This window comes from Rhinatrema bivittatum, chromosome 1 (genome assembly GCF_901001135.1).
Source record: "Rhinatrema bivittatum chromosome 1, aRhiBiv1.1, whole genome shotgun sequence".
Classification (NCBI taxonomy): Eukaryota; Metazoa; Chordata; class Amphibia; order Gymnophiona; family Rhinatrematidae; genus Rhinatrema; species Rhinatrema bivittatum.
In genome coordinates this window covers 401,697,353-401,769,441 of record NC_042615.1, presented here as the reverse complement: position 1 = coordinate 401,769,441, position 72,089 = coordinate 401,697,353, and the positions used below count along the sequence as shown (strand labels likewise).

Below are 72,089 nucleotides of genomic sequence, written 5' to 3'. Positions count from 1 at the left end.
TGAAGCGGGTGTTTGGCGGAAGGTTGGAGGTGGGAAGCGGTTGGAAACCGCTTCCAGGGGGGGGCTGCAGGGAAGTAGGAATTAGGAGGGGAGGAGAAGCTGAAACTTGTGGGGTACAGATAAGTTCTTTTAGGGAAAGCCAGTAAACTGGTTGGGGTCTGGCAGGAAGTGGTCCACACGGTCTTATCCAGCAAGGCCTCTAAGGCAGGGGCTTAGCTAAGGCTGGAGGTCGGGTGGTCTGTTGGTCTCATTTGTCTTGGGTGAGGGATTCCGATGCTGGGCCCCCTGAGGATCGCTAGTGCATCAGGGGGCTGGGGATCATTGGTCTTCCGATCGCAGTCTTTTCCGGCTGTGGGAGAATCGGTCCAAGGAGGAGTAGCAGGGAGAGTGGTGAGGTAGGGCGGTCCCTCGGAGCAGTCCGAAGGGGCTGCCCGAAGGGGCGCACAAAGGGGCGGGCCCCTTTGTCGCGCGGCACCGGAGCTGCAGGGAAATTTAAAGAGCCGGAGGGCCCTTCACGATTGGCTGCAGCAGGTAGGCTCAGGTCCAATCGACGGCAGAGGGCGGGCCTTTGGGTCGGGCGGTTGTTCGGTCGGAAAGGCGGCGGCAAGACGGCGCTATGGGCCGCGTGGTTGGGCTCAGACCCAGCGAGGGTAAGAGGGATTAAGGCCTTACCCCGATGGGTCTGTGGCGCTGATCGCGCAGGCCTTCCTCGAGCCGGTTGCCGCGTTGATTGATGATCGCTGGAGCCGCGATATACCACAAAGCTACCTGGTTGTCCGTCCTAATCAGGACTTCCTTGTGGGACAACCGGTCCCTGAACGTAGCGAATTGCCCGAAGCTCCAGGAAATGTATTTGGCAGCGGCTTTCGCAGACAGTCCAGAGACCCTGTGTGTGGAAGCCGTGTACATGCGCTGGGAGCTCTGAGGGGACGCAACGGTTGTAAGTAGTACTTGATTTGGTGCCGCCTGGAAGATAATTCCCAGTTGCAGGTTGGAGATGCTCTCCCACCAGGACAGAGACGTCCTCAAAGGCTCCGTGACAGAGAGATCTCGAGGTCCTGGGAGGCCTGTTGCCATTGCGTCCACAGGGTTCACTGCGCCCTGCGCATGTGCAAGCAGGGGCGAGGGGTAACATGGACCGAGGCTGCCATGTGGCCTAACAAGCAGAACAGAAAGTGAGCAGATACAGGTCAGCTGCTGCAACCAAAGGTAGCCAGCAAGATGAGGGCAAGGGCCAGTCACGAGGCAAAAACATTTTGGCCTGCATCGTGTCCAGCCTGGCCCCTATAAAGTCCAGCTGAACAAACGGGCAGATTTGAGACTTGGGGTAGTTGATCATGAACCCTAAGGACTGCAGCGTCCTCACTGTTAGAGCCAGAAAACTCAGGGTCCCTGGGTAGGAGTTGCTCTTGATCAACCAGTCGTCTGAGTACAGAAAGACAAGAACCGCACGACATCGGAGGTATGTTGCCACTACCTCTAGACATTTGGAGACGACACAAGGGGCCGAAGCCAGCCCGAAAGGCAACATCTTGTACTGATAGTGAGCTTTCCCCATCACGAAACAGAGGCATTTCCTGTGGCCAAGGAAGATCGCTATGTGAGCGCAAGCCTCCTTGAGAAAGAGGGAGCAGAGCCAGTCTCCTCTTCTGAGGAGAGGAATCAGCATACCCATAGAGACCATCTTGAACTTTTCTTTTCAGAGAAACCTGTTCAGGGAGGCGAGGAGGGTGATTTCCTGCAAAGCGCTACATTTGATTTCCTTTCCATTTACCTGGTTACCCTACCTGAAGGCACATTACATCGCTGGAAAATAAGAACTGAGCTTCCAGGGGTAGACTTAGCTCTGCCCCGACGGTGAACAACAGCCAATTAGATCCTGAAACGTCAGGAGGAGGGGCCGGTAAGGAATTACAAAATAGCTGTTCTATCGGCGCACAGCCGACGGTGCACTGCCAAAGGCGCGCGCGGCTCTGACCAGCTCCGACCGGATACGCACGGATCTGCACGGATAAGTATACTTTTCTGTTTTCTTGATTCTGGATAAAGAATTTCCTAAAAGAGATAACATAGTAAATTGTACCTCAATATAGTGATTGAAGGAAGGAAATCTTTTGGAATCCCCCCTCTACCCCCCAATTAAGAGATAGCTTATCTTAATTAAGTAAGTTTATTATTGCCTTATTGTCTAGTTCCAAATTAAATAAAATATTCTTATGCCTCATACAAAGAGAAAGGCTAAGTTGCGGCCAATCTCTAGTACACCAGTTATGGAACAAGGACAAAAGTTAGTTGTGGACTGGTTAAATTTGCCACAAAATACCCCTGGTGAAGGGGCCGCTGTGGGGGTGGACTTAGGGCAGATTCTACCCCTACTGGCCGAGGACATCTCATTAAGCCCAGGGGCGCCTGAAACACCTACACCACCCGGCAAAGAAGGGAATTTGTCCCTTAGTCTACCGGATAATCCACTAAGAGACTCTGGGAGTGTGGAAGAGAATGGTGGAAATATTGGAAAAGAACAAGGGATATCGATTTTAAAGATTGACCCCCATAATGGAGAAGAAAAAAGACCTTCCAATATAACCTTGGATACTTTGTGGACATTTATGTCTAAGTTGGATAACTCGATTAAAAATCTAACTAAAGTTACAAATGAGATTAGAGTGGCAGTAAAGAGCAATGCAGAGATGACGCTTAACCAACAGAAGTTAACTAAAGAAATTGACAACAGATTATTATTGGTTGAGAAAATTCAAGTAAATCAGATAAAGAGCAAAAATGAGATCCAAAGAAAATTAGAGAATATTGAAAATTATTCAAGAAATTTGAATCTACGTATTATCAACTTTCCAATCATTAGTAAAATGAATCCTATGGATTTATTTAGGTCCTATATAACACAAGTGCTACAAATTCCAGAGCAATGTATGCCAACAATAGTAAGAGCTTTTTACATTAATACCCTGAACAGGAAAAAAGAACAAGAGCAAAATGGAAAACAAATTATTGAAACAGTAGATCAAAAAAAGGATGAAAATTCGCTTGAGTTATCTGATTTGCTTGAAAAATCTCAAAGTGAATTAATTGTTGAAAATAGAGGAAATTTATTAGTTACTTTGGCTTTTATCTCTGATAAAGATAATATCTTTAGATTCTTTTTTCGTAATAGAATGAAGACATTTTATGGCCATAAAATCTGGATATATCCAGATTTGGTAAAATCTACCCAACTTAGGAGAAAAAAATTTCTCAATCTAAGACAATCTGTAATAGATAAGGGTGGTCAGTTTTTATTAAGATACCCCTGTAAATGTGTGATTAATTTGAAAGAACATAAATATCAGTTCACCGACCCTGAACAACTCAGAGTGCTTTTGGGGATAGATAAACAGGCATAAGTAGATAGAAGTGGGAGAATTATTTAACTTACTTTACTTTGTTTAAATGTAAGAATTTCTCATAATAATTGCTCTATAGCAGATAAACTTTCTCTTTTTACTTTAATAGAATACAGAAAGTGAAATATTAACTTTGTAAAATTTACATTGTATATTTACAATTTTCTTTTCTTTGTTTCTGTAATTACAAATATTGCAAGTGGATACTTGTATAAATATGGAAAATGGATAAATAAAGAATTAAAAAAAAAAAAAAAAAGAGAAACCTGTTCAACACCCTGAGGTTGAGGATGGAGCGCAAGCCCCCGCTTCTCTTTCATATAAGGAAATACCTCGAATAGAATCCTTGGCCGTGCTGAGGGACAGGCTCTACTGCCCCCGTCACGAGAAGGGTGGAGAGTTCTGTCCGAAGTATAGCCTGCTGGGCTGATGAACCCCACAACGGACATGGGGGAGAGGTCTCTGGGAGCCATCTGAAGTTGAGTCAATACCCCTGACGGACTATAGCGAGGACCCATCGGTCCAAGATGATTTTGTCCCACCAATAGGCGAAGCTGAGAAAACTGCCTCCTATCGGGGGATATGGCATTAGGGGTATATCTGGCTGACTTGTGCCCCTCGCTGTCAGTCAAAACCCCGTAGCTGGGGCTTGCGGGGGCTCTGGCTGAGGCCTGGGTGCTCGCTGCTGATGAGGGCGGCCCCTAGAATTGGTGTGTAGCATGCGAGCTCTGGAGGCTGGAGGATATTTCCTCTGTCAGTAAAAGGACTTCCTGGAACTGGGCCCGGAAGATTTCCTAGCAGAAGAAGGGGCATCGGAGGTACTAGTGGAGAGTTGCTGAAGGGTATCATGGTGGTCCTTCAAATGGGTCCCCACATCCCGGACCTTATCCCCAAAAATGTTGTCACTTGTGCAGGGATCAGCTAGCTTTTCTTGCACCTTTGGATGGAGGTCCGAGGCCCTGAGCCAATCCTCCTACAGGTGCTGATGCCCAAAGCAGCCACACGAGCTGCAGTTTCAAAAGCTTGTGTTTGCCAGCCTCCAACTCTTGCAGGACAATAGCTGAAAGCGCCTCCTGCTGCTGCTGCTGCTGCAAGGTCTCTGCGAGATCCTGGACCCGCTTCCATAGGTTATGGTTGTATTGAGTCATGTACTACTGGTAGGCTGCAATACGGGCCATGAGCATAGTGCCCTGGAAGACTTTGCAGCCTAAGGCATCAAGCTCCCTATGCTCACGGCCTGGCGTGGCTAAAGTGTGGGTACAGGTGTGCCTGGCTCTTAAGGAATGGACTCCACAACCACCAACTGGTGGGGGAGGTGCTGCTTCTCGAAGCCCACTGCTTGCTGCACCAAATAGATGGTATCCGCCTTCCTATTGACAGGGGAGATAGAGATCAGGTGCTCCCACATCCAAATAAGGAGGTCCTTGAAGATATCGTGGATGGGAATCGCCATGATCTCCTTAGGAGCGTCGATAAATTGGAGTACTTCTAACATTTTATGTCTTCCATCCTCCTCTGTAAGCAGTTGGAAGGGAATAGCCTCGGTCATGGCCTTGACAAAACCTGCGGGGAAGGCTTGGATAGCGGGTTGTCTGAACATTCGGAAGAAGACTCTGTGGAATCGTTCCCCCAGGGGTCATAAGGTCCTTCCTCCTCACTAGGGCCTGTGTGACGCGGGCAAGGCCTATGGGGGATATCAGCCCTGGGCACTGTCATCTTCGGAGGCCTTGAAGGCAACCCGGGAATTGATGGTTCCCCTGGCATCGAGGGGACCAGCAGCTGCGGAAGGCCAGAGGGTCTCGGTAAAGGCTTGAGAACCAAAGCCTTGGGAACGTGGCACCAGCCGCGTCTTCCTCCTCAGATGACCCAATGATAAAGATTACTCTGAAGGGGGGCATTGGTGGCCACAGGGGAACAGAAGGTCCCTCAGGCACCGGTTACGTTGGTAGGGTGCCTAAAAGGACGTCCAGACGCTGAAGCAGAGGTGCTAGGAGAGTCAGAGGGGGTTCCAGCACCAGCATGGGGACCGGTAGCACGGGCGGCTTGATTCTCTGAGCACCGCGGTCTGCACACTGTGGTCTGACTCCTCCTGAAAGTCTGGGGAGGCCAGGACTGAGGGAGAGGGATGAGGAGTCACCGGCTCTTCCTTGGTCCTCCGAGGTGGCACAGTGCCCGACCCTGACATCAGTGGGGAATGCCTAGGACTCGGGATGCTTGTGGGATCTCCCATGGTGTTCAGCCTGGCCTTTCCCCAGCACCGAGGGGGCGGAGGATGCAGATGTCCGGGACACCGTTCCCGCGATCCTTCGAAGAGGAGGAGAGAGCAAGAGGGAGCATATCGACAGGCTCCTCTCGGCATCAATGACTCTGATGCGGATGTGGATGGAGCAGACTTAGCAGAGCCAAAAGGTTTCTCCATCTTATCAAGTCATGCACAATGCACTTTGGGGGTCATCTGGTCATATAGCTGAACCCATGGGCATTGTGTGAGGGCCCTAGGCAGAGGATACAAACCTCATGTGGATTCGTGTTAGACATGGTCCATGGGAACTGGGGGCACCAATGAAAGCCGAACGATGCCATAAAAGCAAACCATGTGTTCGATGACCGGCAGTCACCGAGAGCTGAAGTGCCAGGAATCAACCGCAAAGACACAAACAAACATTGACTTTGACCTACTACACCGAGGAGGCACCGACCGCGAAGAGGTACCCGACGATGGAACCAGGAAGAAACACTGCACTTTAGCAAAAAACAAGAAAAAAGTGGAGATACACGAACCACGAGGTAACTGCATCATGAAAAAGAAGAGAGTGAAGGGGGACATCGCGTGGACACGCAGATAGTGGCATGTTGGGCATGCTCAGTGCGCTGGTCAAAGCTTCTAGAAACTTTGATAGAAGTTTTCCATGCCGGGCTCCATCGGATGTTACCCACATGTGAGGACTACCATCCTGCATGTCGTAGGAGAATGGGCATTCCTAATATCTATGAGAACCCTTATACAGGTTGAAAAGAATGACCTCTCAGTGAGTTTTAAAAAGAATTTGTTAACAGATGCTAGCAGGAATGCTTAGCAATTATGTAGGAAGCTAAAAATGCCAAATACAATAACTACATTTATGACTATGCAAGAAAAGTCAGTTTACCCCAGGTTTAGTACAAGGAGGAAGTTGGGTCTCACACAAATTCAACAATTCTTTATTGCAGGCACAACTGTAATACAGAGTTTTCAAGAATTACAGCATCAAGTTCTGTTATTTACAGAACAGTATAGTGATCCTTTTTGTACAAAATACATATAGAATTATTTGACCATCATAATAAGCACTACCAGTGAATCTCCTTCTTTGCTTTATGTTTGATCATCCATCACAAATTATCAAATTTCTTTCTGAATTTGTTGTTATGCAAACAAAAATGTCATTGCAATCATTATGGTTTACTTTTTTATTCAAAGTCTATGCTTTGACAGCTCTTGCAATTTTGTCACGTTGATAATCCCACTGATAAACTCACAGAATGAAAGTGGGATAATAAAAAAGGATCACTATATTATTTGAGTGGTTTGTCCAGAATTTGATACACTTTATTTATAGATCAGACATTTTGTACCTGAGACACTATGAAGATACCCAGAGTATGGGAGGATTAACATGATAGAAGAAATTTTACAGTGGGAATCTGGACAAAATAATTACTGTGCATAGTTTAATAGAGTTTTGCAAAATATTAAAGTGGATAACAAATATACAGAGTTGCTAAATAAATGGGATAAAGCTCCAAATATAATTATAGTACCCATACTGGAGAAGGTTTTCATGGGTAATGATTCAGATGGACTGGACCAAATCACAGTGAGCCTAGAAGATGTGGTAGACCTGATTGACAAATTTAAGAGTAGTAAATCCCCTGGTCCGGATGGTATACACCCCAGAGTTCTGAAGGAACTAAAAAATGAAATTTCAGACCTATTAGTACAAATTTGTAACCTGTCATTAAAATCATCCATTGTACCTGAAAACTGGAAGATAGCTAATGTAACCCCCATATTTAAAAAGGGTTCCAGGGGCGATCCGGGAAACTACAGACTGGTTAGCCTCACTTCAGTGTCAGGAAAAATAGTGGAAAGTATTCTAAACATCAAATCACAGAACATATAGAAAGACATGGTTTAATGGAACAAAGTCAGCATAGCTTTACCCAAGGCAAGTCATGCCTCACAAATCTGTTTCACTTTTTTGAAGGAGTTAATAAACATGTGGATAAAGGTGAACCTGTAGATGTAGTGTACTTGGATTTTAAGAAAGCATTTGACAACGTTCCTCATGAGAGGTTTCTAGGAAAAATAAAAAGTCATGGGATAGGTGGCGCTGTCCTTTTGTGGATTACAAACTGCCTAAAAGACAGGAAACAGAGAGTAGGATTAACTGGACAATTTTCTCAGTGAAAGGGTGTGGGCAGCGGAGTGCCTCAGGGATCTGTATTGGGACCTTTACTTTTCAATATATTTATAAATGATCTGGAAAGAAATACGAGGAGTGAGGTAACCAAATTTGCAGATGATACAAAATTGTTCAGAGTAGTTAAATCACAAGCAGATTGTGATAAATTGCAGGAAGACCTTGTGAGATTGGAAAATTGGGCATCAAAATGGCAGATGAAATTTAATGTGGACAAGTGCAAGGTGATGCATATAGGGAAAAGTAACCCATGCTAGAGTTACACAATGTTAGGTTCCATATTAGGTGCTACAACCCAAGAAAGAGATCTAGGTGTCATAGTGGAAAACACATTGAAATCATCGGTTCAGTGTGCTGCAGCAGTCAAAAAAGGAAACAGAAAGTTGGGAATTATTAGAAAGGGAATGGTGAATAAAACGGAGAATGTCATAATGCCTCTGTATCGTTCCATGTTGAGACTGCACCTTGAATACTGTGTACAATTCTGATCGTCGCATCTCAAAAAGGATACAATTGCGATGGAGAAGGTACAGAGAAGGGCTACCAAAATGATAAGAATGGAACAACTCCCCTATGAGGAAAGACTAAAGAGGTTAGGACTTTTCAGCTTGGAGAAGAGACGGCTGAGGGGGGATATAATAGAGGTGTTTAAAATCATGAGAGGTCTAGAACAGGTAGATGTAAATCGGTTTTTTACTCCTTCGGATAATAGAAAGAGTAGGGGTACTCCATGAAGTTAACATGTGGCACATTTAAAACTAATCGGAGAAAGTTCTTTTTCACTCAACGCACAATTAAACTCTGGAATTTGTTGCCAGAAGATGTGGTTAGTGCAGTTAGTATAGCTGTGTTTAAAAAAGGATTGGATAAGTTCTTGGAGGAGAAGTCCATTACCTGCTATTAATTAAGTTGACTTAGATAATAACCACTGCTATTACTAGCAACGGTAACATGGAATAGACTTAGTTTTTGGGTACTTGCCAGGTTCTTATGGCTTGGATTGGCCACCCTTAGAAACAGGATGCTGGGCTTGATGGGCCTTTGGTCTGATGCAGTATGGCATGTTCTTATAGTACAAGAGCTGAAAGAAAGCTTTAATATAAATTCAACTTCTAAAAATGCTATACTACATGAAACCCAATTTACATTTTTACATCACATGTACTTATCCTAGCTAAGAGCATTCAAAGCTGGAATTGTACCATTCGATATCTGTATAAAATGTGAATTGGAAAAAGAAGATTATGTACACAGATTTTTGTACTGCCCAGAAATACAAATATTTTGGGCAGAGTTTCAAAGATTTTTTTTTACAGAGTTTGATCCACAGCCACATCCTGTTGGATCTTTCGAGACCACATCAGCTCTTGAGATAGAAAATATTCTCAAGAAACTGAAACCCTCCTCTCATCCATTGGATACAATTCTGACCAACCTTCTCATTTCCATAAAGAATACTATCTCAAAGCCAATTGAAGACATCATTAATTGCTCTCTAACTCAAGGTCTAGTCCCTGACCAACTTAAGCTAGCAATTCTAAAACCCTTACTAAAAAAAACCTAATCTGTCGCCAACGGACCCAGCTAACTTCCGCCCAATAGCTATCCTGCCTCTGATTGCTAAACTTATGGAAAAGATAGTCAACAAGCAACTATCTGATTACCTGGAAGAAAATACCATTCTCGCACTTTCTCAGTTTGGCTTTCGCAAATCGTTAAGCACAGAATCCCTCCTCATATCTCTTACGGACACCATACTAACAAACCTGGAAAAAACAACAACCCTATCTCCTGATTCTACTAGATCTCTCCGCGGCTTTCGACATGGTAAACCATTCAACACTATTAGAGCATCTGGCAGACATAGGCATCAAGGGAACAAGTCCTTCCTGTCTAACAGATATTTCAAGGTACAGATAAACAACAAAGAATCACATCCGGTCCTCTCCAACCAGGGAGTCCCCCAAGGTTCCTACCTCTCACCGACCCTTTTCAACATTTACCTTCGCCCGCTCTGCCATCTACTCACCAATCTAAAGCTAACTCATTACCTCTACGCGGACGACGTACAAATTCACATCCCGATCACAGAATCCTTATACAAAACTATGACACACTGGAACAATTGCCTGCAATTGATCAATCACATGCTCTCCAGCCTCAACCGAGTCCTTAACAACAAGACGGAGATCCTAATCATCTCACAAGATGACAACGGGTTTCTCAACCCAACTGGCACCTTCCTATCAACCATACCAAAATTAAATCAATCTCCTTATGTGAGAAATCTAGGCGTCATGCTTGACAACCAGCTAAACTTAAAAAAATTTGTAATCACCACCACTAAGGATTGTTTCTACAAACTGCAAGTCCTTAGAAAGCTGAAACCACTACCTCACTTCAACAACTTCCGTATGATACTACAATCTATCATCCTATCCAAAATCGACTATTGCAATTCTCTCCTGCTTGGGCTCCCGGCCAGCACCATCAAACCTCTCCAGATGGTTCAGAACTCCACAGCCAGAATTCTTACCAACACCAACAAAAGAGAACACATCACCCCCATCCTTAAGAACCTCCACTGGCTGCCCATTAAATACAGGATCCTCTTTAAAGTTCTCACAAATATCCATAAAGCTACGCACAACATCTCCCCGCTCCACCTAAGCTCCCAACTGCGTCCTCATACATGCGTCCGCATACAAAGGCACACTCTATGCCCCCCCAGCAAAATCTTCCCTTAGGAAACGCGCCTTATCTACAGCAGGCTCCACACAGTGGAACACGCTCCCTCCAGACATCCGACAAGAACCTTGCCACTCTATTTTCAGAAAGAAACTCAAAACTTGGCTTTTCTGCCAAGCTTTTCCAGGAACATAAGCCCCTTGTTCGCAACCAGCTTGCTCGTTCCTCTGCTTATTCTCTCTTTCTGAACTAATTAAGGTCATTCTAGGCACGATGTACCATACTAGTATTTCACTGCCGCAGGTTACTGATTGTTACTCACACAAGCTGTATTTTTCATCTACTCCCCATTATCATTGTACAGATTACTTTACACAGTTAACTGTTTTTATGGGCCAATCCATAACTTAGCTAGAATAGTTTCCCCTATCCAAGTTTTATGTACCCCTTGTTCCATGTACCATCTGTTTCAATGTTAACCGATGTGATTTGTATGTTATACAGGAACACCGGTATTGGAGGTTGGGATGGCGCAATCAGCCCTGATCCTGAGTTATGAGAGTGGGGGCTACTCCCAGACGAATGGGATCCCTGACTGAGAGGTCTAGAAGTGTGGGAAACCAGACTTGTCGAGGCCAATAAGGGGCTATGAGTATCATGGACCCTTTGTCCTGTTGTAGCTTCACTAGAGTTTTGGTTATGAGTGGAATCGGAGGATATGTGTAAAGTAGGCCTGAGTTCCAAGGGCGAGCAAAGGCGTCCTTGGCTGGTTGGTTCTTCTGTTGGTGTAGGAAACAGGTTTGCACTTTGTAATTCAGAGGTGATGCAAAGAGGTCCACTGTTGGTTGACCCCCAACTTTGAAATATTCTGGATGCTACTGCAGGATCCAGGGACCACTCCTGTGGTTGGAATTGATGACTGAGTCTGTCCACCACTACATTGTGAATGCCTGCTAGATATGTGGCCCTGAGAAACATTGAGTGGCTGAGGGCCCAGTCCCAAATCTGTGCAGCTTCTTGACAAAGCCTGTACCCCCCTGTTTGTTGATGTACCACATGGCCACTGTGTTGTCCATTTTGATTAGCACAGTCTTGTGTGAAAGGCAGTCCTTGAACGCATAGAGTGCATATCGTATCGCTCGAAGCTCCAAGAAATTGATTTGAAATGTTGCTTCGAGTCTTGTCCAAGTTCCTTGGGTATGGAGGTTGTCTATGTGAGCTCCCCAACCCAAGGTGGATGCATTTGTAGTTAAAGTTATTTGTGGAACTGGTTGTTGGAAGGGTAGGCCCTTGCACAAATTGTCCTTGTTTACCCACCATAGTAGAGAGGAACGAAGCTGGTGGGTGACTTGAATTTGAGAATGTAGTGGTTGAAGGGCTTGGATCCATTGAGATCTTAGAGTCCATTGGGTGATTCTCATGGCAAGTCATGCCATAGGAGTGACGTGTACTGGGGAGGCCATGTGGCCTAGTAAAGTAAGAAGTTGAAGAGCTGTTACTTGTCTTTTGGAGTGTATGGAACTTGCCAGAAGGGAAAGTGTTTCTGCCCGATCTTCGGGAAGAAAAGCCCTTGAGATTGTAGTGTTCAACTCTGCTCCTATGAATTGGAGTAGTGGAGATGGAGTGAGATGGGATTTTTGATAACTGATGAGAAATCCCATGGAGTGAAGCAGATTGATTGTCTGATTGAGGGAAGTTAGAGCTCCTTGTTGATAATGACTTCTTAATAGCCAGTCGTCCAGATATGGAAAGACATGGACCTGTTGTTTGTGCAGATGCGCAGCTATAACTGCTAGGCATTTTGTGAATACTCTTGGGGCAGAGGTTAGTCCAAAAGGTAGAACTTTGTATTGGTAATGTTGATGATGCACCATGAAGCACAGATATTTGCGGTGAGGTGGAAAAATTGGAATGTGAGCATAAGCATCTTGAAGGTCCAGAGAACAAAGCCAGTCGCCTTTTTGAAGAAATGGAAGTATGGTACCCAGAGAAATCCTTCTGAATTTTTCTTTTCTTAGAAATTTGTTGAGATTTCTGAGGTCTAGGATAGGATGAAGGCCTCCCGTCTTCTTTGGGATGAGGAAGTAGCGGGAATAGAACCCTCTGCCCCTCTGACAGCGAGGTACTAATTGTATAGCTCTTGCTTTCAGAAGGGTGGATAGTTCTGCTTGCAGAGTGGGAAGTTGAGATTCTGTTTGTGGAAAGAATCTTGGAGGAGTTTGTGGAGGAAGTGATAGGAAGCTCAGTTTGTACCCTCGAGATATTATAGAGAGTACCCACTGATCCGATGTGATGGCTTGCCAATGTTCCTGAAAGAAAATCACTCTTCCTCCTACTGGCAGGTCTGATCGAGGATTTGGTGACTTGGCCTGTTCTCTGGATTGCGTTTCAAAAACCTGTTGCCGGTGCTGTTTGTGGAGGCGGCTGTGGTCTGGTTGTTCTAGGCTGTCTGGCCTGAGAGCGTTGAAGTGGTCTTGTAGATCTTCCCCTCGATGACTCGGGGTAGTATCTTCTTGGTCTGTAATAGGGTCGTCTAGTATCCCTTCGAGGGAATCGACGAGGAGGCTGAGAGGCAGTATCTTGTGATGTTTGAGATAGCTGACGAAGGGTTTCAGAATGGTCCTTTAGCTGCTGGACTGCTTCCTGGACTTTGTCCCCAAACAAATTGTCTCCTTGGCATGGTAGATCGACTAATTTGTCTTGTACCTCAGACCTGAGGTCTGAGGCCTTTAACCATCCCCATCTTCTTGCAGAAATTGCAGTAGCTGCTGCCCTGGAAGATGTCTCGAAATTGTCATACACTGCCCTCACCTCGTGTTTTCCAGCCTCCAATCCTTTATTGATGATAGACTGTGCTTGCTCTTGTAATTGAGAAGGGAAAGAGGTGATAAGCTCTTCCATTTGTTTCCACATATTTCTTTGATATTGCGTAATATATAATTGATACGCAGAAATTCTGGAATTGAGCATTGCACTCTGATACATCTTCCGGCCTAAGGCATCGAGAAAACGATGGTCTTTCCCTGGTGGATTGGAGGAGTGTGGGCGGACTCTTTTTGATTTTTTCTGAGCAGATTCTACCACAACAGATTGATGTAGTAGTTGCTGTTTTTGGTAGCCTGGGGCTGACTGTACCAAATAGGTAGAGTCTATTCTTTTGTTTACTGCAGACACTGAAGATGGATGTTCCCATATTCTACTCTGAACATCTAAGAGGACCTCATGTATTGGGACAGCTAAGACCTGCTTAGGTGGGTCCACGAACTGTAAAACCTCTAGTGTCTGTTGTCTTGTGTCTTGCTCAGCTGATAGTTTAAATGGAATAGAGTCTGCCATATCCTGAATAAATGAAGAAAAAGAAAGATCTTCAGGGGGAGATCTTTTCCTGGGATCTGGAGGGGATGGATCTGACAGAAAATCCTCTGAGGAATCAGTTTGTTGATCATCCCATGAATCCTCTGGGTCTTCTCTGTAAGGAGACCTTGTAGTTGACTTCGTAGGGTGGTGAAGGCCTGAAGGGCCTGGCTGGGAATCATAGATGAGAAAACCCCGAGAAGTGTCCTGGGGCTTTGAGGGTGGTAAAGTATCGATGACTTTTTGGTATTTTTCCAAAAGTTGTCGATAAAATTCTAAAGTTTGATGTTCCTGATCAGGAGGCCTCGATGGCATTGAGGGTTCAGCTGTTGGCATCGATGGAATCATCGGACGAGGCGTCCGAGACGGCGTCAATGATGTCGATGGTGCAGTCATCGAGAGTGGCATAGAGGAAGTTGACGGTATTTGAGCGTATATGGACGTCGACGTCGTTATAATTCTCGGTGTTCGAGAAGTCGTCGATGTCATCGGCATCGGTGATCCCACCGGCAACGGTATCTCTACCGGCATCGATGCTGGTTGCATCGGCGGTATTGCCGGAAAAACCTGTTCCTTGAACGACTGAAGTACCACTTGTCTGATTAAATCTGACAATTCTGGCTGTACAGCTGCTGGTAGTAACGCAGGTGTAAGCGCTGGCGGTGGCTGTGAAGTTATGTCCTGTGAAGGAACGTGCGGCAGCAGTGCCATCGATGGAGTAGGCCCAGGCGGTAATGCGACCGATGTATCTTGAGTACGTGGTCGCTTTGTCATCGGTTCCTCTGGGGATGTCGAGGTCGATGCTTCCGGGTGTCGATGACGATGTCGATGTTTGGCTTTCGAATGCTCAGCCAACTTAGTCGATGTAACGGACGATGACGGGGACGGTTGATCTCCGGATTCTTGCGGTCGAGATTTTTTGACTAAGAGGTGTTTAGTCGTTCCGGTCGGAGACGACTTTGATGATTTAGACAGGGAAGGCATCAATTGTAAATGGAATAGGTGTTCCATTTTTTCTTGACAAGATTTTCGAGTTTTCGCCGACATTTCACCACACTTATCACAGGTACTGATATTGTGGTTTTCGCCAAGACACAATACACATTCTAAATGTGGATCCGTAATCGACATTGTTTTACTGCAAACGGTACATTTTTTTAACCCGGTCGCCATTTTAAGCCGACAGCCGTTGATTGTGATGGGACTTAAAATTATCCAAAATGAGAATTTGAGAGAGAGGTACTCACCGGCCGGTGTTAAGAAAACCTCTAAGAGATAAATGTGAGAGAGAATATCAAATAGTTGTATTACTTGAAAATAAACCTTAACGGCTCCTGACCCGCGATGCTACTAGCAGCGCGGAAAACGGAAGACTGAAGAGACACCTGTGGCAGAGAATATCATAGCATGCTGGGCATGCTCAGTGGCCTCAAGGTACCAGTCAAAGGTTTCTAGAAACTTTGACAGAAAGTTTTCCCGCACTAGGGCTCCGTTCATGACGTCACCCATATGTGAGGACTAGCATCCTGCTTGTCCTGGGATAAATCTGATATCCTGATAAGGCCATCTTAAGCCATCAAAGAGGCTCCAGTTCTACTAATTGGTCCAGGAGCGGTCATGCCCTCTGTCCTGGAGTGGGTAGTGGAATATCATTTTCTGACATTAGGATTGGTTAGATGTGAGAGGTATCTAAGAGCAAATGGTATCTAGAATCGCCAGATGGAGCCATTATTTCATTAATTTTGTTGGTGTAACTGCCCTGGGTAAGTGGTGGGGACAGGGGTACAATATCTCTTCTGCCCCTTAATTTGCTTAATAGACCAGCATACCGCTGCATGGAAAGTTCTACAGCTAAATGCTTCGATCCTAGAACAGGTTTAATGGGCAATGGTGTTGAGGATCAATGTTCCAGGGTTCAAGGAATTATGTGCTGATGCAGCCGAGACTAGGTGCTTCTTTGGTGCTGGCTGCTCAATGGAGTGGCACCTCTTTTTCTTCAATGCATATCAATTCTGCTTACTTGACCCTCAGGACTTGGCCTGTTCCACTAATAGGGGGGAAATATTTTTGTGGAGCTCCTGCTCAACTCCATTTCAGGGGAGACAGATAAGACTGCACTTCATTAAAAGAATCTACTGCAGCTTCTGTGAGACACAGTTCCTCCATTTTCCATGCTCTCAATGTTTATTTATGCAGGGACATCTGTTAACAATCTTAACAATTGGCCTGGTCAGGGTTTGGTCCCAGGCAGCGGTAGCACAGTTCATGTCCATCGCTAACTGGCATTCTCATACCACACATACAAACTTTGAAATGATTCACTGTAACTTTCTTCTTACTGGACACAGCGAAGAACAAATTTTAGTTTTTGGTTTTTTTTTTAGAAGTAGCACTGAAAATTGCTGTTTGGGGGATGCTGACACAGCAAGGCAACTTGTAAGAAAGTTATGAAGATTTTCACAGAAAATTAGAGAATAGATGTATTTGGATGAAAAAAGACTGAGGGGGCTCACTAGGCAGTACCCGTGTGGGAATTCCTGCGCATGCTCAGTACAACAAAAGCTCTACTAGCTAAAAGAGAGAAGTCTGTTTAGTGCCACGAAATGACAATACCCACAATGTTTGATTAGAAAATTTTACAAAAATCAACAATCTGGTAAAAACCGTTCTTGGGGCATCTCTTTGCTGCTCTGGAAGTCATAAAATTTTTGGAAAACATCCAAAAAGGATCTAGCCCAGCAAGACCCCAACACAACCATCAAGAAAATATGAAAAACAAAAAAAGAAATCTCAGCCAATCCCTCAAGTCCATATATAAATTACAGTGGGGGAAAAAAATTATGAGACTGTTAAAACTCCACAAATAAGCAGACTTATTGTAAGCTAGAAAAAAGAGTGTGGTAAGCAACAATATAATTTCACTTCATTTCAAATAGATATAAAATGTATCTAGAATATTTTTTCTTTTACAAAGCAACTCAAGTGACCACTTGCATTTTTGCTTTTTTGTCCATCCAAGTCTATTTATTTTTGTTGTTGTTTTAAACCATCAGGCCAGGAAGCTATAACACAGGAACTATGAGCTACAGAAGCTATTTATTTTAATACAGCCTTCTAGCTGGATATTCTGCTTCCTGATAAATTGATACAAGACTACCATTCCCTCCTGACTAAAACTGCAAATTCATATTAAAGTTTGATACATATTTAATTTTGAAAATACTTAACTTATACAGTTTTGCAAAGTCTAGAGTTTATGCATATAATCCTTTCCTCTGCCCAATGACTAGGAAGCCCTTGGAACCTTATTTTGTATTCCTGTGTATTATTTTCTTAAACTATTTAGACTTACAACACTTAACATTACATAATATCTAGTGAGTGCAGGTATATCTATCAAGCTCATCATTGGAAAACTCTATGATGGGCCTGGTTTATAAGTATTAAAATAAGCCAGCATTTTTGGAAAGAGAAAAGATCCTTTCTGCAGCTTTCTAGCAGGCCTTAAGCCTACACTCAAGAATTTCAAAGCATTTGATGTCACAGAAACAAAAAAGGGGCATAATTTCTCAAAAGACCTTGTCCCATAACCATAAAACTTGATTCACAAGGCCCATAATATTACCACATGGAGGTTAACTCTGTTTGCTAAGAAGATGCCAGACATACATCGAATCAGAAGGATTCATACCAATTTCCCAGTAAAGCCTTTGATAATTATAATTGTGCTACCATTCAAACATTGAGTTGACATGTGCTAAATCCAAATAAATAAAATGGGGACATTATTGCTGAATGGATTTTACTCCTCTATTATGTCTGCAAACCCAGCTATAGTGTTATTTGCATCCAGTTTCAAGGTTTTAATAGGATTTCAAAATTTTGGCCAAAAGATGACTTTGTTTTTAACATGATACTGCTATTGTCTTGCTATAAAAGCTTTATCTACAACCTTTTACCTTCAGCTTGCTAGCTTTTCTACTTTGTAGCACTTTTGGCAAATGTATATCCTAAAGCTGGTTAAAAAATTGAATTTTAGAAATAAGTCTATTCATTTCAAAGCCTGGTATTCTGGAATTAGTGACAGTAGAAACCCTATCACAAATTTCAACTTGATCTGGATCCGAGAAAGAAATCCACTATAATATACAATTCATTCACACTCACAGATCTTAACCAACCTGTATCTTTCCTTTTCTCATGTCCAATGTTCAACTACACATCAAATTTAGATGACCAAATTAATTTAGGACTGTAGATAACCTCAAAACCAAGATTTTCCAAGCACAATAAAATTAATCATAAATCCACAAAACATTCTGCTGCATTATTCTTTGGATTATAATTTTCCTATTATACTATGTGGGAATACTGTGATTTGTTGTAATCTATTAGGAAAGTTTATTTTCATATTACTTGTATAACAGGCCAGAGGCATCAGGCAAACCATTTAAGGCCCCTTGTAGCTACTACTTTTTATTCATGTTTGTATCTGAATTGTTTATTTTAGATTGTTCTTTGATTTAACTTGAATCATTTAGGAAATTTCAAGAACAAAAAGAATTTTAAACACTTATGAAGCTCACAGCCTATTCTTGGCCATATCAGGATTATGATGGGAACTAGAGGTTATGGGGTAGATTTTAAAACCCCTGCGCGCGTAAATCCTCCTGGATTTACGCGCGCAGAGCACTCGCACGCCGGCGCGCCTATTTTGCATAGGCCGCCGGGGCGCGCAAAGCCCCGGGATGCGCGTAAGTCCCGGGGCTTCGTAAAAGGGGCAGGAGGGGCGTGTCCGGGGGCATGTCCAGGGGGTGTGTCCGGAGCAGGGGGCAGTCCGGGGCGGGTCCGGGGGCATGGCGACAGTTCGGGGGCGGGCTGGGAGGGCGGTCCCGAGTACCCCGGCACCGCAGCTTGTGCCGGGGGATGCCGGGGCAGCAGGCGTAACTTGCCCAACAAAGGTAAGGGGGGGGGATTTAGGTAGGGCTGGGGGGTGGGGTAGATAGGGGAAGGGAGGGGGGACACGGAAGGAAAGTTCCCTCAGAGGCCGCTCTGCGCCTCTGAGGGAACTTTCTCTTTCATAGGATTTTTGTTAAATATCCGCTGCGCGGCTCGGCGTATCTTATAAAATCTGGTGTACTTTTGTTCGCAGCAGTGGCGCGAACAAAAGTACGCGCGCGCATATGTTTTTAAAATCTACCTCTATATTACAGATCTCCTGGCTTGAATACATAGGTGTTTCAAGTTCTGAGCATGGTAAAAGTGTGCTGTTGTACAGAAACAGAGCTGCTTTCTTCAATGAAAAAAAATCCAAAAAGCCCCAAAAGGAAGATACACATATACTGTAAAACAGTTTTTATTAAGATTGTCAATTTTTTGAAACAAATTCAAGTTTATTAAAATTTTTGAACTTTATTATTACAAACATATAGTGATGTGAGAGAGAACTTTAAATTTCAAGCTTTGTTCAGCATATGTGCAGTTAGCATCCACAGAAGCACCATTGGAATTGGAAGAGTTAGCACCACAGTTTTGTATCCTTTTTAGGACCTAACTGTCAACATGCATCATTGAAAACTTGGAACATTTACATCAGTGTGGTAGTACACAGGCTATTATAAACAATACAAGGCAGTAAGTTCTCATACAGTAAAATAGTCACGAATTAATGAAAACTTTTTTTTTATACATTACATAACATATTGTACCCTGTTTAACACTAGAATGAGCAGCAACTTGGAAGATGAAGTCTTCTGAATAAGGGTAGTAGATGAAATATCTGGGCTGCACAGCTCCTTCACTTTACCTCCTCCACCTATCAAAACTAAGGTCTTGTGTTTCTATGTTCTCTTGAGAAATCATACCAAAGGCTCTATTTACTAAGGATTTTCCTCTTTTGCACCTGTAGGAACAAAGGTCTTAGTAAGTCTGGCCACTTATTTTTTTTGTTTTCTTTAAAACAATGGCAAGAACCAACACACAACTTTTAAAAGGACAAATGGCAATATGCCAACTTCATGGACTAGAAAAATTATTATGTAATAAAGGGGAAGGGTTAGTGTGGTTTTTTTTGGGTTTTTTTTTTTTTTTTACTTAACTCTCATTTTGTTCACACCCCCTTATATCTCCAGTTATTACTCCAGCTGTAAGGGTGACTCATGGTTCCCCCAGGCCTACTACAAAGGCTACTTGGTGAAGAGTGATTCACAAACAGCAGAGATCATCCCAGTCAATTCAGATTCAACATTAGGAAAAACACAATTTTATCCCTAAACCTGTGGCCTTAGGTTATAAGAAGCACCAGTTGATGCCAAAAGTTAGGTAAGCTGAAATACTCCCCATGGGTATACAGTGCCTTATATAATTGTTGGAAGAAGAAAACAACCTTTTTTCAAAACAAACTATTTTATCCCAAATGTTGTGCTTCATATCCCAAACATTAAGTTCTCTATCAGTGTCAATCCAACTTCTGCCAAACAGAAAAGACTACCTTAACAGGGGTTGGAGGGTTGACTGCATTTGACATCTGGAAGAAAGCCCCAATATTACCAAAATGATAAGTTTAAGTAAAAAAAACAAAAATAGAAAACAAAATGGTTATTTTGCTGTTACATTAAAAACATGATAGAGATGAACTCCTTTATCTGTTGCAGAATACAGCCATTATCACCATCTTCTGCAAGTTATATCAGTGTCTAACCTCTAGTATTAAGTCAGTAACCGGTTTCTGCCTCATAATAAACCTAATCACTATCTACTATCCAACTAGAGTACAATGTCCTTGAAGTCAATGGGGTAGAATATATTGGATATTGTACTTAAACAATGTGGCAGAAAATAGGGGCATGTATAAACTGTGCAATATCCTGTTTAGCTACTTTTATTTTAAATAAGCATATATTTTAATATTTAAAAAAAAACATTCACATAAAAAGACCCTCTAATATCTGTCCTCTGGCCAGTTCTGACATCCTATGAAAGAGAAAGTACACACAGAGGATTAAGCAGCAATTATACAAGTTCATACTCAGCTTGCTCACCCATACGATTTCAGAGCTCCACTGTAGTAAGAATACAGCTCAAATGAAGAAAGTGCTAAATCACAGTACATCTGCAGTTTTATCCTAACTACTGATCAGCAAAACATGATCATGAAAACCAAATCATAAGTTCACATTTAATTATTCACCAGTGCTATACTTTTAAGACATGCTTTTTAAAACTTTAGTAAGACCAACAGCCTTCAGAACAATGATCTAACATTAAAACAAAGATTTACCTAGGAGCAAAAATTAACCAGCATCACAAAGTATTGAGTATATACTTACATTTAGAATTTTTCATGCCATGATTGTAAACTTAGATTATTATTATTGTTATGAAGGAAAAAGATACGGATAGGAGACTGGGAGAACTTTGAAGAAAAATGCTTCCTGTTCTAAGCATGTTTCTATTAAACTTGACTCATTTCAAGGTCTTTTTACTAACAAATTTAACAAACCTAGTTAATGTGGCTATGGAAGCATTTACACTGTCACATGTCACTTCACGAAAAAATATTTAACAAAAATAATTAAAAAGGGACTTACACTTAAAAGGCTTTATGGGGAAGGAAACAGGTTAAAAGGGAATATCCATTCAACCACTAAACTGATTTCTAAATTACCATACTACACAGATCCTCTGTCTCATACTTATTTATTCCTTGTGAACTATCCTCTAGTAGGACTCATTTAGTCTTAATTTTCTAGTGAAAAAAGTACTGCATTAACATCCCATAGAATTACCAATGCAGTTATGAAACAGCATGTGCCTCTTTGTCTGTTTTAGTTTAAAGCTACCTACAAAGGTTTCTAGGTGGTTGACATAGCAGTATCCATGTTTCTAGAGTTTTGGGAACTGGTAGGTGGCAGCACACAGTGCTAATCAGAGGGATGGACTTCATGCAAGGCTCTTATTTTCCTGCAGCAGCTCAGAAGTTATAAAATCCAGTTCTTCAGTTTCAGATTCTGTAGCACAGTTGAATAAGCAGCATACATTTTGATATTGCTTAATATGCCAAAAAAAAAAGTATTCAATTGTTTCATTTATAAAAATAAAATTTCCAACCTCTGCGATTTTAGTTTTTTGTTCCTTTTAGTGGTTTTTTTTGTTCCCTTTTCTCCACCCTCCTATGAAAGCTTGTGTGCATTTCTTGCCCATCTTCGCATCTACCTCCACTTCAGGTTGATCTTCTCTATCATTTAATATATCCTCTTTACTCCCTTCTCCAGTCTATACATTCCCAACATCATCTCCACTAATCTTCCTTTTCATCTACACATATCTCTCTATGCATGTTTTTTCCTCCAGTATTCCTCCTCATGCCCATCTTCATCCATCACACCTCCTCTATGCATCAGCTCCATTTTCTCCTCGCTTCATGCACATTCCCCTCAATGTATCTACTGTGTTCCTTCATGCATCTTTCTCAACCATCTCTCCCTCCATGATTTGCTCCTTCCTTCCAAGTCCCATCCACTGTTTCCCCTCCCTCTCTGCATGTTCTTACTTTACTCACCCCTTCCTCCATGCCTGCGCTATGCTTCTCAACCATACATTTTCAAAATGGCCAGTTTAGGAGTAGAACTCCCACAATTAGGCACCTAAGCCATTTGAAAATGTACTTCCAAGAAACTTATCCAGTTAACTTAAATGGGGTATTCAGCAGCATGGCTATGCTGCTGAATATACGTGTTTTAAGTCTCGACTTAGCCAGATAAATCTGGCTTTATATCAGGTCTAACTTTCTGATTTACTTCACCGGTTAAGGCTGAATATCGCACTAACACAGTTAACTGGATTAGGGCTGCCCTAATCCACCTAATCTCCGCCCATTGACAATCTGGTTATCTACTTAGTTGGATAAGTGTCTTATCCAGCTAAGTAGTGTTTCAATATTGGCCTCAAACTATCTTAAAGCTAAAGGCTAACACATTACTTTTTTTTAATTTTTTTAAAGCCAAGACTACAAACAAACAAAGGGCATAAAAATGGATAAAGTTTGAAAAGGAAACATTTTTGGATTTTCATGCTCCTGCTTCATGGCAGCTATGTTTACTTTACAAAAATTAAGAGCAGATGTAGTAAGATTTTATTTTTCTTAGACACAGACTGGGAAAAACCCTTCAATACATCTTGCCTTAAATATTTAACTCTAATTTCATCAGCTCACAAGGTACTTGCTGAGAAAGAACATGTAAAATCTAAAAAAATAAAAATAAATTATTAAAAGGGTTACTGGCAATGTATATTGTATTTTAGTTTTTAAAGATAGTATTTGTTTGCAGTTGTGTTAAGAATTATGGGGCGGATTTTCAGAGCCCTGCTCGCCTAAATCCGCCCAAAACCGGGCGGATTTAGGCGAGCAGGGCCCTGCGTGCCGGGAAGCCTATTTTACATAGGCCTACCGGCGCGCGCAGAGCCCCGGGGCTCGCGTAAGTCCCGGGGTTCTCCGAGGGGGGCGTGTCCGGGGCATGTCGGGGGGCGGGCCCGGTCGTCGCGGCGTTTCGGGGGCGTGTCAGCAGCGTTTTGGGGGCGGGTACGGGGGCGTGGCTACGGCCCGGGGCGGTCCGGGGGCGTGGCCGCGCCCTCCGTACCCGCCCCCAGGTCACAGCCCGGCGCGCAAGAGGCCCGCTGGCGCGCGGGGATTTACACCTCCCTCCGGGAGGCGTAAATCCCCCGACAAAGGTAAGGGGGGGTTTTAGACAGGGCCGGGCGGGTGGGTTAGGTAGGGGAAGGGAGGGCAAAGGAAAGTTCCCTCCGAGGCCGCTCCGATTTCGGAGCGGCCTTGGAGGGAACGGGGGTAGGTTGCGCGGCTCGGCGCTCGCCGGCTATACAAAATCCATAGCCTTGCGCGCGCCGATCCAGGTTTTTAGCAGATACGCGCGGCTCCGCGCATATCTACTAAAATCCAGCGTACTTTTGTTTGCGCATGGAGCGCAAACAAAAGTAGGCTATTCGCGCTCCTTTTAAAATCCGCCCCTATGTGTATTTAGGGAGAAAAGACTGATTAATTTTCTGAGTTAGTAAAGGTTACTATTTGTAAGTATTAGAATAGTGAGTTTGCAAAGGTCGCTTACTTGCTTTGAAAAAGGTGAGAGTACTGATTCCTGGGTAACTAGTCAGTTTGATTTCCAGCCATACCACCTTACCTCCCATCCAATCCCACTCATTTTGCATTCTCAGAAATGCTCCCCATTCCACATGCTGGACACCAGAGGCAGGCTGAACTCCAGAGTCTCAATGCGTGGCTGTGATGATTGTGCAAGGAAGATGGTTTTAAATTTGTTAAGAAATGGGGAACATTCTAAGGGGAAGCCTATTCCACCTTAAGCAGACTAAAACCTGGATGCTGGCACTAACATTTAAAAAGGAGAAAGCCAACATTATCTCTGAAGAGCATGGTTTGGTGTGCTTGCAAAACAGGAAAATTAGAATATCCCAGGGGAGAGGTTATGTTTAAGGCTGAAGGAGTCCAGATGGACATAGACAGAGTACCCAGATGTGAATGACTTTAAACTGCATGAACCATTTGTAAACAGGTTATGAATACAAAGACAAATTAAAGTATAAATAAAAAACACACTTTAAAATGTCTATAAACAATTGCCAGAAATTTAAAGAATAAGCTTGGTGAGTTAGAATGTGTGGCATTATAAGAAGATATAGACATTATAGGCATTTCAGAGATGTGGTGGAAGGAGGATAACCAATGGACACTGTGATACCATAGATAAATTATATCTATGTGATAAAGCAGATCAAATTGGTGGAGAGGTGCACTATATGTAAATATGGCATAGAGTCAAGCATGATAAGAACCCTGCAGGAAAAAGCAAGTTTGCTTACTGTAAATGCTATTTTCTGTAGATAGCAGGATGAATTAGCCATGCTGTCTGGGGATGTCCTCCGGGCGGCCAGGAGGCAGAGCTTCTCCAAGTACATAGAATTTTTTATGTATGCACCTGCATGTGGTTTCCCGTGCAGCTCCCAGTTTGCCTCAGTCCGTTTCAAAGAGTACATATAAGTAGGTAGAGACTGTCTGGGAAGGCAAGTCAGCATGGCTAATTCATCCTATCTACGGAAAATACTGTTTACGGTAAGCAAACTTGCTTTTTCCCCCATAGATAAGCAGGGATGAATTAGCCCTGTCTGGGAGTCCCCATCTGAAAGTGTTGAGCGCAGAGGAGTTATTGGAGGAGGTATTCCCTCCTCCCCCCCCCCCCCCCCCCCGCAGAGAAGTGCGCTCAATATGGCGGACAGTCTCCTTACATCGTGCTTGACTCAAAAATGGACCTGCCCATCCAAGCGTCCACAGCAGCTTGTTGGTCAAGGCAGCAGTGGGATGTGAATATGTGCAATGAGGACCAAGTTGCAGCTTTGCATATTTCCAGGATGGGAACCTCATGCAGGAGGGCTATGGAGACCGCCATGGCCTGAACCTGGTGAGCCTTTGAGAAGCGGTCAAGGCTTAGGACTTCTTATTGTAACAGAACTGGATACAATGGGAAATCCAGGATGAAAGAGTCCTCTTGGAGACAGGAAGTCCAGGGGCATTGGGGGTTGAAGGAGATGAAAAGCTGCAGAGTTCATGAACAGAACTTAGATGACAACACTCACATATTGGTCTCAGGGAGCTCAGGAGCTAGAAAGGATTGGCCTTCGAGGAGCAAGTACCTGGTTCCAGGGAAAGCTCTGAGAGAGCGATGGTAACTCACAATGATGTAGACAGTGAAGGCTTCCAGGCAGAAGAGAATCAGCAGATAGGAACGAGGGCACTCGAGGAGCAAGTACCGGTTCCTGTCTGTAACCTGAAAAGCAAGAGAGAGCGAGGCCCCCGAGGAGCGGGTACCTCTGGTAAGTCCGAGGAGGCAGAGTAGCTTAGGCAGGGTAAACCTTATCCTATCCTGTCCCATGCTAACTCAGTTTGATAGCGATATCCGAGACCTTTAACTATCAGAAGCGGATGACATCATCTCAGGGAGACGCCCATGAGGTTCGCGCCCTTGCTGGTACTTCACTCGGAGCGCGCGCACCCTAGGCTTCAGGCAACATGGCGGATCTGCAGCATTGAGCTGGTCCAGGGACGCTGAAGGGAGACGGCAGGGAGACGCTGCGGCAGCCAGCCATCCTTCAGATCTGGAGGGAGTCGCCACAGAGGTAAAGAGGGCGGAGTGAAGACGTCGGGCAGCGATTGTCGCAACAGGGGGCAATACAGGACCTTGTATTTACAAATGGGGTTAGTATTTCTAATACCTGAATGTCCGTGATTACATTCAATAGTAAGCAAAGGCAGAAGTGGGTCACACAATGGAAATGGTTCTGGATTTTAAGAATGCCAACTTTTGTTAAAATTAGAGGAAGTATCTAAGGGAAGTGCTGGCAAGGTAGGAAGAACTAGGTGAAATAAAATAAAATAGGTCATTTCCTAGCATGTAGGACTCAGGGCCAATGGGTATAGTGTATTCCTGATAGCAGTTGGAGACGGATCAGATTTCAATCTGACGTCAGTCCTAGTACATATACCCCAGCAGGAAGTGCTGCTCTTCAGTATTTTCTGTTTCCATAACAGTTTGGGACTCTGTGCACGCTCGCACAGTAATTTACTAAAGAAACACAAAACAAGAAATCTTACCTCTACAGACGAGCCCCACTCTCCTGCGGTGACACCCCTTGGGTGCCTCCCCCAGTTGAGAATTCCCGAGGTGATTTCCGCGATCCCTCGGAGGTTGGCCTCGGACCGGCAACCGACCCTCGGCGTGGACTTAGCCCTTGACAAAGGGTGAGGCTGAGACGCAGCGGGTGCAACTTTGAGCGTGGCGGTATTTTCCCACTCCCCCCCCACAGCCGGAGACCGCCCGAAATCAGACCGGGAGACGCCGAGACAAGGTAAGGTAGAAAATGTCTTTAAAGTCTCCGGTCTCCGAGGTACGAAGAGTCGCATAGGTCGCCAGCCAGCGCCAGTGCCACCTGGTTGATCAGCCCTAGCAGGGCTAGGCCCCGGTCAGATTCGGGGGTCCTCCCATGTGGAGACCCTCCGAGGTGGTCCCCCATACTGGCCGCATGGTCGCCGTCGCCATCTTAACCTGTTTGCTGCCCTGTCCGCCATCCTGACCCATGCGCACAGAGGCGAGCCGTGCGCACAAATCTCTTGTGCGCACAAATCTCTTGTGCGCACATCTGCAAGCGCATTGCGACGTGCACAACCACATGCCTACTATGCCAGGCGCATAAGTTTGGCCCATGCGCACAGCGGCACGCGCATCTTATTGAGCGCGCACCCAACTTACGGGCACGACCTCGACGCACCGGAGCGCATAACTAGGCCACCAGGTCCCTGTATTTTTTATGCGCACAAGCCTTGTCACCACCGGAGAAGAAGTTCAAGGCTCAGGGCCTTTGCCCAGCATGCCACATCAGAGCTGCGCAGCATGAGGAGGCCATGGCCCTGTGTATAGTGCGAGGAGGCTCTGGGGGATTCAGCCCATGGCCCTCCCCAGCCGGTGCCTGGATCCAGCTTATCGAAGAGTACGCCGGACCTCATGTCCCCCAGCGGGAGCCTACCTCAAACGGGGCTCCCCAGTGACACAGCGCCTCTTAATTTAGACCCAGCATCTATCTCCTGGGTGGAATTATTCAAAGGCCTGCATACCTTCGTCCACATGCAGCCGGGGCCTCCTATAACACGGCCACAGCCTCCGCCAGAGAACCTCAACATCCCGGGACCCTCTATGCCCAGAGAAGTGCCTCCACTGCCCAGAAGCCCCACCTTCGGGGACACGGACAACTCAGACGACGATTCAGAACCCCTGGAGGAAGGGGAACTCCCCCCAGGAACTGAACCATGAGGCGTTTCTTCCCCAAGGACAAGCTTCCAGACCTAGTCACACACAGCTTGAAAGAGCTTGCTATCCCGGGCACAAGTGCCTCGGGGGAATTTAAGACGAACCCACTATTAAAGGGACTCCCGTCAGACCTCCCGCCATTTCCCACTATTACAAGCTGCCCAGCAACTAATTGACCTGGAATGGGAAGCCCCAGAAACTATGTTCAAAGAGGGCCGGGCTCTGGCAGCCATGTACCCTCTGGACCCCACTGCCAAAGATCTCCTGGCATGTCCAAAAGTGGATGCCATGGTGTGCGCGGTCTCGAAGCACACTACTATCCCAGTCGAGGGAGGAGCAGCACTCAAGGATGCCCAAGACAGACGTCTGGAATCCATCCTCAGTCTTTTGACGTCTCTGCTATGTGTCTACTGATCGCGGCCTGCTGTGTCGTGGTGACACGCGCCTGCTTATCACAGACCAGGAACAACACTCCCGGGGAAGCCCTGGAACCAGCAGTATCATTCCTCATGGATGCTGCTTCTGATCTGGTGCACACCGCGGCTAGAGGCGTGTCATCCACCATGGCGGCCAGAAGACAACTCTGGCTCCAAAGCTGGTCGGTCGACGCATTGTCCAAAACAAGACTCACAAGGATGCCCTTCAAGGGAACCCTCCTGTTTGGAAGCGAACTAGAGAAGTTAGCCAACAAATGGGGTGAATCCCCACTGCCGCAGCTACTGGAGGACAGGAATAAGAGAAACCAGCGACCCTTCCCCAGAACTTCTAGGGGCAGAGGATCACAACGCTTCAACCCATACAGAAGCACACATCAAGTGGCTCGCCCCACAGGCAGGAGCCAGTCCTTTCGGAACAAGCACAACAAAAGGGGAGCCGGCTCAGGGCCAGGTCCCAGCCATACCCCACAATGAAAATCAGCTGACCCGTCCAAGGGAAGAAGCCATATGGGGCAGACTTGCCCTATTCTACCAAAGATGGGTCGAGATAACTTTGGACAAGTGGGTCCTAGCCATCATTCGAGAGGGATATTATCTGGATTTCCGGACAAGTTTGTAGAATCCCGCTGCCACGACCCCTCCAAGAGGATGGCAGTGGAAGCTACACTGATCAGATTACTCTCCTTAGAGACTATAACACCAGTGCCCTCACAACATATAAATACTGGACACTATTCCATCTATTTTATCGTTCCCAAGAAAGAAGGGATGTTCCGGCCCATCCTGGACCTCAAGTCGGTCAACCGCCACCTGAAGATCCCTCGTTTCCACATGGAAAACCCTATGATCAGTCATAAGGGTGATACAACCGGGAGAATTCCTTACATCCCTGGATCTGTCGGAAGCCTACCTGCACATTCCGGTCCATCAAGAGCATCAGCGTTTTCTTCGCTTCATGATCCTGGACTAACACTACCAGTTCCGGGCACTGCCATTTGGGTTAGCCACAGCACCCCGGACGTTCACCAAAATCATGGTGGTAGTGGCAGCAACACTGAGGAAGGAAGGAATCCTCATACACCCTTATCTGGACAATTGGCTGATCAGGGCGAAATCCCCAGAGGAAAGTCATCAGGCGACCAACAGAGTCAAAACTCTACTGGAGAGCCTCGGGTGGGTGGTCAACACAAACAAGAGCTGTTTGTAGCCCTCCCAATCCCTAGAATACCTAGGAGATTGATTCGACACCAAACAAGACAAGGTCATCCTGACACCGACAAGGAGATCAAAACTGATGACCCAGTTGCGAACCCTGTTGAACGAGCTTTGTCCCACAGCATGGGACTACCTCCAATTCCTCGGCCTCATGGCATCCACACTGAAAGTAGTGCCATGGGCAAGAGCTCACATGAGACCCCTACAGCGCTCTCTACTGTCATGATGGAGCCCGCGGTCACAGAACTACACCATTCTCTCCAGCTCCCGGACAAAGTTCGGACTCAACTACGATTGTGGCTACAAGAAGGCCATCTGAGCCAGGGACTGAGGCTGTCCTCACCAACCTGGATCCTACTCACCACAGACGCCAACCTACGGGATGGGGAACACACTGCCAGGAGCTAACCGCCCAGTGGCAATGGAGCAAAGAAGAGTCGGAATGGAACATCAATCGCCTTGAAGCACGGGCAGTCAGACTAGCCTGCCTACGGTTCGGTCACAGACTCCGAGACAAATCAGTCAGAGTCATGTCGGACAACACCACAACAGTGGCCTACATCAACCGTCAGGGAGGAACCAGAAGCCAACAGGGGTCTCTGGAAATAGACCCCCTAATGACGTGGGCAGAAGCGAACCTTCAAGAGATCTCGGCCGTCCACATAGCGGGAAAGACAACATCGCTGCGGATTATCTCAGCAGAGAAAGTCTAGACCCAGGAGAATGGAGACTGTCGACCATAGCATTCCAGTTGATAGTAAGCCGTTGGGGAACACCAACCATGGACCTCTTGGCAAACTGGTCCAACGCCCAAGTGCCCAGCTTCTTCAGCCGCAGACAGGAACCTCAGTCCCAGGGAATCGATGCCCTGGTATAGACCTGACCACAGGATACTCTATTATACGCCTTCCCACCGTGGCCCCTATTGGGCGCAATCATCCACAAGATAGAACACCACAAGGGACCAGTACTTCTAGTGGCCCCGGACTGGCCAAGAAGGCCGTGGTATGCAGATATGCGAAGGCTACTGACAGGGAGCCCGCTACCGCCACACAGGGATCTGCACCAACAAGGGCCAATCCTCCACGAGGACCCAGCTCGATTCTCTCTTACAGTCTGGCCATTGAGAGGACTCGCCTGAGGAAGAGTGGATACTCGGCAGTAATTGACACTCTGCTCCGAGCACACAAGTTCTCTACATCCTTAACATACATAAGGATTTGGAGAGTATTTGAAGCCTGGTGTGAGGACCGCGACATCATCCCACGCTTAGTCAAAATTCCCACGATTTTGGAATTCCTATGGAACGGCCTACAGAAGGGATTGTCTCTCAACTCCATCAAGGTACAGGTGGCCGCATTGTCATGCTACGGAACCAAGAGTGAGGACGGTAGCCTAGCCTCTCACCCGGATGTCTCCCGCTTCCTGAAGGGAGTCAAGCAGATCCGACCACCCCTAAAGTCGCCGGTGCCTCTATGGAGCCTCAACCTGGTCCTAGACCTCTTAGCAGGAGCCTCCTTCAGATCTCTCCACGGCCTGTCCTTCCGACTCTTAACATTGAAAACAGCCTTCCTGATGGCAGTCTGTTCGGCCCGTCATATCTCCGAACTACAAGCACTGTCCTGCCGGGAGCCATTTCTCAGACTCACTCCGGGAACCATCCAGTTACGCACGCTCCCGTCCTTCCTCCCCAAAGTTGTTTCTCACTTCCATCTCAACCAAACCATCTCGCTACCATCGCCAGATGAGCATAAGGATTTGGAAGAATCTCACCGCCTGTGCCACCTCAACGTTGGCAGACTTCTAGTCCGATACCTGGAAAGGTCGGAATCCATACGAAAGACGGACAGTCTATTCGTCCTTCACAGTGGGAAGAAGCAAGGGGAAGCGGCCTTGCAGGCAACCATAGCCCGCTGGATCAAAGAAGTTATCAAGGCAGCCTACGTAGAAGCAGGCAAGCCGCCACCTTTGCAAGTCAAGGTCCATTCCACTAGAGCCCAGGCAGTGTCCTGGGCGGAAACCAATATGCTGTCACCCGCCAAGATCTGTCGGGCGGCGACATGGTCCTCCATCCACACCTTCTCCAGGTTCTACTGCCTGGATGTTCAGGCTCGAGAGGACACAGCATTTGCAAGGGCAAAACTAAGTGGGCCTTGGACAGCCTCCCACCCGGTTCGGAAGTAGCTTTTATACATCCCATTGGTCCTGAGTCCATCTGCTACTCGCTAGGAAATAGAGAAATTACTTACCTGATAATTTCGTTTTCCTTAGTGTAGACAGATGGACTCAGCATCCCACCCATGGCTGCCGTCATTCATGAAATTCTCGGCGACATCCCCGAGAGTGAGTTATTCACGGGTAAGCCAAGCTTTCCCTCCAATTAGGACACCCATCCTACCGGGTGTCGACGTTTCTTGGTTGAGGGCACTGGCGGTCTCCAGCTATAACCAATTCAACCAGTTCAAGTTAATCAAGTTAACCAAGTTATAAAGTTAATCAAGTTATACAAGTATTCAGTCACAAATATATCCACAATTGCTTTTCAAGGAGAATACTGAAGAGCAGCACTTCCTGCTGGGGTATATGTACTAGGACTGACGTCAGATAGAAATCTGATCTGTCTCCAACTGGTATCAGGAGTACCCTCCAACTGCTATCAGGAGTACCCTCCATCTGTCTACATTAAGAAAAACGAAATTATCAGGTAAGTAATTTCTCCAATTTAAAAGGAGTCATTGTAAGGGCAACAAATATTTATATTAGAACTGCAAATAAAGAGAACAGTATAGCTTTCAAAGGTGGCTGAAGAGATAAGGGCATTCAAAAAGTAGAAAGGATCTTGGAAAGAAGAAGATAGAGAGAAAACCTGGAAAGGTTGAAAGAAACAAGGAAGATAGTCACAGAACCAAAGGCATAAATGGAGGAAAACCTAGCTAGATGATGACTTTAAAATATGTTTTGGGGGGGGGGACGGGATGCTGTTCGCCACGAGAGGAAATGGCTGCTTGTGGTGGAGGCTCCGGTCCTGGCTCTCTTCTGACCCTCTCCTTTTGCTGGAAAATAATTTAAAATCATGTCTCAGGCGGCAGATAAGGTTTGGGCAAGAATAGCTGCCTATAAAACTATAAAGAAAAGAGAAGCGGAACGCTGAAAACCGTGCATCAGGAGAGCTGCTGGAGCCTGCAGCCTCCTCCGCCCCTCCCCAGCTCACCATCTTGCCAGGGAAACTTTAATAAAGTAAGGCTCCGGTCTCAGCTCCCATCAGGCGAAAGTTGCGGACCTTCCCCGGGGCACAGGCTTTATTAAAATCCTGCTCAGTGGGACATCGTACCTCCTGCACAACAGGGGCCATTCATGGCAGGACAGACTTTCTGACCGAGAGGGAAGCTCAGTGCAGTTCATGGCGGGCTATTTTTTGCTGACATTAACTTTCTGTTGTTCCCCACGGTGACCGTCTGGACAGACGTGGACGGCATTTTAATCTACAACAATTTAACAGACCATAATCCGGGAACAGACAGAAGCGTTGCTTACTGTGGGACAAGAGAGCCGCGGGTAAGTGCACCATTTGCCCTGTGACCCTCTTGGCAGCCATTTTAGCCACGTGCACGCATCAGCCTGTCGCAGCTGCGGCTTCAGCCCAAATAGGAGACAATGAGGACCTATATAAACTTTACAATTAAAATACCAACTGCAAATGCAGGCAAAGGAAACAACAAAGAGACCGAGAGGTTTTTGTGGCAAGGTGGGGGGATGGAGAGAGTGGGCAACCCAGGACTTTCTGTACCTGATCATCATTTGGGAGGGGGGGGGGGTGTTATACTAACAGAGGGGCAGCAGCTCAGCAACTTTGACACTGGATTTCTTGTCTCCGCTCCATAGTAAGTGAGAACCATTATTCACAGGGGACAAGTCACAAGGATGACTTCCTTAACTATAACTGTGAATAGAAGAACTCCGGGCAGTTGCTTTGTGACCCGAAAGAACAGCTCCCACTTGGGGTTTTTGTTGCAGTCTCTTTCCTCATATTTATACATACCCACCAAACCCTCCTTAATTAATAATATTCACCGGGGGACAGATGGCAGAGAGTAATGTCAGTAGATAGGATGGGCGCTTAAGCCGGCCTCTTCTTCCTCCCTGCGATCCACCAGTACAGTTCACGTTCAGCGCCCTGAGCAGCACTCTCTTTCACATGTAGAGCTGGGTGAGGCGCAGCTCCCTGATGATGACCGGGAAAAAGAAAACAGTTGACCTGGCGAAATTTTCTTTTGAGGCGGGAGGATCAAGGTTTGCTGCTTTATCAGCGGAACCGGATACAGTGGGACATGTGGCAGCTCAGGATCAACAGACCTCCGTGGCGTCGGCCAAGACACTGACAAAGAAAGATTTTCAGGCATGGTTTGAAGGGCTGAGGACTGAGATTCGCTCCTTGAAGGAAAATATGCAGGCCAACATTGAAACATTGCGATCAGATTTGCGGGAGCTTGGCCACAGGGTGGAAGAGACAGAAGGAACGATAGAAACTCACGGAACACAGTTATCTGACCTTACTGAAGAAATTGCTGAGTTAAAATCCTGCCAGGAAGAAACTGTCTTAAAAACGGAAGATCTGGAAAATTGATCCTGGAGGGCAAACATCAGAATTCGGGGTCTCCCGGAGATCCAGGCCTATGCGGATGCCATGGCGGTGGTGCGAAAAATTTGTCATGCTTTGCTGACAGCAAATCCAGGGGACAATAGGGAAGAGGCAGCCCCGGTGGACGTTGTAATAGAGAAGGCTCATTGAGCATTGGGAATTTACCGCCGGAATACTCCTAAAGATATCATTGCTTGTATGCACAGCTTTCTCATCAAAGAAGACATCATGCGCTGTGTACACAGGGTCAGGCCATTTAATTGGGAAGGGCACAAGTTGCAGATCTTTCAGGATTTAGCACCTGCTACGTTACGCCATCAGAGAACTCTACAACTCCTCACCCAGACACTCCGAGCGGAGCACATTAAATATAGATGACTCTACCCCTGGGGCTTAGCCTTTACTTTTCAAGGCGTAACTTCTCAAGTAAAAACACTGGAAGAAGCTGTTCCGATTCTGCAGGCGGCAGGAATTACATTACCACGTGGGGAAACTCAGGTGCTGAGATCCAACCTGCCCGTCATTCTGAAGTGGCAGCGAGTAGGAAAAGGGGGGCAGCGCCTCACAAGGCATTCTGCCAGCCATGATTCTTCCACCTTGGATAAACCGAAGTGAGGCTTGGACTCCATTTTCTCCTGCCTGGTGAGGAAATGGTGAGGAAGTACTCTCACAGATCAATTGTGCACTACTCCGGCTCTCCATCCCCAGTTTCTCACTATAGAGACTTGAGTATAATAGCATGGGAGCACTGGGGGTGATCCTGAGGGCTAGGAGGTTTGGTTCACTGAAGCAAAGGTTGAAGAGTATAATGAATGCATTGATATAATCAAAGTTTGTGGGTTTGAATGTTAATGATATTCAGTTTAGTGTTCTTAGAGTTGAAATTGAGTGTGCAACATATTGGTCGTGGGGAGGGAGAGGAGGAGAGATATGCCCAGAACTGAAGTCTACCTTTTAGGTGGGTTGGAGGAGGGGGTGGGAGAAGGTACAGACAGGGCAGGGGTCAGGTATGGTAGCTATAAGAGGGGAGGGGAGGGGAGTGGGAGGGACGTAGATAGGGAATTTAATAATAGGAGTGATTGGATGATAGGGGAAGGGAGAGAGTCGGTGGACTGGTCATTGATGAGGGGGATGCATGGGGAGGGGTTTCCTCATAACGGAGCAAGGGGGAGAGAGCATGAGACTCATGGGTGAGTTCACATGGTCTGAATTCTCCATATAAACGTCAAATGTTATTGATAGAAATGCACAGATTAAAGGCCTCTATAGGGTTTATACAAGAGACGCACCTTAGGGGTAGTGATGAACGACTATTGCATGCCAAAAAATACCCCTTTCAGTATTTTGCCCCAGCCTCTAAACATAAAAAATACTGGGGGGTAGGGATCTTGTTGGCGTATCATATGGTGGTACAAATAAAGGCCCAATATCGGGACCCGGAGGGCAGATTTTTGATCCTGCGGGTTATATTGAATAATTCACCCCTAGTGTGTGTTAGTGTCTACTGTCCTCCCTCCTTCCAGTCAGAGACGATGCTTGAGGTGAACAAGCGTTTGGAGGGCTGCATAGGGGATCCTGTAGTTGTAGCGGAAGATTTCAATGTTTCCTTAGATCCAGGAAAAGACACTTCCAGTCAGACTTTAACAGGCCAAGGGAAACTCAGGAAAATACTAAAACAGCTGCTGAAAGATCGTCACCTAGTAGATATCTGGCGGTTATGCTACCCACACAGTCGGAACTACACATATTTTTCACACTCACATAATTCATACACCCGCATTGATTGGTTCTTAATTTCTAAGGATCCTGGTGGCCAGAACGGGATCCGTAGATATTGAATGCATTACCTGGTCGGATCATGCCCCTATCCTCTGGACATTAGTAGGCCATGGAGGGGAGGAAGGGAGTAAATTTTGGAGACTAAATGACTACTTTTTAACCTTGCCAACATATCAAGAAAGGGTGAAGGGAGTTCCTGGAAGATTATTTTGAGTTGAATGATGGGTAGGAAGTGGGTCCCACATCTCTGTGAGAAGGTATGAAAGTGGTCACTAGGAGGCATTTAATCAGTATAGGTTCATACCATAAAAAAATTAATAAACAAAGGGAGACCCTACTGCTAGAACTCGCTCGGTTAGAAAGCAAACATAAAACCCGGGCTCTGTTCGGGTAGGACTACTGAATCGGCAGCGAGAAGAGATAGCGGCCCTAGACACTGGAGCAATAGCGCATCGGTTAGATCTTTTACATCAAAAATATTATGAGTATGATAATAAAAGTAGTAGACTTTTAGCAAACAGGCTGCGCACCAGAAGCCTTAAGGCCATGATATACCATATTAGAGCCAGGTCCAGAGAATTGCTTACCGACCCGAGGGCTATTCGGATCCGGTTTCAAGCATTTTATGAGAATCTTTATACTTCTGAGGATGGGGCTCACAGGAAAGATATCCAGGCCTACCTAGAGGGAGTAACGCTACCCACGCTTTCCGATTCGGATCAAAACATCCTGGGGAAACCTATCTCCGAATATGAGGTAGACTGGGCCATCAAAGACCTTAAATTGGGGAAGGCTCCCGGTCTGGATGGATATACCCCACTCTTTTATAAAAAAAATATCGCCATATCCTCAGAGCCCCCGGTCTGGATGGATATACCCCACTCTTTTATAAAAAAAATATCGCCATATCCTCAGAGCCCCCTTGGCATCATATCCGGGATGGGGGGCAGTTATTACTGATCGGTAATGTGGCTGGGATAACTTTATTGCCCAAGTCAGGGAAAGATCCTACCAATTGCGCATCCTTTAGGCCTATCACCCTCATTAACATTGACTTGAAACTATTAGAAAAATTTTGGTTTTTCGCTTGAGAGGCAAGTGGGTTTTATACCAGGGCGTACAACAGCAGATAATATTAGGAAACTGATTTATTTGATATACAGTGCGCAGCGGACTGCACACCCAACAGTTTTTCTCACATTAGACTCTGAAAAGGTTTTTGATAGAGTCTTTTGGCCTTTCTTATTTGTGGTCCTAGATAAAGTGGGTCTTGGGGGTCAGTTCTCTACCTGGGTGCAGGAACTCTATCGAGCACCCCAAGCCTGTTTAAAGATTAATCATAGCTATACAGAGAACTTTAAGGTACAGCGAGGAACTCGGCAGGGTTGCCCGCTGTCCACATTACTATTTGCTCTCAGTTTAGAGCCTTTTGCAGCAACAATCCGACAGGACCCGGAGGTGTCCGGTATCCTGGTTGGAGCTAGTCAATATAAACTTTCTCTTTCCCGTCGATAGCAGGGCTGAATTAGCCATGCTGTCATGGGAACTGTCAATCAGACCCGGGAGGTGGAGTTTCAAAGTGATGTCAGAGCTTTGCTCTGAAGCTGCGCGTGAGTTCCCACGCTGGAATCGACTCTCCTCAGTCTGTTTTTCCACGTGCGGGATCGCATGCGGAGCTTCAGATCTTCTCAGCTCTGAAGAGAGAAAAACTACAAAAAACGACAAGAATCATCCAAAGATGAAAGAACACGGTAGGAGAGATAGAGGATGGCCATCGAGCTTCAAACCATGCCCCTGTGGCAAAGTCATGTCCATCATGGATGGACATATGACCGCTGTTATCAGTTTCTGGGCCCAGACCACCCGATGCAGACCTGCCCGCTGTGTGGCAAAATGTCCCCCCGAGCGCGTCGTCAGCATCACGAAAGATGACAGTGCTGACAGACCGTCGACAGAGCTCTTATGCTCCACCCTCGGAGGCCCGATCTTCCCCGGGACCGGCTGCCCCGACGCCCCCGCAGATGCGTCGAGTGTCGTCGTTGGAACCGGCGACATCCAAGTCGGGCACGGAGAGACGGAAGAAGCCCAAGCCTGACGGGCCTCGAGGCTGAGACCAAAAATGCGCCGACCATCCTGGTCGTGACATGTCAATGGCGTTGGTGAGCCGTACAGTCAAGAAGCCCGTGCCGCAAACCAAGGCTTCGGTCAAGGCGCATGGCGCGCATGCATCGCAAAGCGCCTTACTGGCGCAGACGAACGGCGCATACACAGGGCGCACCCTCATCGGCGCCGAGACATGGCGCATCTTCATCCGCGCTGACGCACGGTGCCGCCATATCGACACCAACGCACGGCGCACCCAGTCCAGTGATGCTCGACGCGGCGCTGACAGGAACCTCGAAGACAGTGCCCGCCGCGAAGAAGCATGATAAAAGGAAGCAATAATTGGCGACACCGACAAAACGATCATCGATGCACCTGCAGCACATATCAACGCACGAGCAAGTGAGAACACACAGGCTGTCTCCAATTCTTCTGCTCCCAGCACCTTCAATGCAGGCATCGATGTCGGGACTAAAAGCTGCTTACAGGACAACGCAGTCTGCAGAAAAACAACAGGGGGTGTCGACTAGTGCACATCCAAGCTGCTCCGGGTCGTCGTCCCAATCCGAGAGCGAGGCACACCCACACATTACATCGGTGTCCTCGGGATCCTCCTCGCCATCCCTGCAAGTTTTCTCAGACCTCTCCTCCGCGTCACATCACAGATCCACAGGGGAGGTGCTTCAGGAGCCCCTCTCGAAAAAAACAAAAATTATCAAAGAGCACCCGGGCGACCCATAACCTCTCACCACTGCCAAACTCAGACATCCTCAAAGCGGTGGTACCACCGGGACGCCCCTCGGCATCACCTCGCCCTCCAATGCCTCCTCAAACAAAGGAGGCTTTCTTTAATTTGTCCATGGCTCTCTCAGGCTTCTATGAGATCATGCAAGCTTCCTTCCATATGCGTGGTTCCTCGCCGAGTGGGGATGGACAATCTCCACATCCCTCTACTCACAAGTCGCCCTTCAAGATCCAGGTAACCATCTCCTCGGGCCCAATCCCCGCACCAGAACCCATCGTTCGACCAGTCTCTCCGGTGGTCCCTACTATGTCCTCGGATTCCTCCACGGGCTACCCCTCCGACCCCGGAGAGGGACCTGTGGAACCTTACTCCCCACCAGAGGACTTAACATATCCAAAGTTTTTGGATAAGATGGGCAGGGCACTCAACATACAAATCCAAAAGGTACTGGACCCAAGTGCCGACACCCTTGGCCTCAAAGATTTTTGACCTACCATCAGAACCCACCGCGCTACCCACACGAGGTACTCATGGGAAAAATCCTGGGAAACACCCTTCACACTCCCAGCGGTGTCTAGAAAGACAGACCTCAAATATAAGATGCAACCGTCCCCGTATTATTCTACCCCTCAATTACCACATGCTTCCATTGTTGTGGAGTCCGCCATGGCTAAGGCCAAAAAATCCAAACTTCACTCTGTGGCACCCCCGGGGAGGGACCTGCGCTCCTTGGATGAGTTTGCGAAGCGAGCCTTCCAGTCTTCAATGCTGGCAGCTAGAATCATCCATCATCAATTTTACATAGTACAGTGCATCTATGAGTTGATCCAATGTGTAAAGGACATGTCCCAAGTTTTGGAACCCCCTTCCGAAGCCCTGGACCTAATCCGAGAAATGGAGGAGGCCACCCGACATCTCTTACGAACAGTTTATGAGGGATTTGAAGCCTCCTCACGCACCTCTGCAGCGATCGCAGCACGACGTATGGCCTGGCTTCAAGCAAGTTCCATCAGGGACGACGTACACGATAAATTGGGTAACTTACCCTGTAAGGTAGACAATTTGTTTGGTGCCAGATTCCAGGAGACCGTAGCCCAACTTAAGGAACAGTCAGTGGCGGTCCAATCGCTCACCACCCCACAACCGTACTCCTCGACACGCAGATATTATGCTCCTCCCAGGAGGCAGACTTTCCAACAGAGAGCATACGGCCCGTATGTGTTGTACAGACCTGCTCCTTATCAACCTCAGGCTAGGCCACAGAACCAATCTTCGCAAATTCGAAGGGGTTGTCCCCACCCACAAGCTCAACAGCCGGCAACCTCCAATAACTACACCCACGCCACCATCAGAGAAGGTGTTAGCAGGGGACATACAGGCACACATCCCACATTGGCGGGACATCACGACGGATCAGTGAGTGCTGGACATTGTTTGTCTCGGCTACCAGATCCCCTTTCCCTCCCTACCTCAGCTCCCTCACTTATCAGTCAGAGGGACCAAGTCCAATCTCACCTTCTTGGAAAGAGAAGTTTCCACCTGTTACAGCAAAGGGCGATTCAACGCATTCCTCCATCTCATCAGAATACAGGGTTCTACTCCCCCTACTTCCTCATACCCAAGAAATCGGGGGATCTCCATCCCATCCTGGATCTCTGGAACCTCAACAAATACATTGCCAAAGAAAGGTTCAAGATGATATCACTAAAGGCCATCTTACCTCTGATCCAACCCAATGCATGGATGTGTTTGATAGACCTCAAGGATGCATACACTCATATTCCAATGCATCCTTCCTCCTGGCAATACCTATCTTTCCAAGTCTATAGCCAGCACTTCCAATACAAGGTGCTCCCCTTTGCTCTCTCAACAGCACCCCGTGTGTTCACCAAGTGCATGGCAGTGGTGCTGGCGTTTCTCAGACAGCAAGGCATAATCATATTCCCTTATCTCGACGATTGGCTAATTGTGGCTTCCACCCAAAGCACACTCCGCCAACACCTCAATGACACAATAACTTGCCTCAACAAATTGGGTCTAATAGTCAACTACCAGAAATCCCACCTGCAACCGTCTCAATGACTTCAATTCAGAGGGGCCTGCCTGGACACGGTCAAACACAGAGTGTTCCTGCCACAGGACAGACGGTCCACCATGCGCCACCTCTTTCGACATCTCAAGCTTACCCCATTTCCATCCGCCCGTCAGGTATTAACCGTCCTGGGGCATATGGCGGCATCGATTCACACAGTGTCCAATACACGTCTCCATATGCGGCAGATTCAGTGGGATCTCAAGAGACAATGGAAACAACATTCACAGCCGTTGACATACAAACTACGCTTAACGAAGGGCATGGTCCAAGAACTAGACTGGTGGCTACACCACTCAACACTCACCAGGGGCGCCCCATTTATCCTGCACCTGCACAATTCAGTACTCACCACGGATGCCTCCCGCAAAGGATGGGGAGCGCAACTCAACCACCAGACAGGAGCAGTCCTACCAAATCAATTTCCTGGAACTATGAGCGATACGATACGCCCTCAGAACCTTTGTTGCCCCCCTCCAAGGTCACCGGGTAATGGTGTATACGGACAATCAAGTAGCCATGTTCTACATCAACAAACAAGGAGGATCGGGCTCTTGGATCCTATGCAAAGAGGCCCTCACCATCTTCAAGTGGGCCAGCAATCACTCCATTCAGTTACAAGCAACTTATCTACCCAGCATTGCCAACACTCAAGCGGACAAATTGAGTCGAGTGTACCACCCACACGAATGGTCCTTCCATCACGATGTGGCGGAAACCCTCTTCCACAAGTGGGGAAGACCCTCATAGACCTCTTCGCCACCAAATTCAACCGGAAGGTGGCCCAATTTTGCTCTGTGTGGCCCAGCCCCTGCAGGGACACCCAGGATGCTTTTCTCATACCATGGACAGAACGGCTGATGCATGCATTTCCACCAATTCCGCTCATCACACGTACTCTACAAAAGTGCATGCAGGACGGGGCTCAACTAATTCAGGTGGCACCCGCATGGCCTCGACAGCCATGGTACACACACCTGCTGCAACTATCAGCAGACGCACCGCTTCAGCTACCGCAACGCGAAGACCTCCTGTCGCAAGAGCAGGGAACTCTGCTCCACCCGCTCCACTCGTCCCTGCATCTAACAGTTTGGAGGTTGAACGGGTCTTTTTCTCTGAGCAAGGTTTCTCCACCACAGTCCAGGACATAATGTTAGAATCCCGGAAACCATCCACCAGACGCAATTATCAATTCAAGTGGCAGAGATATGCGACTTGGTGTGGCTCCAAAGGTTTAGACCCACTCACCTGTGCACCTGACAAGTTATTAGACTATTTACACACCTTGTATACCGCAGTTTTTGCCACTGCCTCAGTCAGGGTTCACCTAAGTGCCATTGCTGCCTTCCATAGACTCTATGACGGCCAACAGATTTCACTACACCCATTGGTTTCTAGATTCATGCAAGGTCTAGTTCATCTTCGACCGCCAGTTTCCAAGCCTCCAGTACCCTGGAATCTCAATTTGGTTCTGGAACAACTAATGTTACCACCATTTGAGCCAATGGACTCGGCACATATTAAATACCTTACTTGGAAAGTAGTATTCTTAACAGCGGTTTACGTCGGCCAGACGTGTAAGTGAATTACAGGCATTGGTACATTATAGCCCGTATCTCCAGTTTTACCACCACAAGGTTCTTCTACGAACTCATCCCACTTTTCTACCGAAAGTTATCTCCCAATTCCACCTCAACCAGTCCATTGAGCTCCCAACGTTTTGTCCAAAGCCTCATCGCAACGAACGGGAGAAATTACTGCACACCTTGGACTGTAAAAGAGCATTGGCGTACTATAAGCAACGAACAAATCTCAGACCAGACCTTCACAGCTCTTTGTCTCCTTCAACCCCAATGCTCCGGGTCTTCCAGTAGCCAAGCATTCAATCTCTATCTGGATAACCCAGTGTATACAATTCTGTTACGAAAAGCGACAGTGCAAGCTGTCTTCTCAGCCCACCACACATCAAACACGTGCAATGGCAACTTCCCTGGCTCCCCTTCGACACGTAGCGCCGCTGGACATCTGCAAAGCTGCCACGTGGGCATCTCTTCATACTTTCATACTTACTTGGGATGGGGGAGCATTTGGTCTATGTAAAGGATAACAGGCTGTTTTGGTCCTGCAGTTAGTATTTTATTGGTAGAATGTATAACTACACTGCCTCGTTGACAATGTATTGTTTATGTGATATTACATTAATAAAAAATTGTCAATTATAAAAAAAAATAAAATGTGTTTGTTTTAGAGGTGGGGTTATAAAATAGGTGAAAAAGCAAAATGTTTGGCGGCTGACATGGAAAAGCAGTGAAAAAAGGGTTGCAGACCACAGCTAGGTGAAGAGTGCATTTGACAGAGAGATAGATACTTATTACAGATGAGATTATTCTCATGACACTAATAAAATAAGTGATGAGCCAGAGAATATCAAGGGGAACTTAGAGAGGTTCTGGCAGCTTCAGTCATTCTTTGGAGATAGAAGTGGTTTCAGAGGACCAGAGATGGGCAGATGTGTGTCTTTATAAAAATGGGAGTAGGATGAAAGGTAGTAGCTACATGCCATTTAGTCTGGATAAGTTAATGAAGTCTGAAAGAATAGTAGTCCTGGATCCTGTAATGTGTTGAATTCAAGATAGCAAGGTTTAATAGAGGGAGATCATGTTAAACAGATCAGATCAATTTATTTGATTGGGTGATTAATGCATTAGATTGTGTGTGCTAGGTATGGTATACTTAAATGTTAGGATTCTCCAAGGCCTTTGTCACTGTTTCAACCCAAGGCTAGCAGCTCATTTATGGGCCTTTTGTGTGAAACAGTGGCAAAGGTCTTGGGGAATCCTAACATTTAAGTATACCATACCTAGCGCACACAAAGCCCCATAAATGAGTTACTAGCCTAGGGTTGAAACAGTGGCAAAGGCCTTGGAGAATCCTAAGGTTGCAAAGTGAGTTAGAAACCGGTTCAGTGATAGGGAACAGAGAGGGTTGTGGAAAATGGAGTTAACTATACGGGAAGAAGTGGGGTAGGTTACCAGTGGAATACCCTAGGGACTTGTCTTGGATCAGATTTTATTAACTATTATATATATAATCTAGAAGGAAATGTTTATCTTTATGCAGATAATACTTAGGTCTGCAAGAGGGTGTACACATCAAATGGAGATGGGAAGGGATTTAGGAGGTCTTCAGTGCTGAAGAGTTTGGCACCAAGGCTTTTTATACAAAGGAGTTTAGGCTCATGCATTTGAGGTGCAAGAATCTAAGAGTAGTACATGAGAAAGGTACCAAAAAGGAAAGAGATCTCAAGGTACTAAAACAGTATAACAAGGCAGTAGCTAGGCTGCACAAGGAACAGTTTCCCGGCGATAGCAGGCTGAATTAGCCATGCTGTCTGGGAGCGTCGTCGCGCAACTGGCAGGTGGAGCTTCTCCTAGAGTACAGAGTTTTGAACTCTGTGCGGCTGCACGGTGAGGTTCCCGCGCAATTGCCCAATTTACCTCAGTCTCTTTTTTTCCGCGAGCAGGACTGCATGCGGGCATTTTTTTCTCCTCTCCTCGTCTCTTCACTTTTTTCAAAATTTTTTCGAGTTCTTCGATTTTTTCGAGTTAGCGATGGCTCCGAAGCCATCGGGCTTTAAATTTTGCCAGTGTGGCAAAATTATGTCCATTACCAATGGACATAATTATTGTTACATTTGTTTGGGCCTGGAGCATGACACAGCCTCATGCAGAGACTGTGGTTGGATGTCGCCCCAGGCCCGAAGACAGCGCGCTGAAAAAAATCGCATGCCTACGGTCCCCTCATTCTTCGCCGGGCCCGGCAAAGAAAATAAGGAAGAAGCCGCCAAGAAGATCAACTTCGCTGGAGGGGGACTCGGCCAGGTCGGTGCCACCACCAGGGCCGCGAAGGGAGTTCGAGGCCTCAACTCCCTCGGGAGATAAGTCAGTTGTGCCATTGGGGGCACAGGGCTCTGTGCCCCCTCGTTCCCGATCCTCAACGCCGAAGCACTCTGAGCATGGAAAAAGCAAATGCAGCAGCCACACGGCGCACGGCGCATCCCACGGCGCATCGGCTCACAGTGCATCGGCGCACCAACGCCATGAGTAATTCAGGACGACATTTTGAGGCTAGGTGCATCGGACAGTGCTTCGGGGAGAGCTGCTTCGCTATCTGGGTCATCCCAACATGATGTTCAAAAACGAAAGCATGTTCGCCATCACCATCATGGTAATGCAAAGCGTACAAAACATCAGGACCCACCTATAGCTCCACTTTTGACCTCTCCCCAAGATCCACCTCAACATGAGCACCATGTCAAACAGAAGGCCAAGAGAAAACATCTCCAAATGGCAGAGTCGCCACGTACAGATTCTGATGTAGAGATAGTTCATGATATATGACTCCACCCAGTTATCCCATAACTCGGTAGTGATAGAATCGGCACTGTTACGGGCCAAAAGATCAAAACTCCATGCAAATTCACCACCAGGGAAGGATCATAACTCCCTGGATGATTTTGGCCGTAAGGTATATCACTCCTCCATGCTGGCCACGAAGATACAACACCATCAATTTTATGTAAACAGTATCTCTTTGAGTGTTTACAGAGATTACGTCCAATATGTGTGGCGGCTGATAATTCCTTACTGCAACCATTCAAAGACATGGAGGAGGGTCTCAGACACTTACTCCGTTCAGTTTATGAGTCATTCGAATCATCTGCTCGTTCCTCGGCGACAGCAATAGCAGCACATCGCATGGCATGGCTAAGAGCTAGTTCCATAAGGGACGATGTCCATGACAAATTGGTGGATATTCCTTGTTTGGGGGACAATCTTTTTGCTACCAAGTTTGGTGAAATGGTTACCCTTCTAAAAGAGCAGAATACGGCAGTGCAATCCCTGACTTCTTCAGACCCGCATTCTTCTTCAAAAAATTTTTTATCCCTCATACCGAAGAAGACCTTATGGAAGGGCAAATTTCAGACCGTATAACATGTATAGGTCTGAGTATTATCAACACCACCGCTACCAACCACAACCACAGCCTTCACATGGGCGACCTCGCCAACCACGTCCACCAAAACCAACTCCAGCAGCACCACCAAAGCCAGCACAGTCTTTTTGAGTTACCCAGAGCCACCTCCACCCCACTACATAGGGGGCCACCTTCAACTTTATTATTCCAGCTGGGAGGACATTACTTCAGACCGCTGGGTGCTAAACATCATAAAAGAAGGTTACAGATTAAATCTGTTAACTCTTCCCACACTTCCGCAAATTTCCTCTCTCAAGATCATATCAAAATACTCAACAGATCTACAGGAACAGTTAGTCAGTCTACAGGCGCAGAACTCAATCCAAGTACTTCCAACTTCATTACAAAATCGTGGGTTTTACTCCCCATATTTTCTCATTCCAAAAAAGTCAGGAGGTCTTCGACCCATCTTAGATTTGAGAAACCTAGAGGCTAGAGTGGCAGACCTGGAGGAGCTGAGGCAGACAGAGAGGTATATAGATGAGACCTTCAGGGACATAGTAGTCAAGTCCCAACTTCAGACTGGCAGCCCTGGTGCTGCCTTGGAGTAAAAGGTCTCATGATGGGAGAGCACCAACCAGGTGCAGCAGGAAAGGATACTGTAGCAAGGACCTGCTCTCCTGGTGATGCATTGTCCTTTCGCACTGAAGATATCTCCCCAAGGCCTACTGCCCAGGAGGGAAGGGTTAAGTCGGCCGTCATAGTTGGTGATTCGATTATTAGGAATGTAGATAGCTGGGTGAGGATCGCCTGGTAACATGCCTACCTGGTGCGAAGGTGGCGGACCTCACGCATCACCTAGATAGGATTTTAGACAGTGCTGGGGAGGAGCCGGCTGTCGTGGTACATGTGGGCACCAACGACATAGGAAAATGTGGGCGGTTCTGGAAGCCAAATTTAGGCTCTTAGGTAGAAAGCTTAAAACCAGAACCTCCAGGGTAGCATTCTCTGAAATGCTCCCTGTTCCATGCGCAGGTCACCAGAGGCAGGCAGAGCTCCGGAGTCTCAATGCGTGGATGAGACGATGGTGCAAGGAAGAGGGATTCAGTTTTGTTAGGAACTGGGGAACCTTTTGGGGAAGGGGGAGTCTCTTCCGAAGGGATGGGCTCCACCTTAACCATGGTGGAATCAGACTGCTGGTGCTAACCTTTATAAAGGAGATAGAGCAGCTTTTAAACTAGAACAAAGGGGAAAGCCGACAGTCGCTCAGCAGCGCATGGTTCGGAGAGAGGTATCTTAAAGGATACTAATGATGCATTAGAATTAGGGCATCCCGACAGTGAGGTTCCAATAATTAGAAAAGTAGTCCAAGTGCCTGTAACTAAAAACTCAACTGAGCTAAAAAATTCTAACTTAATTAAAAAGCAGAATGAAAATACCAACAAAAAACAAACTTTGAAATGTTTGTATGCTAATGCCAGAAGTCTAAGAAGTAAGATGGGAGAATTAGAATGTATAGCAGTGAATGATGACAGACTTAATTGGCATCTCAGAGACATGGTGGAAAGAGGATAACCAATGGGACTGTGCTATACCGGGGTACAAATTATATTGCAATGACAGAGAGGAGCACTTGGGAGGAGGTGTGGCGCTTTATGTCCGGGATGGCATAGAGTCCAACAGGATAAACATCCTGCATGAGACTAAATACAAAATTGAATCTTTATGGGTAGAAATCCCTTGTGTGTCGGGGAAGACTATAGTGATAGGGGTATACTACCCGTCTACCTGGTCAAGATGGTGAGACGGACAGTGAAATGCAAAGAGAAATTAGGGAAGCTAACCAAATTGGTAGTGCAGTAATAATGGGAGACTTCAATTACCGTAGAAAGCAAGGGTAACCGAATAAGATTTTAATTATAACCTAAATGACGGTGTCATCAAGCCAGACATTGTGATTTTAACCCAAAACCCTACCGGTCTTCTAATCATTCACCATCATTGTAAAAATTAAATTTATTAATTGAAAAATTATTTTTTTAAATTTTTGTTTTTTACTATAGAATTAAAAAATCAGTCAAAAAGACTTTCAAAAACAGTCTTTAGTAGACATTCAACTCCGTGACAATGTGAAGAAGAGTTAATAAGCAATCTCTCAATGCGAAATATAGACATAGCCCTGTGTCTATATTTCGCATTGAGAGATTGCTTATTAACTCTTCTTCACATTGTCACGGAGTTGAAAAATAATTTTTCAATTAATAAATTTAATTTTTACAATGATGGTGAATGATTAGAAGACCGGTTGTGTTTTGGGTTAAAATCACAACGTCTGGCTTGATGACACCGTCATTTAAGTTATAATTTAAATCTTATTCGGTTACCCTTACTTTCTACAGTTTTACCGATTGGGTTACTGTATTAACTCTTTTTTCATAGACTTCAATTACCCCAATATTGACTGGGTAAATGTATCATCGGGTCACGCTAGAGAGATAACGTTCCTGGATGGAATAAATGATAGCTTTATGGAGCAATTGGTTTAGGAACCGACAAGAGAGGGAGCAATTTTAGATCTAATTCTCAGTGGAGCACAGGACTTGGTGAGAGAGGTAACGGTGGTGGGGCCGCTTGGCAATCGTGATCATAATATGATCAAATTTGATTTAATGACTGGAAGAGGAACAGTGTGCAAATCCAAGGCTCTCGTGCTAAACTTTCCAAAGGGAAACTTTGATAAAATGAGAAAAATTGTTAGAAAAAAACTGAAAGGAGCAGCTACAAAAGTAAAAAATGTCCAAGAGCTGTGGTCATTGTTAAAAAATACCATTCCAGAAGCACAGTCCAGATGTATTCCACACATTAAGAAAGGTGGAAAGAAGGCAAAATGATTACCAGCATGGTTAAAAGGGGAGGTGAAAGAAGCTATTTTAGCCAAAAGATCTTCATTCAAAAATTGGAAGAAGGATCCAACAGAAGAAAATAGGATAAAGCATAAACGTTGGCAAGTTAAATGTAAGACAATGATAAGACAGGCTAAGAGAGAATTTGAAAAGAAGTTGGCTATAGAGGCAAAAACTCATAGTAAAAACTTTTTAAAATATATCCGAAGCAGAAAGCCTGTGAGGGAGTCAGTTGGACCGTTAGATGATCGAGGGGTTAAAGGGGCACTTAGAGAAGATAAGGCCATCGCAGAAAGATTAAATGATTTCTTTGCTTCGGTGTTTACTGAAGAGGATGTTGGGGAGGTACCCATAATGGAGAAGGTTTTCATGGGTAATGATTCAAATGGACATAATCAAATCACGGTGAACCTAGAAGATGTGGTTGGCCTGATTGACAAACTGAAGAGTAGTAAATCACCTGGACCGGATGGTATACACCCCAGAGTTCTGAAGGAACTAAAAAATGAAATCTCAGACCTATTAGTAAAAATTTGTAACTTATCATTAAAATCATCCATTGTACCTGAAGACTGGAGGATAGCAAATGTAACCCCAATATTTAAAAAGGGCTCCAGGGGCGATCCGGGAAACTACACCAGTTAGCCTGACTTCAGTGCCAGGAAAAATAGTGGAAAGTGTTATAAACATCAAAATCACAGAACAAATAGAAAGACATGGTTTAATGGAACAAAGTCAGCATGGCTTTACCCAGGGCAAGTCTTGCCTCACAAATCTGCTTCACTTTTTTGAAGGCGTTAATAAACTTATGGATAAAGGTGAACCGGTAGATATAGTAGAAGGCGTTTGACAAAGTTCCTCATGAGAGGCTTCTAGGAAAAGTAAAAAGTAATGGGATAGGTGGTGATGTCTTTTCGTGGATTGCAAACTGGCTAAAAGACAGGAAACAGAGAGTAGGATTAAATGGACAATTTTCTCAGTGGAAGGGAGTGGACAGTGGAGTGCCTCAGGGATCTGTATTGGGACCCGTACTTTTCAATATATTTATAAATGATCTGGAAAGAAATACGACGAGTGAGATAATCAAATTTGCAGATGCCACAAAATTGTTCAGAGTAGTTAAATCACAAGCAGATTGTGATAAATTGCAGGAAGACCTTGTGAGGCTGGAAAATTGGGCATCCAAATGGCAGATGAAATTTAATCTGCATAAGTGCAAGGTGATGCATACAGGGAAAAATAACCCATGCTATAATTACAGAATGTTGGGTTCCATATTAGGTGCTACAACACAAGAAAGAGATCTAGGTGTCATAGTGGATAACACATTGAAATCGTCGGTTCAGTGTGCTGCGGCAGTCAAAAAAGCAAACAGAAAGTTGGGAATTATTAGAAAGGGAATGTTGAATAAAACTGAAAATGTCATAATGCCTCTGTATCGCTCCATGGTGAGACCGCACCTTGAATACTGTGTACAATTCTGGTCGCCGCATCTCAAAAAAGATATAATTGCAATGGAGAAGGTACAGAGAAGGGCTACCAAAATGATAAGGGGAATGGAACAGCTCCCCTATGAGGAAAGACTAAAGAGGTTAGGACTTTTCAGCTTGGAGAAGAGACGACTGAGGGGGGATATGATAGAGATGTTTAAAATCATGAGAGGTCTAGAACGGGTAGATGTGAATCGGTTATTTACTCTTTCGGATAATAGAAAGACTAGGGGGCACTCCATGAAGTTAGCATGGGGCACATTTAAAACTAATCGGAGAAAGTTCTTTTTTACTCAACGCACAATTAAACTCTGGAATTTGTTGCCAGAGGATGTGGTTAGTGCAGTTAGTATAGCTGTGTTTGAAAAAGGATTGGATATGTTCTTGGAGGAGAAGTCCATTACCTGCTATTAAGTTCACTTAGAGAATAGCCACTGCCATTAGCAATGGTAACATGGAATAGACTTAGTTTTTGGGTACCTGCCAGGTTCTTATGGCCTGGATTGGCCACTGTTGGAAACAGAATGCTGGGCTTGATGGACCCTTGGTCTGACCCAGTATGGCATTTTCTTATGTTCTTAACACATTCAAAAAGAAAAATTCAAGATGACATCTCTCAAGAGCATTCTACCCCTTCTGCAACCCAACGACTGGCTATGCTCCATGGACCTGAAGGATGCTTATTCCCATATACCCAGGCACCCTTCCTCCTGGCAGTACCTTTGTTTCCACGTTCAGAACATTCATTACCAGTTCAAAGTCTTACCCTTTGGCCTTTCCTCAGCCCCGAGGGTGTTCACAAAATGCTTAGCGGTGGTGGTGGCTCATCTCAGACAGCTCTCGATACAGATTTTTCCCTATCTCGATGACTGGCTGTTGGTAGCCTCGGATCAGACTACCTTAAAGACTCATGCATTACAAACAATCAGTTGTCTTCAAAAGCTGGGATTCATAATCAATTACAAAAAATCCCATCTTCAGCCTACTCAAGTTCTACAGTTCATTGGGGTGCTCATCAACACAGTACATCAGAGAGCATACCTACCACATGACAGGATACAAACACTGTCTTCTCTGGCTCAACGTCTATTCAATCAATCACTTGCATCGGCATGACAAATTCTTCAACTATTGGGTCATATGGCAGCAGCCATCCATGTAGTCCCATACACGAGACTCCACATGCGTCGTCTACAATGGGGTCTCAAGAACCAGTGGTCACAGTTCTGGCAACCACTATCAACCAGAGTACGCCTTACCAGACAAATGCGGACAGACGTTCAATGATGGATACCCATCAACCACCTGAACTCAGGCGCACCGTTTCAGCGACGTCCTCATCAAGTCACTCTCACCACGGATGCCTCATGAAAGGGCTGGGGAGCCGATCTAAACAACTTAAAGAGTCAGGGATGTTGGTCTCTTCGGGAGTCCAAATTTCAAATCAATCTCCTCGAACTTCGAGCCATTTGGAAAGCACTTCAAACCTTCTCGATCACACTTCGAGGGAAACATATCATGGTGTACACAGACAACCAAGTAGCCATGTTTTATATAAACAAAGAAGGAGGGTCAGGTTTCTGGATCCTCTGTCGAGAATTGCTTCGCATAATGATGTGGGCAGTATCCAACCAAGCTTCCATACAAGCCACTTACCTTCCCGGTCTCGATAATGTAACAGCGGATTGCCTCAGCAGAATCTTTCATCCACACAAATGGACTTTGAACTGAGCTATTGTAGCCAACATATTTCATCAGTTGGGATCTCCAACCATAGATCTATTTGCCACAGAGAGCAAATGACAAACTCAGACATTTTGCTCCATCTACCACAGCAAACTTCGTTACACTCCAGATGCTTTCCTTATTCCATGGACGGAGGGCCTACTTTATACTTACCCTCCCATTCCACTAATATCAACAATCATTTAAGAAGGACTCCAAAAAGTCATTCTTCCGTCCACGGAAGTACACAAGGACTCCATTTTGCAGGACATAGAAGGATTTATGGACTTGTTTAAATCAGTTTTTGATGATCCTGCGCGTCCCTCTGTTGCCGGTTCTGCTTTAGTGGACTTTAAGCAAGGCAGCAGATCATTGGCTGAATTCGCCATAGAATTCAAGACTCTGGCGGCAGAACGCCGCTGGGACCCCAAATGTCTCAAGACACTCTTCTGCAGAGGCCTGGATACCCGGGGGGATATGATAGAGGTCTTTAAATCATGAGAGGTCTTGAACGAGAAGATGTTGCCAGAGGATGTGGTTAGTGCAGTTAGTATAGCTGGGTTCAAAAAAGGTCTGGATAAGTTCTTGGAGGAGAAATCCATTAACGGCTATTAATCAAGTTAACTTAGGCAATAGCCACTGCTATTAATTGCATCAGCAGCATGTGATCTTCTTAGCGTTTGGGTAATTGCCAGGTTCTTGTGGCCTGGTTTGGCCTCTGTTGGAAACAGGATGCTGGGCTTGATGGACCCTTGGTCTGATCTAGCATGGCAATTTCTTATGTTCTTATGCTTTAGCTTGTGGAGATGCCAAAGCTTGCCATGTGTTCATTCTTATTTTTATATTTAAAGTATAAATGTGTTTGTACACATCTCTGTATGAATGCATATTCCTAAATTACACACACTAACGTGCATCAACATTCATACTTGGTCCTCAATTAAATGCTGTTGGTAACGTAGTCAGTTTCTGTTCAGTCAGAAAGTGCATTTGTGCAAACCAGAATAGCTTATGAACCGCACAGTGATTTTGATAGGACAACCATATAATTTAATGGTAAACATAAAACTCTCAGCATACAGTATACACATAGGGGTATATTTTCAAAGGGTTACACATGTAAGATACGCGTGTAACCCCCGAAAACCTACCGCTGCACGCATCAAGTCTATTTTGCATAGGGTCGGCAGCGCGCGCAAGCCCCGGGATGCGCGTATGTCCCGGGGCTTTAAAAAAATGGGCGGTTCGGGGGCGGGCCAGAATCCTCCTGCACAGTGGCCTGTGCTGGGGAATGGCGAGCCAGCTCGTGCAAGTTACACCTGCCAGAAGCAGGCGCCCACAAGTTATGCCAGCCAGAAGCAGGCGTAACTCAACAAAATAACAGGTCGATACAGTAACGTTCAGTTAAAGATTCCCCGTCTGTAACGTGCTGGGAGCGCACAATACAGACGAGTAAGGCGGTCCAGCAATACAGTCTCCAGTTTCACGCGTCCTTAGTGCTTCCTAAAATAGACTCATAACCCTTTCCGAAAAAGCTGTATAATGAAGGAATTAGCTATTCCCCTCCGATACCGTAACGGGCGCTGATATTATCTCCTCAGTAACCCGCTGTTCTGCCGCGGCCTTAACGTGCTAGTTTACCGCCTCCCCCTAGTAGGAGTTAGTGTAGTGTAGTGTAAAAAACATTGCTTACCCGCCCTGGTCCCCGGTCCAGCCGTCCGGTGTAGCCCCAGTCCGGTCTCCTGCAGCCCCGTCCGGTCCCCTCCTCCCGAAGCAAAAAATACAAAAAACGAAAAAGTAGCAAGGCTCGGGCCTGCTACGGCAGACCCTTCTCCCTTTCTCCCTTCCTCCCACCAGGAAGTGTAAAAAGTGTAAAAAAAAACAAAAAACAAAAAACCTGTGTGTTATATAAAAAATAAAATTTTTTTTAAATACCTGTCGGAGGGCCGTGGGTCCAGGCGGCCGGTGGGTGGGCGGGCGGGCAGGCGGCGGCGAGAAGCAAAAAAAGCGGCATCCGGGATCCGGGGGCAGCAGCGGCAGCGGGGGGGGGGGGGGGGGCAGCGGGATCCGGGGCGGCAGCAGGATCCGGGAGTGGCGGGTAGGTAGCAGCGGCAGCGGGATCCGGGGGGTCCGGCAGCGGCAGCAGGATCCAGGGGCGGCAGCGGCGAGAGGCAAAAAAAGCGGCATCCGGGATCCGGGAGCGGCAGCGGGGGGGCAGCGGGATCCGGGGGCAGCAGCGGCAGCGGGGGGGGGGGGCAGCAAAGAAACAAAAAAAGCGGCATCCGGGATCCGGGGGGGGGGGGGGGGGGGGGGCAGCGGGAGCCGGGGGCGGCAGCGAGATCCGGGGGGCGAGTAGGAGGCAGCGTGTTCGATCGGGCGGGCAGGTAGGTGGCAAAAAAAGAAAAGATGGCCGCCTGCACGGGGGAAAGCGTGCAATTGGCCGCCAAACGTCGTGACGTCACGTCTTCAGCGGCCAATTGCACGCTTTCCCCCATGCAGGCGGCCATCTTTTCTTTTTTTGCCACCTACCTGCCCGCCCGATCGAACACGCCGCCTCCTACTCACCCCCCGGATCTCGCTGCCGCCCCCGGATCCCGCTGCCCCCGGATCCCGCTGCCCCTGCTACCCCCGGATGCCGCTTTTTTTGTTTCTTTGCTGCCCCCCCCGCTGCCGCTGCTGCCCCCCCCCGCTGCCGCTCCCCCCCTGCTGCCGCTGCTACCTACCCGCCGCTCCCGGATCCTGCTGCCGCCCCGGATCCCGCTGCTGCCCCCGGATCCCGGATGCCGCTTTTTTTGCTTCTCGCTGCCGCCTGCCTGCCTGCCCGGCCGCCCACCGGCTGCCTGGACCCACGGCCCTCCGACAGGTATTTAAAAATTTTTTTTATTTTTTATATAACACACAGGTTTTTGGTTTTTTGTTTTTTTACACTTTTTACACTTCCTGGTGGGAGGAAGGGAGAAAGGGAGAAGGGTCTGCCGTAGCAGGCCCGAGCCTTGCTACTTTTTCGTTTTTTTTGCTTCGGGAGGAGGGGACCGGACGGGGCTGCAGGAGACCGGACTGGGGCTACACCGGACGGCTGGACCGGGGACCAGGGCGGGTAAGCAATGTTTTTTACACTACACTACACTAACTCCTACTAGGGGGAGGCGGTAAACTAGCACGTTAAGGCCGCGGCAGAACAGCGGGTTACTGAAATGACAGGTACCAGCGGGTTACTGAAATGACAGGTACCAGCGCACCCAGGTTACTGTATAGGCGCTGTATTAAGCGCCTATACAGTAAAATGGGTTGCGCGGTCATAACCCTTCCCTAACGCTTCACAGCCTCGGCATGCATTTGCATGCGATTAGAAGAGAGTATCGGGGACTTAGTGAAGAGAACTGTGCGTGCGGGGAGGAAGGGTGCGCCTGACACTGCCGCACTGTTTTTACCGCGGCCTTACTGTATCGACCTGTAAGGTAGGGGGGGATTTAGGTAGGGCTGGGGGGTGGGTTAGATAGGGGAAGGGAGGGAAATGTGGGGGGGGACCAAAAAAAAGAGTTCCCTCCAAGGCCGCTCCGAGGGAACGGGGAAAGCCATCGGGCCTCCCCTAGGGCTCGGCGCGCGCAAGGTGCACAAGTGTGCACCCCCTTGTGCGCGCCGACCCTGGATTTTATAACATGCGCGTGGCAGCACGCGCATGTTATAAAATTGGGTGTACATTTGTGTGCGCGGGTAGCGCACACAAATGTACCCCATGCGTGTAATATTAAAAATTTGCCCCATAGTATATAAACAGGCCGTCTAACTGGACCTGTTTTTCATCAATGAATGCATCTCTCTCTCCACCATGCCCACATGCTCGACGGTCCCTTGGACGGATCACCAGATCATCAACACGACTCTCGAGATCAAAGAGCTCCCACCCCAATCTTTCCCGAAAACTACAATCCAATTCAGGAAACCGTGCTCCACAGACCTCCTCAGCAACCAGCTCTCTAAAGAATTAACACAACTTGATCTTTCTGATGCAAGCGCAGCCACCTCCTCCTGGATCAATATCACTAAAAAAATTGCGGACCTAACTTGCCCGTCCACCACAAAAGTCCTACTACCCTCACGAGACAATAAGAAACCTTGGTTTACCCCAGAACTGAAGTCGCTCAAACAAGAGCTAAGAAGTAAAGAACATATTTGGAGAAAAAACCCATCCACCTCAACTCTAGCAACATACAAATCCTGCCTCAATGCCTACAGGAATGCTATACTTAGCATAAAGAAAGATTTTTTCTAAAAAAAAATCCATCATTTCATCTTCGATTCGAAAGCACTATTCTCTTACGTCTCAGCTCTCACTAAACCATCCCCTCCTACCATTCCGGATGACCAAGCACTTAACAAAGCCACTGAATTAGCAGACTACTTCAAGAAAAAAATTGCCAACTTGACCGAACCCCTCTTGACATCCAACCCCCTGCCTCCTCTCCCTCTCTCTACCCTACCTCAACAAAACACGAGTTTTGAATCTTTCGAGACCATATCAGCTCTTGAGATAGAAAATATTCTCAAGAAACTGAAACCCTCCTCTCATCCATTGGATACAATTCCGACCAACCTCCTCATTTCCATAAGGAATACCATCTCAAAGCCAATGGCAGACATCATCAATTGCTCTCTAACTCAAGGTCTAGTCCCTGACCAACTTAAGCTAGCAATTCTAAAACCCTTACTAAAAAAACCTAATCTGTCGCCAACAGACCCAGCTAACTTCCGCCCAATAGCTAACCTGCCTTTGATTGCTAAACTTATGGAAAAGATAGTCAACAAGCAACTATCTGATTACCTGGAAGAAAATACCATTCTCGCACCTTCTCAGTTCTGCTTTCGCAAATCATTGAGCACATAATCCCTCCTCATATCCCTTACGGACACCATACTAACAAACCTGGAAAAAAAACAACCCTATCTCCTGATTCTACTAGATCTCTCCGCAGCTTTCGACACGGTAAACCATTCAACACTATTAGAGCGTCTGGCAGACATAGGCATCAAGGGAACAGTCCTTAACTGGTTCAAGTCCTTCCTAACAGACATTTCAAGGTAAAGATAAACAACAAAGAATCACATCCGGTCCTCTCCAACCAGGGAGTCCCACAAGGTTCCTCCCTCTCACCGACCCTTTTCAACATTTACCTTCTCCCGCTCTGCCATCTACTCACCAATCTAAAGCTAACTCATTATCTCTATGCGGACGACGTACAAATTCTCATCCCGATTACAGAATCCTTATACAAAACTATGACACACTGGAACAATTGCCTGCAATCAATCAATCAACTGCTCTCCAGCCTCAACCTAGTCCTTAACAACAACAAGACGGAGATCCTAATCATTTCACAAGATGACAACAACGGGCTTCTCAACCCAACTGGCACCCTCCTTTCAACCATACCAAAGTTAAATCAATCTCCTTATGTGAGAGATCTAGGAGTCATGCTCGACAACCAGCTAAACCTAAAAAAATTTGAAAACACTACCACTAAGGATTGTTTCTACAAACTGCAAGTACTTAGAAAGCTGAAACCACTACTTCACTTCAACAACTTCCGTATGGTACTACAATCCATCATCCTATCCAAAGTCAACTATTGCAACTCTCTCTTGCTTGGGCTCCCGGCCAGCACCATCAAACCTCTCCAGATGGTTCAGAAGTCCGCAGCCAGAATTCTTACCAACACAAACAAAAGAGAACACAACACCCCCATCCTTAAGAACCTCCACTGGCTGCCCATTAAATACAGGATCCTCTTTAAAGTTCTCACAACTATCCATAAAGCTACGCACAACATCTCCCCGCTCCACCTAAGCTCCCAACTGCGTCCTCATACCTCAACCAGACCGATCAGGGGAGCATACAAAGGCACTCTCTATACCCCCCATCAAAATCTTCCTTTAGGAAACGTGCCTTATCTACAGCAGGCCCCACACAGTGGAACACGCTCCCTCCAGACATCCGACAAGAACCTTGCCACTCGATTTTCAGAAAGAAACTCAAAACCTGGCTTTTCTGCCAAGCTTTTCCAGGAACATAAGCCCCTTGCTCGCAACCAGCTTGCTCGTTCCTCTGCTCATTCCCACTTTCTGAACTAATTAAGGACGTTCTAGGCACGATGTTCCCTACTAGTATTTCACTGCCACAGATTACTGACTGTTACTCACACAAGCTGTATTTTTCATTGTACAGATTACTTCACACAGTTAACTGTTTGTTTGTTTTATGGACCAATCCATAACTTAGCTAGAACAGTTTCTCCTATCCAAGTTTTATATACCCCTTGTTCCATGTACCACCTCCGGGTGAATTCTTTTTCTCTGTTTCAATGTAAACCGATGTGATTTGTATGTCATACAGGAACACCGGTATATAAAAATTATAAATAAATAAATAAATGTTTCTTAGGTGCCAACATTAATGTTTCTAGTACTATAGAAAACTGGTGGTAGTTGTTCTCTAGCTCATCCTCTGTGTTCCCATAGTTTACAGAGGCACTGTAGGGTACAAAGTCAACATAGTTTGATATTGTAGATTTGGACTTGAGTAGCAGTTTTCTTATTTCTGAGAGCTCTTAAAGTTCCTTTGTCATCAGCTGAAGTGCATAAGTACAGTTAATAGCTTTTGGGTATTCACTAGATGCCAACGGAACCACCACACTTTCGGGGCCAACCCATTCCAGGGAGCCCTTTCCTGCACAAAGGAAAGGGAAATCTCCACGAGTATAGCCAGCCTATCTCTTAGTACCCGCCGACCCATTTTGAACCAGAGCCGCTGTTCACATGGAAACCTCCTCCACATCGACTCACCACGCTTTGAAGGCTCGTGCTCCACTCTAGGGGCTAACCCATTTCAGGGAGCCCTTTCCTGTGCAAAGGAAAGGGAACTCTCCCCGGGTGTAGCCAGCCTCTCTCTTAGCAACCATTGACCCATGTTGAACCAGAACCGCTGTTCACATGGGAACCTCCTCCACAACGACTCGCCACGCTTTGAAGGCGAGTGCTCCAGTCTAGGGGCCAACCCATTCTAGGGAGCCCTTTCCTGTTCACATGGAAACCTCCTCTGCCTCAGCCTTCAAAATTCTCGTTTGTATATCTGCTATGTCCACCAGATTTTAAAAGACCAGCGAGAGCTCACTAGAACCCATTCTAGGGAGCCCTTTCCTGCACAAAGGAAAGGGAACTCTCCCCAGAGCCAGCCTGTTTTGCCCCTATCAAAACCACAGGGATCTGACTACCTCAGCTCTGCCAGCCTGTCTTGCCCCTATCAACTTTCTGCCACTCTGCCTTGCTGCCATACACCTGATGACTCACTCTACTCCTTGTGGTGTTCTTGCCACTATCATGGTTCCTCAGTGTGTTGGTGCTAGTCCTTCTGCTGCTTTGTCCCTTTATCGGCGCCTTATGTTTTTTTCTGACACTCTTTCTGCTTGCTATGTTCCCCCTTCATTGTGCTGTCTTGCCACTTTGCCTCTAGTGCGGCCTTCGAGAGTTCATGCAACTGTTATGGGTGCTCTCTTTTGAAGCTATGGTGTGTTTTTTACACTCTCGCTGCTGCTTTGCACCTCTGTTAAAGCACTCTTGCCACTCCTGGTACCCCTTTGCCCCTTTACAGTGCCTTAGGCTATTCATGCCACTTTGGTGCCACTCTGCCACAGTCTAAGTACCTTGGAGCTCTTGTCTCGTTCTGATGATTGCTCCCCAGATGTTTCATCAGAATTGATAAGAAAATCCCAATTCTGCAGCCAAAAAATAGGCTGCAGATACTTCCCCAATTGACTTTAATGGGAAAATGAAAAACGAATAAAACTAAATCAACGAATTGGTTTTTCCCCCTATGAAACTAATGCAATGAATTTGGGTCCCGGTGAAACGAAAACCAAATCGAAACAAATTTTTTCCTTCTGCACATCCCTAATAACTACTCCTCTCTTCATATTTATCCCAGATAATTTATCCCAGAATTTCTTAATATTAAGAAAGTTAGCAAAGTTGCTTACCTGTAACAGGTGTTCTCCTAAGACCGCAGGATGTTAGTCTTCACACATGAGGATGACATCATCAGATGGACCCTGGCACGGTCCCTCTTCTGTCTCATAACACAGAATTGCAAAAAAATAAAATAAACATAGGAGAAAACCAACTCTGCAGGCTGGCGGGTGGGTTTTGTGAGGACTAACATCCTGCTGTCCTAGGATAACACCTCTAACAGGTTAGCAACTTTGCTTTCTTCTACGACAAGCAGGATGGTAGCCGTCACACATGCGTGAATACATAGCTACAGGCTGTTCCCGAACAACAAATAAGACCAACAGGCACCTAACTAGGTGCCAACTAGCACAGCACAGGTGCTATTGGTAATAGAGGGAGAGAGCCTCAACCCGAAAAAGGGCCCAAGGCAGGAAGAATTGGGTTCTAGAGCTGAAAATGATATCAAAGGACAGACTGGCTGAAACTGCTGTCTTGTCGGCCATCCCTGTCCAAGCAGTAATAGGCAGTGAAAGTGTGGAGAGAACTCCATATCGCATTCTTCCAGATCTCGGCTATGGGAACTGCGTGCAAGTGGGCAACCAAAGCCACCATGGCTCTGAGAGTGAGCCTTGACCTGGCCTCCAAGCTGAAGGCCCGCCTGCGCATAGCAGAAGGACATACAATCCACCAGCCAATTTGACAGCTTTTGCTTGTTTACCACAACTCCCAATCTATTCTTGTCAAAGGAGATGAAGAGCTGCATAGACTGCCTGTGGCCTGCTGTCCACTCAAGGTAGAAAGCTAAGGCCCTCTTGCAATCCAAGCTGTGCGGAGCCTGTTCGCCCTGGTGCGTGTGAGGCCTGGGAAAAAAGGTGAGCAGAATGAATGACTGGTTTACATGAAAATCAGTCACCACCTTAGGTAGGAACTTAGGGTGAGTACGCAGGACCACCCTATCATGAAAGAATTTCCTATAGGGCGTATATGTCACCAGCGCCTGAAACTTGCTGACTGTGCATGCCGAAGTGACCACAACCACGAAGATAACCATCCAGATCAGGTACTTCAGATCAAAGGAGCCCAGTGGCTCGAAAGAATCTCGCATGAGCCGAGCCAACACCAGGTTGAGATCCTAGGACACAATAGGAGGCCGCAGGGGAGGCTTCAGCTGAAGCAAACCCTGCATAAACCACTCCACTATAGACTGGACAGAGATGGGCAAACCATCAACACCCTGGTGTACTCTAAGTTGGTCTTTAAACCAGCATTTGAAAGGTGCAGCAAGTAATCAACGAAGGATAGCACCCAACCAAAATTTCCTGACTACCATTTCGCCGCTGGCAAAAACCAGACCAAACTGCTAAAAACTGCTCCATGAATCATGTCTGCAAAAAAGGAGCTTCAACAATAAAAAACTTAAGCAGGTTCTGACCAAGACAGTCTTTCGGTATCTGAAGAAAGGGGTGGGCCGCTGAACTGATCTGTGGTATTACAGGAACGAAAATTAGCAGGTAAGAACCAATTTGCATTTCCTGAACATACCCAGATCAGTCCAAAAAAGTGGGATGTACCCAAGCCACCCTACACTGGGCGGGAACCCAAAAGATCAGCACAAAGAACACTCTCCCCGAAGGACAGTTCATCAGAAACCTTAACATCCAATCGGTAATGTTTCGTAAAAGTGTGAATAGACGACCACACCATTGCCTTACAGATCTCCTGAGGCAACAGTAACTTACACTCTGCCCAGGAAGTAGCCTGAGCCCTAGTGGAATGAGCTCTGAGACCCAAAGGCACCTGACGCCCTCGGGCTATGTATGCCGTGCAAATAGCTTCCTTAATCCACAGAGATATGGTCACCTTTGATGCTTTGTCCCCCTTCTTTGGGCCACCAAAGAGAACGAACAAATGATCGGAATGTCTGAAGTCATTGGTAACATCCAGATAACGCAATAAAGCGCACCGCACATCCAAAAGATCAAGGTCTCTGTTCTGAGAAGACCCCCGGGACCAGTGAGGGAACCCCGGAAGCTCCACAGTTTGATTGACGTGAAAGGCTGAAACCACCTTAGGGACAAAGGACAGAACCGTACATAATGATACCGGATCGTTGTAAATCCCAAGAAAAGGGTCCAGACAAGAAAGTGCTTACAACTCTGAGAGACGACAGGCCGAGCAAATAGCCATCAAAAACATCTTTTCCAAAGTCAGATCTTTCAGGGAAACTCCACGAAGAGGCTCAAAAGGAGCGCCAAATAGAACTCGCAGGACTAAATTCAACTCCAATCCGGACACACCGAATGGATGGGAGGGCGCAAATGTTTGACCCCCTTAAGAAACCAAGCAACATCCGGATGCGCTGCCAGCAAACAGCTGTCAAAGTTATTCAGAACAGAGGAGAGGCACCGGTCCCCACCGGAGGACCTGACCTTTGCAGGCTTTGTTGGGGCCATGGCGGAAGCCATTTCTTTCTAACTCCTAACGGAGGAAGATACTCAAAATAAGTTCCTGAATCATACCCAGATCAGTCCAGAAAAGTGGGTTGTGTCAGAGAACAATTAGAACGTTGGGCACTGCTACATAACGAGAGTGCCACCTGCAGTCACTCAGTATTTCTCTGACTCCAGCGAGTGGTACAGATGCACACCTGCAGTCTTTAGCTATATTTTATAGTTAGTTCAAATTTAATTTTTTGGTTTACGGTCGCTTCCTGAGGTGTTAGGCGCCTTCGTGGGCCATCCCTCCGTAGAAGCCGGGCGTCCGGGTAATTGGATATTCCTGTCAGGGTTTCGTCCGCCACAGTTCGGTGTCTGACGACCAGGGGCTCCTGGCTACTCACCACCGTCTCTGCTACAGCTGCTCCCTTGTCTCCTGCAATAGGGCTCAGGGTCGTTTTCTGAGGGCAAGGGTGAGTTTTTTCTCCATGTGCCTAGTTTACTCGCTACTTCCCTGCTGGGGGCCTTGAGATTTCACTATAGACAGGCTCCTTTCCCATGGCACGGCTGCGCGCGTTTTTCTTTTCCTCCTCGGCTGGTAGTCTCTTAGCCCGCAGCATGAAAAGTTTGTTTTTCCGGCCCGGCCAGACTGAAATTTTCTCCACGTAGCGGCACCAAGCATTTCTTTTTTTATTCACGCCCTTTTCTATTTCACTTCAGACTATCGGCACTCCTTATGCGCAATGTGTTCCCCGGGGATAGAGGGCTCTTCAGGGCTTCTTGCCTCCTCCCTCGGGGAGGGATCGTCTGTCTCGGCTTCGCGGGATGAGGATTCTCCACCTGTTCTAGCCCCGGTGAGGGAAGACCTCACCTGGGGAACTGATGATATCACCCCAGCCAACTCTCCAGTGGGGGAGGGGGACCCAGAGGGGTTTCCCCCAGAATTTGTCCTCCTTATGCACCAGGCTTCCTGGCAAGGAAACGCTCGGCGGTAAAGCGGCCTGGTCTCCTGGGGGCAGGTTCGGACCCGCCTGATCAGGCTCACCCCACAGGGGATTCTCCCCAGGGTACGCGAGATCCGATCCCGGGGTCTGGGGCGACTTCTGGGGTAGTAGGGGCGGCAGACCTGGATCCGCGGTCAGATTCGGCTGATGTGGATGCTGATGTGGATACTGATGATCCGGATGAGCCCGATGACCCTTCTGCGGAGGGGGATGACCCCAGCATGGTGCGTTTGTTCAAGCGGGATGAGTTAAGACCCCTTATTTCCCAAGTCCTTGAAGTTCTGGGACTTAACGTTTCTCAAGAAGAGTCTGACCACGAGGGCGTCAATCCAGTCCTTGACGGCATTAGGGGTCCCACAACATCTTTTCCTCTGGCTAAGAAGGTTCACAAACTAGTGACTCAGGAGTGGGGGACTCCAGATTCCGGCTTGAAGATGAGCAGAGCTATGGCGAAACTGTACCCGTTATCGTCTGATGTTTTGGAGTTACTGAAGATTCCAAAGGTGGACACCGCGGTCTCGGCAGTCACGAAAAAGACCACTATATCCCGGTTGCGGGGGCGGCTGCCCTTAAGGATATGCAGGACCGCAAGCTGGAGATCCAGTTGAAGCGAGCATTCAAGGTTGCTGCGCTAAGCCTTCGGGCGGCGGTTTGCGCTAGCCTCATGCAGAGGGGCCTGTCTGTGTTGGATCCAGGAGTTGGCTGCCGGGGCTAGTATGGGCAACAGTGGGACTCTGCAGTCCGCCCGCCTAGAAGCAGGCATTGCTTATGCTGCTGATGCTTTGTATGATCTGGTGAGGACCTCGGCGAGAGGTATGGTGTCAGCGCGGCGTCTCCTCTGGCTGTGAAATTGGGCGGCGGATTTGTCTTCCAAGTCCCAGCTTTGTAATCTACCCTTTAAGGGCAAGCTCCTGTTTGGGGAGGATCTGGATCAGCTGGTAAAGCTGCTTGCCGAATCCAAGGGCAATCAGTTGCCGGAAGATAAAAGATCTTCTAAGAAAGTCTTCCCTCCTCGAGCTAGGTTTCAGGACTCTCGCTGCTTCAGAGCGGGTAGATATTCTGCACCACCTGCTTCTAAACCTGCCTCGGAGCGCCAGCAGTCCTTTCGAGGGGGTCAGAGAGTTATACCTCCCTTGTGGTCACTGCTGCTCTGTCTCCAGCATATGCATCTCCACATAGAAACTGGCTCTGTCGCTACCTACCACCTTCAGATCAAGCCTCTGCCTGCTGCCAAGCAATCCGGCTTCCACTTACTTCTGCTGCTCTTTCACTTATGAGAAAGGAAGGCAGGGGTTAAGGGAGAGAGCACGAGAGTGCCACTCTTTGCAGGTAAGCAACTATCGTTGTGCTCTGAAAACACTACAGCCCCCGCAGAATATTGGGCCAGGCACTGTTTATTGGGGGTTTCACAGACCCTCAGGCAACTGAGAGGACCTCTTGGAAGTCAACCAGGGCAGAGCCTGGGAGACTGCTACACCTAGGATGACTCAAGAGATCGGCCAGGGCAAGAGACTGGGCACCTACTCCCACAGGGAGAAGTAACCCCTAGGGATATTTGTCCCAGGAGCAACAAGGACTCAACCAGGCTAGGGAACACCAACTCTGGGAGCTACATCCTCATCATGTGTCCACCGTTGCTGGAGACAGACTACTGGTATTGGCCAGGAACACACCTCCTTTATAGCCCCAAGTGTTATCATGAAAAAGAGCTATGTCCTCTGTCTCCATCAGCAAGTGGAGAAGGGAAATCCCAAAGTGATGACTGATCTAACAGGATAAAGAATTACTGTTAAAGACATTAAAAATATTAATTAAATCTTGACAAATGGGAGACATTTTATTCTGATAAACTTGGGTTTATTGAAAAAAATGTAGCCTTTTATCTACAGGGTTCCCATGGCCTGAGACACTGAAATGGCCGCCTGGTATCTGAGACATAAAATCCTAAACATTTTGTTTTATTGGAAGGACTGCAATATTAGTCTTTTGACACGTGAAGATCCACAAGATGTAGAATCACATCATTACTGTTCCTCTTTCAGCCAGAATGGATCATGGTCCGCCCTGGCCTCCACCAATGAAACCAGTGCTGGAGGCTGGCACGCATGGCTTGGCTGAGGAGGAAGAGGCCTGTGAAGTTACTGCTAGTGGCGGGGGGGGGGGGGAGATCATTGTCAGGCCCATGGAATTGCCATCATCAGTCAATCCCATACCCCCCACTCCACAAAGTGTGCCAGCAGGAATAGAGAAAATACTTGGAAAGAGAGGAGGTGGGGAAAAGGAGAGAAAGAATGTCTGGAAGAAGGGAGAATAAGGAAGAAGGGAGACAATGCTTGGAGGGAAGGAGGGAAAAAATGCTTGGAGGGAAGTGAAAAGAAAATGACCCCAGAGAGGAGAAAGGGGGACAAATACCTGAAGGAAGAATCGGAGGAGGAGGAGAGAATGGATGGATAGTGAGAGTGATATGTAGGGGAGTTTGCTTAGATGGAGGGTGAAAAGTGGGAGAAGGGCAGGGGGGGATACCATCAATAATTCTTGCTCAGGAGCATCTACCTGTTATGAACTCTGCTCGCGGGTTTCTCGCCTGCTTGCGGGTTTCCCCGCGAGCAGGCTCCGCTGACTCACCTACTTGCTGTTTCTTTGCTGGCGCGGCAGGACGCCGCCGTCGGCCTGCCCACGCAGCCCGGAGGCCGCCCGCGTCTCTCCTCTTCAGGGACTTTCCAGCCTTCTTCGGGGCCTGGGACCGCCCCATCGCTGCTTCCGTCTTCGCCGCGCTAGGGCTGCATCCCCGGGCTGGACCGGCGGCTGAAGCCGCCTCCGGGACTCCCCGCAGTGGCTGGAGCCGCTGCCGACGTCAGGGCCTGCTCCTCAGGCCCTGCCCTGCGCGTCTGCTGTGATTACGTCGGTGCAGGCCGCTGTCCGCGGTCCTGCACAGCTTCCTCCTGCTCTCCTAGGTGCGCGGCCGCGTCTTCTTGCAGAATTTAAAGGGCCAGACACAGGAAGTGTCTTGGCCCCACCTCTGTGACTGTTTCCTGCTTCAGCCCTATAAAGGGCTGCTCCGTCAGTTGTTCTGGGCCTTGCATCGTGGTGACTTCCATCTGGAGGCTCCTGCCTGCCAGAGTTGTAAGGTCCTCTGTTTTTGTGGAGCTCCTCGTCTCGTCTGCCTTCTTCATGTCTTTATCTTGGTGTCTTGCCTGAGGTCCCTGTCCACGTCCAGATGTCTCGTTATGGTTTTCCTCGTCCTGATGTTCCTGCCTTCCTGGATGTCCTGTCCCGTGTCTTCGTCTGATGCTCCTGAGCCTTCATGTCCTGTCTGGCTGTGTTTCCGGATGATGTCGTGCCTGGGAATGGAGCAGCTGCAGGAGGGATTTGTCCCTGCGCTCTGGAGCCGTCATGCTTGCCAGCCTTTGTGGAGCTCCGGGCGACTTATGGCTCCGTCGTCGAAGCTCTGCCTGGGTTGGACTCATCCCTGTTCTATCCCGCTCCCCTCGTGGTCCGTGACCAGCCTCTTGGGGCTGTGTAGGGCGCGTAGTGGGACAGGGTGGTCCGTGACTCAGTTCCGCGGGTGGACTAAGTAGGGCGCCCTGAGACACAGTGCCAATGTCCATGCCCTGTGTTTGCCTTTGTGGATGTCAAGTGTCTCGTCATGGATGCCGTCTGCATCAGTCCAGTCTCGTCATGGATGCCGTCTGCATCGACCGTAGTCCTGTCTTTATGTCAAGGCCAGTCTGCCCTCAACCTCAGGCCAGGCCTGCTGCTCCATGCTGCTTGCAGCAGGTGCAAAAGGGCTCGGAATGGTCGGAGGACCATTCACCTTCCAACATCCTTGGATGTTGGCCATGGGAGCTTGCCGGCCTGGCCGAGGGCAAGATTGTTCAGCCATGCGGAGCCACCGTCAACCCTTGGCTCGGTCCTGAAGGTCTGGGTTGGGCTGAGGCCCATGGGCACACTAAACACCCCGTTCTCAACACTACCCTAGAGCCAGCCCTGCTCTTACATTAAGAAGCAATTTTTTATAGGAAGAATTTTTTATATTCAATTAATTCAAATGCATGTTTACTTATTATAAACAGAGATGATTCATTTTATAATCATTAATCTAGTTTTTTATATCTTCCATCCCAGAAAGAAATATATTTGCAGGGAACAAGACAATCTTCATTCCAATATCAAGCACTTTTGATTTGGTTCTTTGCCCCAGGATATTCGATCAGAAGGCCATTATTTGAAAGTTAGAAAATTGGTAAATCCTGGTTGTTCTGGAAGATTTTTTACTAAAGACTACAGTTTTATCTTACATTTGTTTTTTTTAATTTATGTATTATATAGATTTTAAATTCCTATTGTAATTAAGATATGTTTTATATTATTTATTACAAGCCATTTTGAAGTAAATATGAAAATGGGTTATCAAAAATAAATTACTATTTTAATGGCATTTTTTGTTGATCTATGTACTGTTTTATGGATTGGTGTTTATTTTTGTTTTAGTTACTGTAAATCATTTTTTTTGTACTAACAAGCTTTTCAAGTAAATAAAGGAAGGAAGCAATCAGCATTACAACAACTTGGGATCTTGAGAGTGCCAGAATTGGAAACGTACTATAGTGCTTGTGAATTGCAAAAACACTAGCCCATGACACAATTTGACTGAAAATAATCAATTCTGAGAGAAACAGCGTAAAGTCCACTTTGAGCCTGCCAAAATTATATCCTTCCTCCAGAACTATATTTAAAGAGCAGCTCATAGAGAGTAACAGTCTCAGAAATCTTCAATGTCACACTTGCAAGGACAGGTTCCTCCTTCTCAGGTCGATACAGTACAGTGCGCTCCGACGGAGCGCACTGTTAGCCAGCTCTGGACGCGTGTTTTCCCTTACCCCTTATTCAGTAAGGGGAGGAAAACGCGCGTCCAACCCGCGGCACCTAATAGCGCCCTCAACATGCAAATGCATGTTGATGGCCCTATTAGGTATGCGCGCGGGATACAGAAAGTAAAATGTGCAGCCAAGCTGCACATTTTACTTTCAGAAATTAGCGCCGACCCAAAGGTCGGCGCTAATTTCTTCCGGCGCCAGGAAAGTGCACAGAAAAGCAGTAAAAACTGCTTTTCTGTGCACCCTCCGACTTAATATCATAGCGATATTAAGTCGGAGGTCCCGAAAGTAAAAAAAAGTAAAAAAAAAAATAAATAAAAATTTGAATTCGGCCCGCGGCTGTCGGGCCGAAAACCGGACGCTCAATTTTGCCGGCGTCCGGTTTCCGAGCCCATGGCTGTCAGCGGGCTCGAGAACCGACCCCAGCAAAATAGAGCGTCGGCTGTCAAACCCGCTGACAGCCGCCGCTCCTGTCAAAAAGGAGGCGCTAGGGACGCGCTAGTGTCCCTAGCGCCTCCTTTTCCCCGTTTTCACCGCGTCACCTCATTTGCATACTGTATCGCGCGCACCGGCGAAGGGCTGGTGCGCGCGCCGGGAGAGCGGGCATTCGTCCGCTCTCCCGCGGTCTTACAGTATCGAGCTGTCTGTGAGGCTGCGAACCTCTGCCAGCTATTTAGGATAGGGACACATCACGACAGCACTGCACAATAGTAAATAACCAGCATACTTGCGCTCACCCTGTACCCGAGCAAAATAGCCATCTACAGGCTGAAGTGCTCGAGAGCGGTCCCCGGCGCCCCAACCTCTCCAGTCCCTCCAAGATCCGACTGGCGGCGGAAAAGGATAAAATCCCGTCCCTGTTGAATGGGGTCTCAGCGAGAAAGTAAGCAAGGAGCGCGACTAAGCTCGCTGGCACTGATCACCCACCTCAAAACTGCAACTCTCATCCGTACTCTAATCACTCAAAGCAACCTTCCTCTTCCTGGCGACGACAGCAAAAGAAGTCCGAGGGCCTTAGAAGTCCAGACGTCTGGGCGGTAAATCCAACACCCTGCCTGACAAAAAAAAAAAAGACAGAAATAAGACCTACAAAACACGAGCGTTTCTGGGATTATCCGAAAAACGAAGAGATGCACAACTGTCATCACCTCTGCTAAATCGCAGTAAAAGCAGCAAAAAAACCCCCAAAAAACAAATTCTAGCAGGGCCGCCCCAGTGGAGCCAGCGGCCATATTGGTAAAGTAAAATAGAGTGTCTCTTCTTATTGTAACTGCATCTGTTTGGGAGAAGTTGGACGGTGGCCAAATGTAAAAGGGCTTCTTATTAATAGAACTTAAAAAGGCTCATCCAATACTTTATCAGCCTCTGAATACCAGCCTGCCCAGTGCTTCTTTTGTCTATGGCAGAAGAAGCAGTTGCTCTGGGCCCTGCAAAGCAAAGGGCCCATTGTACGGGTGCACAAGACTCTACTCCAATGACTATTGGCGAGTGCCATAATCTTGGGCGACAGAGAATGGCTTGCTCCAGTCCTTTCCTTCCCAGATAGGGAAGAAGAGGGGAAAGGGTAAGTCTACAGCAAACGAGCAAAGGAAAAAAAGACTCATTGCTTCCATATCCAGACCCTCTCCTCCGAGGACAGAAGTACAAGGCTATTATTTTATTTGACTGTATGTTAAGAAATTTGATTCATAAAATTAATAAAGTAAACCTGGAGGAAGCATTGACAAGCAAGGATTAATCACTCTGCTCCCTTATTCAACGTCTGTTCTTCTCCCCTGGCCCACGCTCATCTGAAGGAACAGGAGGAAAGGGGTTTGGTTAAAATCAAAAGCAAAGAATACTTTAGTTTTTGTGTAAATAGTTCTCCTTCTAGATTGTGGTCATAGTAATATATAGTTAACATAGTATATGATGGCAGATAAAGACCCAAATGGACTATCCAGTCTGCCCAGTAAGTTGTTTAGGGCAGGGGCATAAGGTGACTGCTTAAGTTGGTGGTGCACCAGAAAATTTGCTGCTGACATATGACTGAAAAACAAGAGTTTTGAGATGCTCCAACAGAATTATGTAGCCCCTCTCCGAGTATAGCTGGAAGCTGGCAGCACTCTCGATACCAGGGCTTAATAACAATTTAATGCTATACTTCCTTCAGGGGCAAGGAATTCCTGAAGAGCACAAGGTAAGAATATAAGAACATAAGATGTGCCATACTGGGTCAGACCAAAGGTCCATCAAGCCCAGTATCCTGTTTCCAACAGTGGCCAATCCAAGGCCCAAGTACCTGGCACGTGCCCAAACATTAGATAGATCACAAGCTACTATTACTTATTAATTACCGTCATAGCAGTTTATGGATTTATCCTCTAGGAATTTATCCAAACCTTTTTTAAACCCAGTTACACTAACTACTGTAACCATATCCTCTGGCAATTTATTTCGGAGCTTAACTATGCACTGAGTGAAAAGGAATTTCCTTTGATTTGTTTTAAATGAGCTACTAGCTAACATCATGGCATGCCCCCTGTTTCCAGTTGATAGCAGGGCTGAATTAGCCATGCTGTCATAGGAACTGTCTATCAGGGCCCAGGAGGGGGAGCTTCAGTAGTAGAATACAAAGCTTTGCTCTGTGTGGCTGAGCATGCCTTCCCGCACAACAGAAGATATTCTCCTCAGTCTGTTCTTTCCGTGCGTGGGATCGCACGCGGGGCTTCGTGTTCTCCTCAGACACAAACAACATGTTGAATCCAAGGCCTTCTGGCTTCATAAAATGTAACTGCAGAAAGATCATGTCCATCACCAATGGACATGATCGATGTTATCGGTGCCTGGGGCCTCAACATATTCAGGCCTCATGCCCTCATTGCAGCCGGATGTTGCCACGAGCTCAGTGTCAGCGAGCTCAGAAGATTCAGCAGCTAAAATTAGTCGCGGATGATTCTTATGGCCCTCCATCGGATGCCCATTCCTCACCAGGGCCATTAAAAGAAACAGACCCGAAGGTAAGGAGGGTCAGCGTCAGTCGAACTCCACACCTCCAGGACTGGAGGTTATGAGGGCCGCAGGCCGGAGGAAAACCGGCGTCAAAAGGCCTCAAAAAAGAGCAGGGACCCGTCTCTGCCTCGATCGACCACGTCGGAGGGGCTCCTCATAGACAAAAAGCAGTCGAAGACGGTGGACGCTGCGTCGCGGAAGACGCACAACGCAACTAAGTTGCAGCGAAGCTTAATACAGTCGACGCCAGCATCGAAAGCGAAGCCGACACCATCAACACCTCGATCGACGCAAGATGCGTCGAACCCAGCTCCAATAGTGTCGACATCAGCGCATGCATCGGGATCGACGCAAAATACATCAAAAGCGTCGAGCGCACAACTCAACGGGAGCGTCGGAATCGACGCATAAAAGGTCAAACACGACGCACACAGCATCCGGATCGACGCATAAAGCGTCAGGAGCGCCACACAGAGCGCTGTCAACAATGCACCGGATATCAGGATCACATGCAACGTCAGACCTGACGCAAACAGCGTCGAGATCATCTGATCATCAGGAGATGACTTCTTTGGGGAGTCATCACTCTTCCAGAGAACTACTACCATCGCACGAGGAAAGAGGGCAGATCACCTCCCATTCTTCCTCACAGTCGTCATGCTCATCTGTAAGAGTCTGTTCGGACACTTTATCCAGACATGTCCTGACTGACGAATTTTCAAAGGAACCTCAATGGAAAAAGAGGAGAAAAGAGGTGACCCATGAGTTGCATTCTCGGCCTACTGAGCCTAACCCAAGTCGGTCACACACCCCATCTCGGGAGTTAAATATCAGCTCCAAGCCAAAGATGCCGAGACAAATGAAGGAAAAATTTATGCAACTCT

At 46.8% G+C, this 72,089-nt stretch overlaps 1 long non-coding RNA gene across 1 annotated transcript; it reads right to left on the bottom strand.

Annotated features, from left to right (window-relative positions):
• Positions 1-19,282: 19,282 nt before the first annotated feature.
• Positions 19,283-70,121, bottom strand: LOC115091779. The gene is made up of 3 exons (XR_003856814.1): positions 69,923-70,121; positions 69,142-69,269; positions 19,283-19,808 (listed from the first exon to the last, which is right to left on the bottom strand). It is a non-coding gene; the product is annotated as an uncharacterized LOC115091779 (long non-coding RNA).
• Between the last annotated feature and the right edge of the window lie 1,968 nt (positions 70,122-72,089).